Raw genomic sequence first — 72,089 nt, forward strand, 5'->3', positions numbered from 1 at the left:
AATTACTTCCCATGAAGTCCCTTCTACAACACGTGGAGGTTAAAATCTGTATTACAATATTACAATTCAGAGTACAATTCAAGATGAGACTTGGGTGGGGACACAGAGCCAGATCATATCATTCTGCCCCTGGGCCCTCCAAATTCTCTTTCTCACATTTCAAAACACAATTATGCCTTCCCAACAGTTCCCCAAAGTGTTAACTCATTTTAGCATTAACCCAAAAGTCTAAGACTATAGTCTCATCTGAGACAAGGCAAGTCCCTTCCACCTGTGAGCCTGTAAAATTGAAAGCAAGTTAGTCACTTTCTTAATTCAGTGAGGGTGTACAGGAACTGGGTAAATACACCCATTCCAAATAGGAGAAATTCTCCAAAACAAAGGGGCTACAGGCCCCATGCATGCCCAAAATCCAATAGGGAAATCATTAAACCTTAAAGTTCCAGAATGACTCTTTTGACTCCATGTCTCACACTGAAGTCACACTGATGCAAGAGGTGGGATCCAATGGCCTTGGGCAGCTCTGCCCCTGTGGCTTTTCAGGATACAGCTCCCCTCCAAGCTACTTTCATGGACCAGCATTGAGTGTCTGTGGCTTTCATAGGTGCCTGATGCAAGCTGTCCACGGATCTACCATTCTGTGTTCTGGAGGAGGGTGGCCCTCTTCTCAGAGCTCCACTAGGCAGTGTCCCAGTGGGTGCATTGTGTGAAGACTCCAACCCCACACTTCCCTTTTGCAATGCCCTAAAAGAGGTTCTTCATGAGGGCTCTGCTCCTGCAGCAGACTACTGTCTTGACATCCAGGCACTTGCATACATCCTCTGAAATCTATAAGGAGGTACCCAAACCTCAATTCTTGTCTTATGTGCACCCACAGACCCAACAGCACATGTAACCTCCAAGGCTTGAGGGTTGTACTCTCTGAAGCAATGGCCTGAGGTATATGTTGGCCCCGTTTAGTCATGGCTGGAGCTGGAGCATCTGAGACACAGGATGCCATGTCCCAAGGCTGCACACAACAGGGAGGCCCTAGATGTCACCCATAAAACCACTTTTCCTTCCTAGGCCTCTGGGCTTGTGATGGGAGGGTCTGCGGAGAAAGTCTCTGACATGCCCTGGAGACATTTTTCTCACTGTCTTGGTGATTAATTTTGGGGTCTTCATTACTTATGCAAATTCCTATCACTGGCTTCAGTTTCTCCCCAGAAAATGGGTTTTTCTTTTCTATTGCAAAGTCAGCTTGCAAATTTTTCAAAGTTTTATGCTCTGCTTCCTTTTGAATGCTTTGCCACTTAGAAACTTCTTCCACCAGATACCCTAAATCACCTCTCAAGTTCAAAGTTCCACAGATCTCTAGATCAGGAGCCAAATGTCACCAGTCTTTCTGCATAACAAGAGTGACTTTTATTCAAGTTCCCAACAAGTGCCTCATCTCCATCTGAGACCACCTGAGCCTGGATTTCATCGTCCCTATCACTAGTAGCATTTTTGTCAAAACCATTCAACAAGTCTCTAGGAAGTTCCAAACCTTCCCACATCTTTCTGTCTTCTGAGCCCTGCAAGTCTCTAGGAAGTTCCAAACTTGCCCACATTTTCCTGTCTTCTTCTGAGCCCTCCAAACCATTCCAATCTCTGCTTGTTACCCAGTTTCAAAGTTGCTTTCACATTTTCAGGTATCTTTACAGGAGAGCCTCACTACTCCTTTTACCAATATACAGTTTGAGTCTATTCCCACACTGCTATGAAGAAATATTTTAGACTGGGTAACTTATGAAGGAAAGAGGTTTAATTGACTCACAGTTCCATAGGAGGGGAGGCCTCAGCAAATTTAAAATCATGCTGGAAGGTGAAGCAACATGTCCTTCTTCACATGATGGTGGGAAGGAGAAATGCCAAGCAAACAGGGAAAAGCCTTTTATAAAACCATCAGATCTCATGAGAACTCACTCACTATCATGAGAACAGCATAAGGGTTACTACCCCCATGATTCAATTACCTCCCATGTGGTCTCTCCCCTGACACATGGGGATTACAATTTGAATTATTATATTAAAATTCAGATTATAATTCAAGATGAGATTTGGGTGGGGACAGAGGACCAGACCATATCATCCCTTATCTATTTTTTGGAATAGTTTCAGCAGCATTTGCAGTAGTTATTCTTTAAATATTTGGTAAAATTCAGCAGTTAGGCCATTGGAGTCAGGGGTTTCTTTTGCCTGGTATATTAGTCTGTTCTCACGCTGCTATAAGGACATATGCAAGAATGGGGAATTTATAAAGAAAAGAGGTTTAATTGACTCATAGTTTTGCATAGCTGAGAGGCCTCATGAAACTTAATCATGGGAAAAGGAGAAGCAAATATGTTCTTCTTTACATGGCAGCAGGGGAAGGAAGAATGAACAAAAGGGGGAAAGGTACCTCATAAAAGCATTAGATCTCATGAGAACTCATTCACTACCATGAGAACAGCGTGAGAGTAACTACCTCAAGATTAAGTTACCTCCCACCAGGTCCCTCCCATGACTCGTGGGGAACTACAATTCAAGGTGACATTTGGGTAGGGACATATAGCCAAACCATATCATTCTGCCCCTGGTCCCTCTCATATTTCATGTCCTCACATTTCAAACACAATCATGCCTTCCTAACAGTCCGCCAAAGTCTTAACTCATTTCAACCTTAACTCAAAAGTCAAGTTCAAAGTCTCATTTGAGACAAGGCAAGTCTCTTCTGCCAATGAGCCTTCAAAATTAAAAGCAAGTTAGTTATTTTCTAGATACAATGGGGCTACAGGCATTGGGTAAATACACCTGTTGCAAATGGGAGAAATTGGCCAAAACAAAAGGGTTACAGTTTCCATGCAAGTCTGAAATCCAATAGGGGAGTCATTAAATTAAAGTTCCAAAATGATCTCCTTTGACTCCAGGTGACACATCCAGGGTACGCTGATGCAAGAGGTGGGCTCCCACAGCCTTGGGCAGCTCCGTACTTGTGGCTTTGCATGGTACACCAAACCCCTCTGGCTGCTTTCATGAGCTGGCATTGAGTGTCTGTGGCTTTTCCATGTACACAGTGTAAGGCATTGGTGAATCTACCATTCTAGGTTCTGGAGGATCATGGCCCTCTTCTCACAACTCCACGAGGCTGTGCCTCACTGGAGACTCTCTGGGGGGCTCCCACACCACATTTCCCTTCTGCACTGCCCTAGCAAATGTTCTCCATGAGGGTTCTGCTCCTGCAGCTGACTTCTTCCTGGACATCCAGATATTTCCATAATTCTCTGAAATCTAGGCAGAGCTTCCCAAACCTAAATTCTTGTCTTTTGTGCACCCACAGGCTCAACACCACATGGAAGCTACCAAGGCTTGGGGCATGCACTCTCTGAAGCAGTGGCCTGATCTGTACTTTGGCCCCTTGTAGCCACCACTAGAACAGGTGGAACACAGGGTGCCAAGTTTCTAGGCTGCACACAGCAGACGGTGCATGGGCCTGCCCCAGGAAACAAGATTTTCCTCCTAAGCCTTCAGGCCTGTGATGGAAGGGGCTGCTGTAAAGGTCTCTGACATGCCCTGGAGATATTTTCCTCATTGTCTTGGTGATTAACATTGGGCTCCTCATTACTTATGCAAATTTCTGCAGCAGACTTGAATTTCTTCCCAGAAAATTGTTTTTTCTTTTCTATTGCATCACCAGGCTTCAAACTTTCCAAGCCTTTATGCTCTGCTTCTTTTCAACGCCTTGCCTCTTAGAAATTTCTTCCACAGGATACCCTAAATTATCTCTCTCAGGTTTGACATTCCACAGATAACTAGGGCAAGAGCAAAATGCCACCAGTGTCTTTGCTAGCAAGAGTGACCTTTACTCCAGTTTCCAACAAGTTCCTCATCTCCGAGGCCACCTCAACCTGGATTTCATTGTCCATATCACTATCAGCATTTTTGTCAAAACCATTCAACAAGTCTCCAGGACTTGTTGTTTGTTGTTTCCAACCTTTCTCACTTCTTCCTGTCTTGTGAGCTCTCCAAGTCTCTAGGATGTTCCAAACTTTCCCAAATTTTCCCATCTTCTTCTGAGTCCTCCAAACCATTCCAAACTCTGCCTGGTACCCAGTTTCAATGTCACGTTTACATTTTCAGGTATCTTTACTCTTGCTGTACCAATTTACTATATTAGTCTGTTCTCACACTGTTTTAAGGACATATCCAAGACTGGGCGATTTATAAAGGAAAGAGGTTCAATTGACTCACAGTTTGCATGGCTGGGAGGCCTCAGTAAACTTACAATCATGGCACAAGGGGAAGCAAAGACACTCATTTTTACATGGTGGCAGGAGAGAGAAGAATGAGCAAAATGAGGAAAGGCTCCTTATAAAACCATCAGATTTAGCAAGAACTCACTCACTGTCATGAGAGCAGCATGAAAGTAGCTGCCACCATGATTAAATTATCCCCCACTGGGTGCCTCCCATTACATGTGGAGGTTATGGGAACTACAATTCTAGAGGAGATGTGGGTGGGGGCACAGAGCCAAACCGTGGCAAACCGTATCACTGGGAGACTTTTTATTATAGCTTTGCTCTCATCATTAGTTATTGGTCTATGGAGGTTTTGGATTTCTTCCTGGTTCAATCAATGTGTCAAGGTTTTTATCAAATTATCCCAGGTTTTCCAATTTATTGGCACACAGTTGGTCATAGTAGCCTCTAATGATCCTCAGAATTTCTGTGGTATTGGTTGTAATGTCTCCTTTTAATCTTTCATTTTATTTATTTGGATCTTCTCTTTTTCATTCTTCATAAAGTTGGGCTGAAGTTTATTCATATTATTTTTCAAAAAGCAAACTTTCATTTTATTTATTATTTTTATTTTTGTATTTCAGTTTTATTTATTTCTGTTCTTATCTTTTTTATTTCTTTTCTTCCACTAATTTTGTGTTTTGTTTGCTCTTGCTTTTCTTTTTTTTTTTTTTTGACGGAGTCTCGCTCTGTAGCCCAGGCTGGAGTGCAGTGGCCAGATCTCAGCTCACTGCAAGCTCCGCCACCTGGGTTCACGCCATTCTCCGGCCTCAGCCTCCCAAGTAGCTGGGACTACAGGCGCCCGCCACCTCGCCCGGCTAGTTTTTTGTATTTCTTAGTAGAGACGGGGTTTCACCGTGTTAGCCAGGATGGTCTTGATCTCCTGACCTCGTGATCCACCCGTCTCGGCCTCCCAAAGTGCTGGGATTACAGGCTTGAGCCACCGCGCCCGGCCTGCTCTTGCTTTTCTACTTCTTTCAGATGCATCATTAGGTTTAAGTTTTTCTACTTTTCTGATGTAAATGTTTGTTGCTATTAACCTCTCTCGTATTGTTGCTTTTGTTGTGTACCATAGGTTTTGGTACGATCTATTTTTATTTGTTTAAATACTTTTAAAAATTTTCTTCTGAACATCTTAATTGACCTGCTGACCATTCAGGAGCATATTGTGTAATTTCCATGTGTTTGTGTTTTCAAAGTTTCTGTTGTTATTGAATTCTACTTTTATTCTTTTGTTATCAGAGAAGCTACTTGATATAATTTCATTTAAAAAAGTACAACTTGGCCGGGCGCAGTGGCTCAAGCCTGTAATCCCAGCACTTTGGGAGGCCGAGATGGGCAGATCACGAGGTCAAGAGATTGAGACCATCCTGGCTAACATGGTGAAACTCTGTCTCTACTAAAAAATCAAAAAAAAAAAAAAAAAAAAAAGTACAACTTATTTTGTGGCTTAGCATATGGTCTATCCTTGGGAATGATCTATGTTCTGAGGAGAAAAATGTGTCTTCTATAGCTGTTGGGTGAAATGTTCCGTAAATAGCTGTTAGATTTATTTGGTTTATAGGGTGGATTAAATTCAATTTTTTTTCATTAATTTTCTTTCTAGGTGGTCTGACCAATGCTAAAATTAGAGGTGTTGTAGTTTCCAGCTATAATTATATTGGGGTTTATCTCTTCTTTTAGCTATAATATTTGCTTTCTATATATTCGTGCTCTAATCTTTGCTGCATATATATTTACAATTGTTATATCATCTTACTGAATTAACCCTTGTGTCATTAGATAATAATCTTATTTGTCTCTTTTTATAGCTTTTGTCTTGAAGTCTATTTTTTTCTGATGTAAGTGAAGCTACTACTTCTCTTTTTTGGTTTTCATTTGCATGAGATACCTTTTATCATCCTGTATATTCAGTATATGTGTGTCTTTATAGGGAAAGTATGTTTCTGGTAGGCAAGAGACAATTGGTATTGTTTTTTAATGCATTCAGTCACTCCGTGTCTTTCAATTGGAGAGTTTAGTCCATTTATATTCAATGTTATTAATGATAAGTGAGAAGTTACTTTTGCCATTTTGTTATTTGTTTTCCAGTTGTTTTGTAGTTTTCTCTACTTTTCTTCCTTTATTCCTTTTAGTGAAGGTAATTTTCTCTAGTGGTACATTTTAATTTCTTTTTTTAAATTTTCAGTGTATCTGCTGTACTTTTTAAAATTTGAAGTTACCATGAGGTGTGCAAATAACATCTTATAAGCCAATATTAAACTGATGACAATTTAACACTGATTGCAAAAACAAACTAATAAAGAAGCAAAGAGAAACTAATGAAAATTCTACACATTAACTTCATCCCTCCCACTTTTTAGATTGTTGTTATTTCTCTTTATATCTTTTCATTTTGTCTGTCCTGAAAACTTGTTGTAGTTATCATTTTACATGGATTCTTTTTTTATTCTTACTACTCAAGATGAATAGTTTATACACCACAATTAAAGAGATTTATTCTGTTTTTCTGTATACTTACTACTGTCAGTGAGGTTTTTACTTTCAGATAATTTCTTATTGTTCATTAACATCTTTTTCTTTCTGATTGAAGTATGCTTTTTAGCATTTCTTATAGGACAATCTGGTTTTGATGAAATTTCTCAGCCTTTGTTTGTCTGGGAAAGTTTATTTCTCTTTTTGGTTGAAGGATAATTTCACTGGATATTCTATTCTAGGAGAAAAGTTTTTCTTTTTCCGTACTTTAAATATTATGCCACTCTCTCCTGGCTTGTAAGGTTTACACTGTGAAGTCTGGTGCTAGATATATTGGAGCTTCTTTGTATGTTGTTTCTATTCTCTTGATACTTTTAGGATCCTTTATCCTTGACCTTTGAGCATTTGATTATTAAACGTGTTGAGCTAGTCTTATTTGGGTTGAATCTTCTTGATATTCTATAATCTTCTTATACTCAAATATTGATACATTTTGCTAGGTTTGTAAGTTCTCTGTTATCCCTTTGGACAGTTTCTACCCTGATTTCTTCCTCTACCTTCTACTTCCACTTTAAGGCTAGTGACTCTTTGATTTGCTCTCTTGAGACTATTCTCTAGATCTTATACATGTGCTTCATTCTTTTTAATTTTTTTCTTTTGTCTCCTCTGTCTATTTTCAAAGAGCCTGTCTTCAAGCTCACTAATTCTTTTTTGTTTGATCCATTCTGCTATTAAAAGACTCTGATGCATTTTTTAGTATGTCAATTGCATTTTTTTTGAGATCCAGAATATCTCTTTGATTCTTTTTAATTATTCCAAACTTGTTGTAAAATATATCCGACAGGATTCTGAATTTCTTGTCTGTGTTATCTTGGATTTAATTGAGTTTCCTCAAAACACCTATTTTGAATTATCTGTCTAAAAGGTCATATATCTCTCTCTTTCTGGGATCGGTCACTGGTGCCTTATTTAGTTCATTTTGTGAGGTCATGTTTCCCTGGATGGTGTTGATGCTTGTGGATATTTGTTGGTGTCTGGGCATTGAAGGATTAGATATTGATTGTAGTCTTCACAGTCTGGGCTTGTTTGTATCCATACATTTTGTGAAGGCTTTTCAGGTATTTTAAGGGACTTGGGTGTTGTGACTTAAGTTTTTGGCCAATATAGCCATATCTGCTTCAGGAGCTACCTCAAGCCCACTAATGCTGTAGCTCCTGTAGACTCAGAGGTACCACTTTGGTGGTCTTGGGTAAGATCTGCAAGAATTCCCTGGATTACCAGGCAAAGGCTTTCATTCTTTTCCTTTGCTTTACCCCAAACAAATGGAGTATCTCTCTCTGGGCTAAACTGCCTGGAGCTTGGGAAGGGGTGACACAAGCATCCCTGTGGCCACCACCACTAAGACTGTGCTGGTTCAGACTTAAAGCCAGTGTAGCACTGGGTCTTACCCAAGCAAGGCCCACAGTGACTACTGCCTGGGTACTCCTTATGTTCACTTAAGGCCCAAGGGTTCTACAATCAGCAGGTGGCAAATCTAGCCAGGCTTGTGTCCTTCCCCTAAGTGTGCCAAGCTCCCTCAGGGCCCTGGGCAGATTTGAAAATGCTATCTAGGAGCCAGGCCTATAGTTGGTAATCTTAGAAATCTACCTGGTGCTCTATTCTACTGCAGCTGAACTGGCACCCAAGCAACAAGACAAAGTTCTTCCCACTTTTGCTCTCCTTTCCTCAAGAAGAGGAGTCTATTCCTATGGTCACCACTAACCCAGGCCCATGGGGAGTACTATCTTGCTATCACAGATTTTTCACTCAAGGGCCAAGAGCTCTTCATTCAGCTTGTGGTAGATGCTCCCAGGCCTGGAACTCTCCATTCAAGGGAGTAAACTTTCCTCTGTCCCAGGGCAGGTCCAGAAATGCCATTCAAGAGCCAAAACCTGGAATCAGGGACCACAAGTGCCCACTTGGTGCTCTACCCAACTGTGGCCAAGCTGGTGCCTAAGCTGCAAGGTAAAGTTTCCTTTACTTTTCCCTCTCCTTATCCCAAACAGATGAAGTCCTTCCCCATAGCCATCACTGCTGGGAATGTGCTGGGTCACACCTGAAGCCAGCAAAGCCCTGGGTCTCACCCAAGGTTCATGGTAAGTGCTCCCTGGCTATCACTGTTGATTATTCAGGGCCACAAGGGCACTTTAGTCAGTAGATGATAAATCCTGCCCAAACTGGGTTTTTCCTTTCAAGGCAGCAAATTCCCTTCTGGCCCAGGAAATGTCTTCTAGGAGCTACATCATGGGATGTGGGCCCCAGGACCCTGCCTGGTGCCATATTCTACTGTGACTGAGCTGGTACCCTAGTTGTAAGACAAAGTTTTCTTTATGCTCCCCTTTACTCTCCTCAAGGGAAAGAAAGGAGTCTCTCTAGATCTGTGAGTCACACTGCCTGGGGTTTGGGAAGATGTGGCACTATCACTCCCTTGGCTATTCCAGTTGATGTCCCACTAGATCACATGTACCTTAAGTCCGCTGGTTCTGAGCCCAGCACAGCAGCAGGACTTATGAATTATCGTTTCTGTGGCTTAGACTGCATTTCAAGTTTATTTAGAGCTCCAGACCACTTTAGCCTGTGGTGGCAGGTTTTAGTGGAACTCAGATTTTGACCACTGGGATGGATGACTTGCCCTTGGCTAGGGCTGGTCTAAATGCTCCCTCTGTGGGTGTAGGCTGAGTTTTGCCTCCTGTTGCTTTCTACTGTGACAGGGCAGCACTGAGTTCCAATGCAAAGTTTCACAATCACTGTGTTCTCCCTCTCCCAAGTTCACAGATTCTTTCTCTGTGCCGGTGGCCATTGCCAGGAGATAGAGGAAAAGTGGTGTAGGTGATTCAAGACTGTCTTTTTTACCCTTTCCAGTACTTCTTTCCTTAATACGATGTTAAAACCACATACTGTGATTATTCACCTGATTTTTTTTTCTTATGAAGTTGCTATTTTATGTGGATAGTTGTTCAATTTGGTGTTCTTTTGGAAGATGATGGAGAATCATCACTGGAGGCTTCTAGTTGGCCATCTTGCTCCACCTACTGCCTTTCTATTCACTTATTGATGAACATTTTGGTTGCTTTTAGTTTTTGACTATTACAAATCAAACTTTGATGAAGATTTATGTATAAGTCTCTTACAGGCATATGCTTTTTTTCTTTTGGGTAAATTACAAGTGCAATTATAGGATAATACTGTAGATGCATGTTTAACATTTTAAAAAACTGCTGTTTTTCCAAAGTGTTTTCTTTTTACATTTCCATCAGTAGTTTATGAGAATTCTCCTTCTTTCACATCCTTGCAAAAACTTGGTATGATCTAACAGTTTAATTTTTGCCATTTTACTAGGTCTCTAGTATAGTTTAATTTGTATTTTGACTAATAATTCTGGGTATCTTTTCAAGTGCTGGTTTTCCACCCATGTAACTTTTCTGATAAAGTGCCTTCAAATGTTTGTCCATTGTGTGTATTGGGTTATTTGTTTGCTTATTAGGTTTTCAGAGTTCTTCATATATTCAGAATAAAAGTCCTTTAATAGTATATAACTTGTGCATATTTTCTTCCGGTCTATAATAGTGTATTTTCATCCCATTAATAGGGATTTTGAAGAGCATTTTTATTTTAATGAAGTCTAATCAATTTTTTAATCTCATATATCATGTTTTTTATGTCATCTCTAGAAAGTTTTGCCTAACCTATGGTATAAAAGATATTTTTTCAATGTCTGCTTCTGGAAGTTTCATAGTTTTAGTTTTACATTTAGGCCCATGATAGATTTTCGGTTAACTTTTGTACCAACCAAATACGGTATGATATATGGATCAAAATCTACTTTTATGGGCATATGCATACCCAATTCTTCTACCAGTATTTGTTGAAAGACTTCTCCTTTTTCACTAAATTGTCTTTACATCTTTGTCAAAAATAGCTGACTAGGGCCAGGTTTGGTGGCTCACACTTGTAATGCCAGCACTCTGGGAGGTTGAGGAGAGTGAACTACTTGAGGTCAGGAGTTCAAGACCAGCCTGGCCAACATGGTGAAACCCCATCTCCACTAAAAATACAAAACAAACAAACAAAAAAAAAAAAACAAAAAAAAAACCCAGGCATGGTGGCGCACACTTGTAATCCAGCTACGCCCAAGGCTGAGACAGAAGAATTACTTGAACACGGGAGATGGTGATTGCTATGAACCAAGATCAGCCACTGCACTGCAGCCTGGATGACAGAGCAAGACTATATCTCCAAAATAATAATAATGATAATAATAAAATAAAAAAAAATAAAGCTGACTATATTTTTGGGTCTAAATTTGGACTCTCTGTTTATTCATATTTATTCCAATTCTACACTTTTTTTTTTTTTTTTTTTTTTTGACAGAGACTTGTTTTGTCATCCAGGCTGGAGTGCAGTGCCACAATCTCAGCTCACTGCAATCTCCACCTCCTGGGTTCACGCCATTCTTGTACCTCAGCTTCCTGAGTAGCTGGGATTCAAGGTGTGCACCACCACGCCCAGCTAATTTTTGTATTTTTAGTAGAGATGGAGTTTCACAATGTTGGCCAGACTGGTCTTAAACTCCTGACCTCAAATGATCCACTCTCCTCAGCCTCCCAAAGTGCCAGGATTATGGGTGTGAGCCACCGTGCTCAGCTTTATGATAATTCTTGAAATCAGATAGTTTGTCTTCCAACTTTGTTTTTCTTTTTCCAAGTTGTTTTGGCTCTTTTATGTCTTTTGCATTTTCATATGAAATTTATTATCGACTTGTTAATTTCTTTCTTTTTTTTTTTTTTTTTTTTTGAGATGGAGTTTTGCTCTTGCTGCCCAGGCTGGAGTGCAATGGCGCGATCTCAGCTCACTGCAACCTTCACTTCACTCATTCAAGCGATTCTCCTGCCTCAGCCTCTTAAGTTGTGGGACTACAGGTGTGCACCACCATGCCTAGCTAATTTTCGTATTTTTAGTAGAGAGAGGGTTTCACCATGTTGATCACGCTGGTCTCGAACTCCTAACCTCAGGTGATCCACCCACCTCAGCCTCCCAAAGTGCTGGGATTACAGGCTTGAGCCACTGTACCCAGCCTGGCTTGTCAATTGCTATAAAAATCCTGTGGGAATTTTGAATGGGATTGTCTTCAACATGTAGATCAATTTAGAGACAATTAGCAAGTGTAAAATATTTGGTCTTTCAAACCATGAACATAACATATTTTCCATTGATTTAGATCTTTTGAATTTCTCTCAGTAATGTTTTATAGGTTTCAGTGTTAAGGTCTTTCACATATTTTTCTACATTTCACTAAGTATTTCACATTTTTGATGCTATAATAAATGGTGTTTCTAATTTTCAGTGTCTGAAGGTTTGTTGCTAACATACAGAAATAGAACTCTTTTGTAGGTTAACATTTTTTTCTGAAACCTTGCTAAACTCGCATTATAGATCTAGTAGCTTTTATATAAATTCTATTGAATCTTCAACAAAGACTACCATCAACTTGTGAAGAAAGTTTTAATTTATCCTCTTAACTCTAGATGACTTTTATTATTATTATTATTATTTTTTGCTTACCTACTGCGTCCAATAGAACCTTCAGCACAATGTGGAATAAAACTGGTATTGTGGACATTGTTACCTTGCTTCTGTTCTTGGAAGGAAAGCATTCAATCTGTAACCATTTTGTATGATGTTAGCTTTTGGATAACCAGAAAAGTCTTTATTTTGCCTTTGTTTTCAATGTTGTTTGCACTGGCTACAAAACTAGGTCTAAAGTTTTCTTTTTCTCTCTCTCTCTTATTGTATTTTTAAAATGTTGTACTGTCTTATCTCTTACATTGTTTCCAAGGAGAAATTTGTTATTCTTCTTATATTTTATTCCTCTGTATATAACTTTTTTTAATCCTCTGTTTTTAACAACTGATTGTGAGCAATTTATAATGTGCTTTGGTGTAATTTTGTTTATGTTTCTTGTTCTTGGTGTTCAGTGAGATTATTGGATAGTTAGGTTTATAATTTCTCATATTTGTAAAAATTTTGAGCATTAAAAAATTATTTTCCTATCTTCCCTCCTTTCATTCTCCCTTGGGACACTTACTTGTGTAACAATTACACATATATTAGACACTTTATGTTTTTCTACAATTACCATTATTCTGCCCATTTATTTAATTCTCTTTTCTCCTTGTATTTAATTTTTTATAGCTTCCATAGCTATGTATTCATGTTCTCTAATCTTCTGCAATGCACGTCATCTATCATTAATTCTATCCAATGTAGTTTTCATTTTCACATTTTAGTATTCATGTCTAGAGGGTTTTTTTGGTCTTTTTTATACTATTCATGTGTACTTAACATTTTTATACATGAAATACAAGTGTAATATTTAAATCTTCTCATTTGTTAATTCTAAATCTTTTATATTTTTATATCCTTTTATATCAGTTTCATGTGATTGATTTTTCTCCTTATTATGGATCATTTTTTCCTGTTTCTTTTTATGCCTGGAATTTTTTTTGAATTCCAGATGTTCTTTTTTTTTGTCTGAATATTTTTAATTCCTACGAGTATTGTTGAGATTTGTTCTGGTATACAGTAAAGTTACCTGAAAACAGTTTAGTCCTTTTGGGTTTTGCTTTTAAGATTTGTTAGGTGAGTCTGGATGCGGTGGCTTATGCCTGTTATCCCGGCACTTTGGGAGGCCAAGGCAGGTGGATTGCCTGAGGTCAGCAGTTCCAAGACCAGCCTGGCCAACAGAGTGAAATCCCGCCTCTACTAAAAATACAAAAATTAGCTGGGCGTGGTGGCGCATGCCTGTAATCCCAGCTACTTGGGAGGCTCAGGCACGAGAATCTCTTGAACCAGGAGGTGGAGGTTTCAGTGAGCCGAGATTGTGCCATTGCACTCCCGCCTAGGCAACAGAGCGAAGATCCTTCTCACACACACACACACACACACACACACACACACACACACACAATTGTTAGGTGGAACTGAAACTGTATTCAGTCAATCAGTTGATGGCTAATTATTTCTCACTACTGGGGAAAAACCTATGTATTCTATCCAATGTCACATGAATTTTAAAGTTTTCCAATTTGGATAGTGGGAACACGGACCATTCCCAGCCCTGTGTGAGCACGGGGCACCGTTACCTCTAATCCTCTGGGGTCGTTCTTTCCATTGCCTCAGTAAATTTCTCTATATGCCAAACAGCACTCAGTTGAATAATCAAGGGAGATTTTCTGCAGATCTCTAGCACTCTGTCTTGTGCATTTCTCTCTTCTCTGGTACTCATTCTGTAAACTTTAGCTGCTTTGGTATCCTCAGACCCTCAGCTCCATCTTCTTAACTTAGGAAGTCTGCCAGCCTCCACCTGAGTTACCCTTTCTGTGATATGATCTAGGAACTCAATTAAGGCATAAAACTAAGGCAAATTTAGGGTTACCTCATTTGTGTTACATTAACCAGAGATCACTGTTCTTTATCATGTGATGTTTATGGTCCTGAAAATTGCTTTATGTATTTTGTAACTTTTGTTTTTGTTTGGTGAAGTGTAAATCTGGTTCTTATTACTCTACTTTGTCTGGAAGCAGATGGCTCATTAATGGTTTTAATTTTATTTATGACAATGGTATTTTTAATAACAATTTCACATATTCTTCTTCTTTTATTAGGCTATGCTTTGTATATTTCTTTTGTTTTGCTTTCTTTTAGATGTTTTTTATTCATTTGTTTTCTTCGCTATTAATTCAAAATATTTTTCCATATCTACCATGTAACTGATGTTGTGCTAAGTTCTGGAGTTACAAATAGTTTTCTCTGCTTTCTTTTATGGTTTAGATTAGAAAGAACAGCAAACAAATAGTTAAAAATTACAGAGTGATAGGCCTCATTTGATTGATTTGAGATTTTTAACAGTTGGTATTTATGCTTCAGGCAGAGCCTGTATTATTCAGTTTTGAAATTCTAGTGCCATGCACAGTGTCTGGAACCCAGTAGTGCTCAAGATAAATAAACAATTACCATGCAAGGGGATAAGTGCTTGCTTTAATTCCTTCTTTATTCTTACAATTAGTGTTTATGTGTTTGAGTGCAGAAATTGTCTTATTCAGTGTTCAGTGAAATAATGAGATGTTCTTTAAATATCTAGTGGGAAGGGGAATGATTTTAGGCTGGAAAGCTAGAAAACAGCATTAAAGAGGCATTTTTGAGTTGATACTTGAGGGATGAGTAGAACTTCTCTAGAAGAAGGGTAGAAATCGTATTTCTTTTTTTAATATTAACTTTTATTTCCTATTACACATACTGTTTTTTATTATTATACTTTAAGTTCTGGGGTACTTGTGCAGAATGCACAGTTTTGTTACATAGGTATACACGTGCTATGGTGGTTCACACACCGGGGCCTGTTGGGGGGTGGGGACTAGGAGAGGGATAGCATTAGGAGAAATGTCTAATGTAGGTGATGAGTTGATGGGTGTAGAAAGGGTATTTCCACAAGCCTTAGAGGAGGGTAAGAAAGTGATGCACTGAGGTAACACTGGGTAGTTCCAAGTGAAAAGAACGGAGGTTATATAGTGTGTGTATGTGATTGTGATAGTGTGTGTGCTTTTGTGTGTGTGTGTGTGTGTGGCATGAAGGGATTTTTCAGTGGAGGGAATAAGATTAAAAAAAAATAGGTGCTGCAATGTAAAGAGGCTTGATGCCATAATAAGGAGTTTGGCCTTCATTGCATAAAAAAGACTGAATCAACCTGAGTACTAAATTATGCTCTCCTGTTTGCATATAGCAGGTGGTAGAACAGTGGGTATGCGGATTAGCAGAACTGAGGCAAAAGTTCAAGTGGGAGGCTGTCGCTAGAAAATCAATAGAGTCATAACCAAAATCTACCTAGGCCAGCACATTGAAGAATAGCCCAGCATAACATTAAGCAGAGCATTAATTAGTTATATGATAGGAGGAAATTTTAGTAGGCCATGCAATAGAAACTCATGTAGAGAAGAAAGGGTATAATTTATATGATCTGAGAAGCAGAATATCTTGCTCTAATAAATAATTTTTTCACTTAATATCTTTTAATGTGTGTGTTTCAAAACTGTGTTATGCATTGATATTACAGAAATATTAGAGATTATATGACAGAACTCTTTCATTTTACATCTTTCCCATACTGATCAACAACAAACCTCAATAGTACCATCTTATTCATTTAGTGGTATATGTATGTATGAACATTAATATGTACAGATATATTTCTATATGTGTGTGTGTATATATATGGATATATATGTGCATACATACACATGAAACTGATTCGCTTTTTCCTCTTTATCTCCTACAATATCTACGACTGTTTTATTTTTATATCATAAATTATTAGAGAACAACATCTGCTTTAAAGCTATGGAATTATAGGATGGATAATAGCATATTTCTGAAGATAATGTTTACTTCTTCACTCTAATATTTTGATTTATCCAAAATTCTTATACATGTTTTCAATTCATGGTTAGTTAGAATTTTCTTATTGAGGTACGTATATTGTAAATATATATTAAATGTTATTGGCTAGTCAAGCATGTGATTGGTCATGTGCAACTGCAGTGCATTTTAAAATCACTCAATACATTTCTGATAATTATAAATTAGAGGACAACATTATAAAAATTATACATTTGAACAGCCATGGTAAGAATGTTAATTTAGGCTACATTTAAAAGTTATGGTTGCCTTCTTAAGATTGGCAAGATTTTTGGTTATTTAGCAATAATAAGTTCTCCTCAATAGAAAAATTTTAAGACCCTTCAAAGCCTAATGTTATTTATACATATTCAGAAACTGTTTTATACAGTTTCATTCCTGAATTGATCCTGAACATTTTTAGCTCATTTACTTGATGATTTTACTATAATGAAAAAAGTCTGTTGTTTCTGATTAATTCACATGGTCTTTCTACACAGAGAGATAAGGCAAGGTCTAGAGATCTGTCTTGCTTCATTTGTCCTTTCTATTTACAAAAGTGTTCCTCAGGTCCCCACCATCTGGGTTTGTGTTATGTTGAGAACCTTGAGGCAGTTGCCTCAGAGACTTTAGATTACAGTAAATGCCTAAGAGGGTTTAGCTTCAGATCTAGCCCTTAACTTTTGCCTTAAAATGGCCAAGCCAAACAATATTACTGAGAATTAAAACTTTGTTTTAACTACCAAATAGAAACCTAAAGGTTGTGCTATTTTGTATGAGGTCATCATCTTTAGATCTTAAGATTTATTTTAGGCTCATTTATTAAATAAATATGTATTTATCTTTTCCACATATCAGATACTTTGATAGCTACTAGGAATTAAAAATAAAAACATATTATTGCTAGGAATTAAAGAATAAAATCACTAGATATTTGACTCTAAAAACGGAAGTATTTTATTGTAGAGCATTGTAAATATAAAGAACATCCATTTTATATATAAATAAATAAAAATGGATGATTCCAATTTAAAAAAGAAATATTAAGTACCAGATTTTTAACATGACATAATTGGTTTCTACTATTTTTAAATCCATATAATATTTTTTTGCAGTTCATACATCTTACGTTTCTTTATTTTTCAGTAGAAAAAGTAGAAGAATAGCTTCCCATGGCCACCTTCCCTGCCTTTGTTAAGCTATTGCCTGTGCTCACTGGTTCTATTCTGATGTTTTCCTTAGCTGCTACAGTTGGCTTCTTTCTTCTCTCCAATTATGGTTGTAGTAGTGGTGGCAGTAGTGGTGTGGTGTGTGTATGTGCGTGCACAAGCACTTACGGGTCTATAGGATAGTGGGGGGTATTTAAAAAATTCTCAAGATATTTTCACTTCCTACTTAATCCTCAGGAACACTTCTTTGGTATGGGCCTGGAGTTAGCATTCAAACTGCACTGTCATAATGTTCTGTTTCTTTTCTTGGCTATCACTTTTGGAGGTTTATGGCATGAGATTATATGGTTATTAATGTTGAATTATGGGTTCTTTCCCCCCTGCTGTTTCGGTTGTTCTTATTCATTCTATAACAATGAGAAAAGGGAAATTATTTGTTCAGCTTTACTTTTCCATCATTACCCAAAAACCTGGACTTGCTTCTGAAATAGCCATTTGATGTCTGAATAGTTTAATCCCTTATTTGAATGTAATGAAACACAGATTTTTAAAAACAGATATATTCTTTTTATTTTTCTACATAAGGGGTCCTACAAAGGAGAGAGTGTTCCAGGGGAGGGCAAAAGCAAAAACGAACTAAATTTCTTTTCACCATTTTGTGACACACAATTGTAAACATCATATATTTAGTCAATCAATCAAGCAAGTAAGTAAGCACACAGAATCAGACTGCCAACATTGAATTCCATCATATAGTAACCTATATATAAGACATGCTCTTTGTTCAAACAAATTTTCCCTTTCTTGAATTTTTATAGAAGAAATGTATAATCCAATTAAAAAGTAATCAGAGAGGAGAATCTTTGCCTAAGTCAATGAAATAGAAAGTAATATATTCCAGGGACTGTTCCTTTGTGTTCTATCTCTTCAGGGAGCTGTATCAATCAAGGGTTATCTTTGCTTTTGAAAGCTGCTCTCCTTTGGCTTAGAATTCTCTGTTGTTTGGGGTGCCAATTTATTCAATGCCACCATCAAGAATAAATGAACTCAGCCAGAGACTTTCTAAGAAAGAAATGATAATTACAGGAAAGACAAGCGCAAATAAATGTTTGCAGGATTTAGTTTTTAAATACCTATGAAATCCTCATATTTTTAAGTGCTTTGAAAATGAATTTTTCCATTGGCCTGTTCATAAATGAGTTTCTGGATATTTTATATTTAAAATTATTTCTAGATATAATGACATTTTATTTTAAAGTTTCTTTAGTTTGAATAAGTGGTATTTCAGTTAAACTTCATGCTTTTAAAGGTGCTTTTTTTTTGCTTTTTTTTTTAAAAAAAAATTCTGTTTTTATAAGTGAGTCTCTAGAGTTCATTGCTCTGAAAACGAAATGATTTCTTTCTTTCCATTAGCTGCTTCCATAATTAGATATACATTTACTTTGTTTTTTTCTTAGAAAACATCTCACCTTCCTGGATATAGTTTTGGATTTGTCCTTTAAATCAATTACGTAATTGTCGAACAGATATTTATTGAATATAATCTGCACAGAATTTTGTGGGACATTTTCAAAGGAATGTATAATATAGTTGAGCAAACAAGGTTACATTTATACAGAAATTTTGCTACATTAGGTGTATAATAAATGGAAACTTTAGTTTATTATGTAGTGTGGAGCAGTCTGGGAAGTTCTTGTGAATGAGGTGAAACTTGAGTACAGCAACGTAAGGGGTGAAAAGTATTTGGACTGGCTAAATGGAAATGACAACTCTAGTTGGTAGAAGGGAAATGATGTGGGACAGAAAAGGAGTCAAAGATACTGGCTTTGAAAAACAACAAAACAGGTTGCGAGCAGTGACTCACACCTTTAATCCCAGCACTTTGGGGGGCCTAGAGGAGGGCAGATCATGAGGTCAGGAAATCGAGACCATCCTGGCCAACATGGTGAAACCCCATCCCTACTAAAAATACAAAAATTAACTGGATGTGGTGGTGTGCACCTGTAATCTCAGCTACTTGGGAGGCTGAGGCAGGAGAATCGCTTGAACCAGGAGGCAGAGGTTGTAGTGAGCTGAGATTGCGCTGTTGCACTCCAGCTTAGCAACAAACAGAGTGAGACTCCGTCTCAAAAAAAAAAAAAAAAAAAAAAAAAAAAGGAAAACTTGAAAGAGTTGGAGGAGGAGATTTGTGTTGACTCGAAAAAATTTGTATTGACTTTTAACATAATGTGGTTGGGGTTTAAGTAGAGAATAGATTAAAGAAGACCAGGATAATGGCTTATATAGCTCATCCTGACAGAAGGAAACTTTCACTGGGGCTGGTGGGGGGCGGGTAACTGAGTTGTTTAGAATCCAATGGACCTCAGATAAATCACGTTCTGATTGCGGTCATTTTGATCATGAAGATATAAACAGTAGTGAAAAACAGGAAATGAGAGCTGACTTCTCTCAACATTTGGAAAACAAGTATCTCTCATAGTGAAGGCAGTCTTTGGAATTGAATAAGGGTTGCTTAAATAACAATTATTATTGGCTAAACATTCTGCAAAATCCTTTATATTCATTTTCTAAATTTAAAACTGAAATATTGCTTTTATAGTATTTTTATTCAGACATGGATATTTTCTCTCAATTTATAAAAGATACTACTGTTCATTTTTAAGTGGTTAGTAGATTGTCTCTCTACCATTTAGTACGTCATCGACCCATTTTCTTTGATTTAAAATATTATTCTTAAGATATACTAAATTGTGTTTTACTTCTAGGGTATTTTCTGGACTTTTCACCTCATACTTATGATTTATCTTTTTGTTTATTATTATGACTTCTAAGTCATAAATGAGAAATCTATTGAGTAGTTGTAGTATCATACTAAATCTAGTAAGCTTACAAAACTCTCTCATTAATTGTAATAACTTTTAGTTTATTTTTAGCAAATTACATTTTATTTTCAGCAGCAAATCATATCCTCTACAAATGATGATAATTTAATCTCCTCCCTTCTAAATGTAAACTTTATTCATTTTTGTCTCATTAGCTTGGTTACAACTTCTAAAATTATATTGAGTAGTGAAAGTATTAGTGGGCATTCTCTTTTATGAGAATATTTGTATTAAAATTAAGCATGTTGTTGGTTATTAGTTAGAGAATGATATAAACTCTGAGATGTTAGAATTTTAGGAAATTAAAGATGTTATTTTCATCATATGACATTTTGATGATTAAAAAGATAAGTATGTTTTTCTTTCTTAACTGCTGAGATGATCAATAACAGTATTTTTACCTTTCAAACAATCTTGAAAGAAAGTTGACTTTGTCTTTATGTAGCATACCATGACTTCACTATTATTTTAATGTATTTGTTGGATGAATTAGCTAAGACTGAAGTTTCCTCTCATTGAGTTTTCTTTTTAAGTGATGGCATTAACAAATAATACCAGTAAAATAAAATGCAGAGCTTACTATCTTGTTCTGTGTTCTGGAACACTTGAAATATTATTTCTTGAAAATCTGAAACAAGTCATTGATAAAAGTTTCTGGATCTAGGAACAGTTTTGGAGCAAAATCATTGACAAAACTTCAACAGTTTTCAGATTTTTATCTTTTTGAGTTACCTTTTGGTTGTTTATATTTTTCTCATAAAATTTCTACTTAATATTAATTTTTAAATGTATTAGTGTAGTATTCTTTCCACTGAAGTTTTAATGTCTTTGTGTATTTATAGTATCTTTTTATTAGCTTTTCCAAAGGATACTCTATCTGGTTGGACTCTTCTATAATTGTGTTTTTAATTGTTTTCTAATTCATTAATTCTACTTTTAAGTCATGCTCTTCTAGGAATTATTTTGTTGTTTTTATTCTAACTTCTTGAGTGAAATGTATTAGTTCATGTATTATTTTCTTTCCTGTCTAATAACTAAAACATTAAAATATATAACTATTAATTTAAATATGGTTTTGCCTGCATTCCACATTTTAACATATAGTTCCTAACTTTCAAAGTTTATAATTTCAAGTTGGATTTTCCCTTTAAAATTTAGACTCTATGTTTCAATTGTCAAGTGATTTGATTTTTAAATTGTGTAATATGTTATTCAATTCTGGTACTATTTGATTTTGAAAAGAGGGTGCAGCTTATCTAATTAGAAGAAGTTTCCTTTTTGAAAACTTCATGTGGATAGTCATTCACAAGCAAGTAAGTGGGAAAAGGGGCCAATTGCTCTCATTCTTTATTTAACATCAGAATCACATGGAAGGCTTATTAAAACACAACTTGTTCACTCCATCTGTAGGATTTAGTAAGTCTGGAGTGAGTCTCAAGAATTTCCCTTCCAACAAGTCCCCAGGTGTTACTGATGCCACCTGTGTGAAGACCACATCCTGAGAACCCAAATTATAAAGGTCTTTAGTTTCAATCAGATGCTATTGCATTTAATAGAACTGGAAATTATAATTATTGGAAGATTCTTAGGTAAAAAAAGGAAGTTGATAAAAGCAATTTTTAGTAAAATTCATTTGAAAAAAGGAGAAAGAACAGTTTGGATGAGGTTAACAGACTCTAAAGCTAAGATAACCAGCTGGAGAAACTTTCTATAGATATGAGCTTTCCAAGGTATAAGGAGAGTAGAAAGAATGTGAAAGGCGTTGAAATAAAAAATTAGAGTGTTGTATTGTTGGATATTGTTGGAATATAATGAGAGAATTGAAGGTAATTGGTAAAGGGAATCTTGGACTGGGACTAGGGTAAGGAGAGGGAGGCTCTAGGGTGCAACACTTAAGGACATAGTCTCTCATCTCACTCATCTCTTTCTACTCCTGGTTCTGTGTTTTATCATAGTGAAGGCAGTTAACTACTCTTGAGGTTACAGTAAGGTATCCCAGAATGGAATTTCTATTGCTGTTGAAACTATAAAAATATTTTGGAAATGTCAATTCTGGTAACATTGAAATCAAAAGGCTAACTTTTCAGAATTTTATCTTTAAACTGAAGTCATGGCTGGATTGCTTTAATCAAATAGAAGAGATCGGAGGGATGCAGAATTTGTAATTTTAGCCACCCATCTAATGAGGAACTTACAGAACTGATCTGAATGCAGACGGTGAATGGCTTGTTAGGGTGACTGGAGTCTGTAAATCCAAGGGCCCCGCTCTAGATGATCCAGTGGAAGCAAACATTGGGCAACAGGGGCAGGTGGGCCTGCAGAGTGGCAGCCAGGAGGAAGTTAGCATCAAGAAAATCAGACAGTTGGTCCGTGTCTCAGAGACAAAACACTGGGCAATGGGACAGGGTCTGGCAGGAGAGATCAGTGCCTGCTGTTCTAAAAGAGGGTGAAAATACTGGTCCTGTTAACTAGAACTAAGCAGAAAGCCTAAATGTCCAAATGTACCATAAGGTTTAAGATTTTGGAGGAAACAACATATTATAAGATAACTTACACTTATATACTACCTTTCATAAAAGACAAGAAGGGGCAGTTGCTAAAATAGAAAAGCTATTTTCTAAATCCTGCTTATGAAATCATTCCCCCAAATGTAATAATAAAGGAAAGCTGTACCAGTGAAAAGCAAGTTAAAGTTGCTACCAGAGAACATGCCTGCCATGTGTTTTACGTATGTGGATTAAATTCTTTCCAGGATACTACCATATGTGTTGACATTATCTCTTAGAAATCTTTGATTTCTGAGGATATGTGTCTGGTAAAAAGAAAATAACTGAGCCAATGACTTGTGCATATATAAATTGTTTCATTCTTTCTTTTGGAGGTGATTTGTACGAAAGCCCCTGTTGGAAAAAAAAATAAAAATAAATGAAATTAAAATGAAAAGGGAAAGTAGAAAAGTTGGAAAACATAGTCCAAATGACAGTAAATGTTAATGGTCTGATCTCACACACAAAAATTGTCCTTCAAACTGAAGTGTGTATTAAATAGTAATGGATAGATATACTTTACTGTGAGATCTGATTTGTCTAGCAAATCCTTACTGACATATACTCTCATTTACTACTATATAGCCTTTTGAAAATGCCATTCCAACAGAGCATAAAAAAAGGTTATTTAGATTAAGTATAGTTACAAGATAAGCAGTATACTGAGTTCATTGGACTTCATGCACACTCATTTAATTTCCACCGCTCCATTACTCTGAATCAAACTGTCCCTGAAAGAACAAGAGGAAGAAAAAGGGCATTAAAAAACACAAATCACAAAGTAGAGAACATTCTTCTTAAAAACGAAATGGTCTCCATGTGTTACCATTTAATACCATGGAAATACTTTCTTGACTTTTATAGCATGCAAAGAAATCGTACCAATCTATTAAAGAATGCGGTAAAAAAAAAAAGACTTTGAGGTAGGTTAACATTTTCCAGGTCTTTATCATTCTGGATGGGCTTGGAACTTCAAAACACTGTAAAATATTATAAATGGTATCCATTTGCATCTGTGTGTAGCTTATGGCATAATGAATGCATGACCACTTAACCATTTATTGAATACAGGAAGAAATATGATGAGACCTTCGGTGATATGTTTTAAAATAAGGCCCAAAGCCAGATTTTAAAGAAAGACAGTGCCAAAACAGTTTATCTTCTCTTTTTTTCTTTTAACTTTAGTGCCATTAAGTGCCAGTATGGGGCTTTTTGGACTTCATTTGAAATTCAAGTAATTAATATAATTGGGGAAAATACCTTTTAGAGGGATAAGGTATTGCGATAAGGTATAAACAAGAAAGATCTGAAGTTTAGAGGACAAAAAATGACAATGCTAATACAAAAGTTATACTGGATGATTCAAGTAATTGTTGAGACCTTTCACAGGTTGAGCTTGCATTTGACAGTGGCTGAACTTTATTAGCCTTTAATGGCCTTCATTAAATTATATTTGGTATAGAAGAGGCTATGCATTGAATGAGTATCATGAGGACATTCTTTTTTACTTACGTATATAGCTCAACCAAAAAAGGTATGATTCTCAGTAGCTTGTTCTAGGGAATAGTGTGCTTTCTATTTTATTTCAGACAGTGAAATAAGATAATTTTTATAGTTTTTTTTTTCTCTATGTGCTGCTTCTCAGTATTTATTCAGACTCTGTCTTACAAAACAGACAGCCCTCCATTTCCTCTTCATCTACATGTAGGGACTGCCCTAGTTGCTATTGTTCTGTATATCTTCCTCAGAAATTGAGAAACATTATCTGAACCTTCTCAACTCCAACCCTCTCCCCAATCCACTGTAATCTGACTTTTCATGACGTTCCTCTGAGCAGCTCAAATGAAGGTCACCTGTGTCTTGCGTGTAATTAAGTCAAATGTAAATTTTCTGTCACTATTTAATGCATCTTCCTTTTATCACAAATTGATAACTACTTTGTAAAGAAAGATAAAAGCTTCCTTTTTTTATGATTTCTACAGTTTTCTGGTTCTCCTACTTCTTTTAAATTGAATGTTCTCTGTTACTTGAAACTCAGGGATTCCTAAAATGAATTTATCATCTCCACAAACGAATCCCAATCACCAGCTCCATCTTCCTATCTCAGGGGTAGGGGAGCAAAACCTACTTCTTTGTTAACACTTGCTAATTTACATCATGGTATCATGAGCCACCTAGTTGGCCAAACTGGAAACCTGGGAGTCTTTCTTAGCTGCTTTTTCTTCCTAATTTCCTGATGATCCACGAGACTTTGTCTTTCAAATGCTTCGGTTCTCACCATCCTCACCACCCCCATCACATACCAAGGTATAGCTGTTGTTTTAGACTGCACTTCGTCAACACCTCACTGAATGCTTTCCCAATCTGCAGTTCTAATCCAAGCTTTTTTCCTATGGGTAAATTTCTTTTCTGAAATATAAAGCTAATTCTATCACTCTGCTGCTAAAATCCCTTCAATTTCTTCTTATTGCCCTTGGGGGGCAGGGAAAGCCTAGTGTGTTAGCATGAGATGAAAAGTCCCAATTTGTGCTTCTCTCACCTTACATCATACTAAACCCCATTTAGATAATAAACCCCAGTCATATTAAATTTACTTCCTCAAAAGTTATATCTTGTTTGGAATACATAAGTACTATTTCCATCTGTTGCCTAACATTTTTTAGCTTTATTGAAGTGTAATTGAAAAATAGAATTGTACATTTTTAAAGAGTACAGTCTGAAGATTTGATATACATATACATTGTGAAATAATTACCACAATCAAGCTAATTAACACATACATCATCTCACATAGCTGCCTTCTTTTTTTGTGTGTGAGAATGCTTAATATCTATTCTCTTAGCAAACTTCAAGAATGCAACATATACAATCATCATGCTATCCATTAGATCCTAAGGAGTTATTTTTCTTTTTTTTTTTTTTTTTTTTTTTTTTTTTTTTTTGAGACGGAGTCTTGCTCTGTAGCCCGGACTGGAGTGCAGTGGCCGGATCTCAGCTCACTGCAAACTCCGCCTCCCGGGTTCAAGCCATTCTCCTGCCTCAGCCTCCGCAGTAGCTGGGACTACAGGTGCCCGCCACCTCGCCCGGCTAGTTTTTTGTATTTTTAGTAGAGACGGGGTTTCACCGTGTTAGCCAGGATGGTCTCGATCTCCTGACCTCGTGATCCACCCGTCTCGGCCTCCCTAAGTGCTGGGATTACAGGCTTGAGCCACCGCGCCCGGCAGGAGTTATTTTTCTTATAAGTGAAAGTTTTTATTCTTTAATTGACATCTCTTCATTTCCCTAATCCCACAGTCCCTGGCAACCAACATTCTACTTTCTTTCTGTGCATTTCACTTTTTTCAAAAAAGATTTCAAACACAAATGATACCATATAGTATGTATCTTTCTCTCTCTGGTTTATTACACTTACCATAATGCCCTTCAGTTTCATCCATATTGTCAAAAATGGCAGGATTGTCTTCTGTTGTTGGCTGAATAATGTTCGATGGTATACATATATTGCTTTTCTTCACTCATTCATCCATTGACTGACGCTTAGGTTGTTTCCATATCTTGGCTATTATGAATAATTCTGCAATGAACATGGGAGTGAAGATATTTCTTCTGGAAACTGATTTTGTTTCCTTTGGATATATATCTAGAGAGGGAATTGACAAATCACATGGTATTTCTATTTTAATTTTTTAAGGAATTTCTATAATTTTTCCATAATGGCTGTACCAATTTATACTCTGACCAATGATGTACAAGGATTCCCTTTCCTCCACAGCTTTGCCAAACTTTATTATCTCTTGTTTACTTTTTATTTTATCATAGCCATTCAAACATACGTGGTTTTGACTTGTATTTCCCTGATAATTAGTCAGGTGATGGTGAACACTTTCACATACCTGCAGGCCACCATTTGTATGTCTTTTTTTGAGAAATGTTGATTCAGATCCTTTGCCCATTTTTAAATTTTTAAAATTTATTTATTTGACTTGTATGGATTTCTTATCAAATACATTACATATTTTAGATACTAATCCCTTATCAAATATATGATTTGTAAATATTTTCTCCTATTCCATTGACCACCTGTTTATATTGTTAATTGTTTCCTTTACTGTGTAGAAGTTTTTTCTTCTCTTTTCTTTCTTTCTTTTCTTTTCTTTCCTTTATTTTTTATTTTATTTTATTTTTTTTGGAGACAAAGTCTTACTCTGTTGCCCAGGCTGGAATGCAGTGGCATGATTCTGGCTCACTGTACCCTTGACCTCCTGGGCTCAAGCAGTACTGCCAATTCAGCCTCCTGGATAGCTGGGATTACAGGCTTGTACCACAAGCCTGCCTAATTTTTGTATTTTTTGTAGGGACAGGATTACACCATGTTGCCCAGGCTAGTCTTGAACTTCTGAGCTCGAGTGATCTACTCACCTTGGCCTCCGAAAGTGCTGGGACTACAGGTGTGAGCCACCACACCTGGCCTGTGGAAGCTTTTAATGTGAGGCAGTCCCACTCATTAATTTTTGTTTATGTTTCCGTATTCAAAAAATCATTGCCAAAACCAGTGTCAAGGAGCTGTCTGCCTTACTCTTTATATGGATTAGCTTTCAGCTGAAGTTTTTAAGACCAGGAAACCTGTTCTGATTCACACCCTTGATTACTTCTTATCATATACTATATATTCCTGCTCTTTAGTTCTACAGCATAGCATGCCTTTCTTTTAAGACAGAATTGCTATAAGAGCAATATAATAAATATAATTTTTAAAAAGTATTATACTTTCTTGTTCACCATCTACCTTATACATTGTAACTCAGTGAGGACAGAACCCATATGTGTCTTACTTACTATGTCTGGTACAGAACATATTGTAAATGTTCAGTAAAAATTTCAGGCATTGGAAAACACTGGATGCCTTAGCAATATTGAGAATTCCTGAGAACACAATGGCATACCTTAGAGTAAGTTTCAGCAGAATTTTTATTCCTTTTTTTAAAGCTGAATTTTGCATTAAAAGTGGAATCCCAGTGTTTTGACTATTTTTAGAGACATGGAAATTTCTATATGTGCTATACATGAACCCTGTCCATAGTTTTATTGTCAATATTGATTCTAAGCTACCCCTCTGCTTCTCTGCCAAGAGGAGGCTGACAGCTGTCTCCAGTGTTATATTTATATATGCTAGGTGTTATAATGGTGATTTAACATAGAAACACTTATCAATTTGCCCCCATTCTTTGGTTTTCATCTGTGTTTCTGACTGTAGCACTTTTCTTTTATGATAATGGATCCCTTTATCTTAATTCTGCCTTGCTCTAATTTTAAGGAGCTCTGTCTCCTACTTCTATTTTGTTGTATGATAAAAGAAAAAAATGATTCCCTTACAACAATATACAAATGTATACAGTGTTTAATATGGTCTCTCTTCACTTTGCAGAACTGAATAATCTAGGCTTGTCTTCATATTGAGTACATGGTCAAGCTATTCTTGCAATTACTTTAGTTGCCTTCATCCCTGTATTTGGGTATAACTATCAGTTACTTCTGAAATGATTTTTCATTTCTCTGCTTCCCATTGTCAGTATGGCAGGAGGACTTTAAGACACCATTAGAATACATCATCCATATCTGGATTTTGTCATCATGTTAAATTCTTAGTGTAGCCAATGTAGTCTTCTCTGATGGTCTAGTTGTTTATTGTGTAGGGCTGTGGCTACCTATTCCATTATTGTGTTCTACCTTTTTCCTTCCTAGAGTATTTGTAGTTTAACAACGGTTCTCCACTGAGGACTAGGATGGACCTAACTAAGTAACTATTTATTCTTAAGCATTTGGCATTTAGTTGGAGAAAATATTATTTTCCCATTGGGGCTTTCCTTGGAACATTCTAATCAACACAACTGGCAGATCTTCTCTTGTCTATATATGAACTTGGCTTTCCTGAGAGTTCATGTTAGTAAAAGACAATGTGGCAGCATAGGTAGAAAACATCTGTTCTTTTAAACTGGTTTTGTTCTTCTAAAGTGTTGCTGGTTCATTGTAAAATAGTGAGGCTCAAGGCAAATATGAAATATTTTATGTGTATAGCATATATAAACATTTATAACTTTAAGACCAAGACATTTTCAATGTAAGAAAGATTATAGCTAAGATATGAGCCACCTGGACATCCCCCAAGTCCTTAGCTTGCTTGAGTAAATATAATCTTTAAGCTATGCATAAAATTGTCTTGAAAGCCTATCTCTGCTAAGGCAGAACCCTAGCTTATGTCCCAGTTATCTCCAGGGATTTTAAAAAAAATATTTAGTTAAAAATTGAAAAAAATCATATATATTTGTGGTGTACAACATGATGTTTTAAAAAATGAATACATTGTGAAATGGCTAAATCCAGCTAATTACCATATAATAACCTCATACTTATCACCATATTTATTGAGGTGAGAACAAAACATCTCCTCCCTTAGCAATTTGCAAGTATACAATACACTGTTTTTAACTGTAGTCACCATAACTGCAACTTAGTATCATTTGACCAAAGTCTCCCCAATCTCTCTCCATCTCCTGCTACCCTCAGTCCCTGGTAACCACCTTTCTATTCTCTGCTTCTATGAGTTTGCCATTTTTAGTTTCCACATAAAAGTGACATCATGCAGTATTTGTCTTTTTGTCTTTTCTCCAGGAATTTTTGGTGAGGATTTAACTTTCCCCTTGGCTTTTCTGGCCCCAACAACCTTTTACCACCAAACTGATCTCTAGAATGTGTGTCACCCAATTGGTGCTCTATTCCATTTCCATAGTGACTCACCCTGATGCACACCATCCAGTCACTCCCAAAAAGAACTGACAACAGTTTTCATTAAACTTTTAGAACATGGAGAAATATTATGGTTTAACAAAGAATCGAAAGCATTTTTTGAGTGAACTTGGGAGTGATATATTACTGCCTAATCTGGCAGTAATATATCTCCAATACAGTTTAGCATGTCTGTTTGTATAACCATGAGAATTTTCAGTTTATGATTTTATAATCTGTTGCTTTTTCTTCGATCAGAGTATGAAATCTAGAATTCCCTATATTTTCAATATTGGGATAAAATTACTTGTCAATCTAGTAGAGGTGAAGAGTCAAAAATACAATAGGTGAGGATAGTCTAAATAGTATTTATCAATGTGTGAAATATTTTGGAAATATTATTGAATATAGAGATTATTTAGAGATTGTGTTAGTCCATTTTTATGCCACTAATAAAGACATACTCAAGATTGGGCAATTTACAACAGAAAAAGGTTTAATGGACATACAGTTGCACACGGCTGGAGAGACCTCACCATCATGGTGAAAGGCAAGGAGGGGCAAGCCACATCTTACGTGGATGGCAGCATGCAAAGAGAGGGCTTGTACAGGGAAACTCTCATTTTTAAACCCATCAGACCTCATGAAACTTATTCACTATCACAAGAACTGCATGGGAAAGGCCCGTCCCCATTATTCAATTATCTCCCATAGGGTCTCTCCCACCACACATGGGAACTATGGGAGCTACAAGATAAGATTTGGGTAGGGAAACAGAGCCAAACCATATTATTCTGCCCCGGTCCCTCACAAATCACATGTCTTCACATTTCAAAACCCATCATGCCTTCCCAATATTCCCCCCAAATCTTATTTCAGCATCAACTCAAAAGTCCACAGTCTGAAGTCTCATATGAGACTTGTATAATCAAAAGCAAGTTAGTTACTTTCTAGATACAATGGGGATACAGGCATTGGGTAAATACAACCATTCCAAATGGGAGAAATTGGCCAAAACAAAGGGGATACAGGCCCCATGCAAGTCCAAAATCCAGTAGGGAAGTAAAATCTTAAAGCTCAAAAATGATCTCCTTTGACCCCATGTCTCACATTCAGGTCATGTCGCTGCAAGAGGTGGGCTCCCATGGCCTTGGGCAGCTCTACCCCTATGGCTTTTCAGGATACTGCTTCCCTCCTGGATGCTTTCATGGACTGGTGTTGAGTGTCTGTGGGTTTTCCAGGTGCACAGTGCAAGCTGTCAGTAGATCTACCATTCTGGAGTCTGGAGGATGGTGGTACTTTTCTTACAGCTCCACTAGGCAGTACCCCAGGAGGGACTCTGTGTGGGGGCTCTGACCCCACATTTCCCTTCAGCACTGCCCTAGCAGAGGTCATCCATGAGGGCCCCATCCCTGCACCAAAATTCTGCCTGGGTATCCAGGTATTTCCATACATCCTCTGAAATCTAGGTAGAGGTTCCCAAACCCTGATTCTTGACTTCTGTGCACTTGGAAGCTCAATACCATGTGGAAGCACCAAATCTTCAGGTTGCACTGTAGAGGTCCATTCTGCAGACCCTGACCCAACGACAGATGAATAACATACACTGACAAAGATATTCTGTCTGTCAGTCTGGCTAAGGGTCTGGGCCACTCACAGTCACCAAAGAAGGTGCTGTAAAGAGTAGCAGCTGTGGCCCTGTTCAGCCAGTTCACATTTATTCAGTATAGATTAAATGACAAAGGTCTTGAGTAAACACCACTAGAGTGTAATTGACCTGGTTGCCAACCCCTGAGTAGAGAGAAATTATGCACCCCAGGTTGATCAAAGCTTGTCTTAGTACCACATGAGTAAACAAGCTATTTAGACAAACTACTCTATGTTCTTATGTATCTACCCCTAAACTTTTAAGAGAGTTCAGCTGCTTTCAGCCAAACGCTTTATGCAAATCCCCAGGCCTTCCAAAAGGGTTTGTGTTCAATTCCTATAATTTCATCTTAAAACTTTTCCTACCAGCCTGATTGAACTCCCACATTGCACCCTCTGGAGTCACAACCCAAGCTGTACCTTGACCCCTTTTAGTCATGGATGGAGTGACGAGGATGCAGGGCACCAAGTACTAGGCTGCACACAGCAGAGGCACGCTAGGATTGGCCCATGAAATCATGTTTTTCCTCCTGAACCTCTGGGCCTGTGATGGGAGGGGCTGCCACAAAGGTCTCTGACATGCCCTGGAGATATTTTTCCCAGTGTCTTGGGGATTAACATTCAGCTCCTTGTTACTCATGCAAATTTCTGCAGCCAGCATGAATTTCTCCTCAGAAGATAGGATTTTCTTTTCTATTGCATTGCAGACTACAAATTTTCCAAACTTTTATGCCCTGTTTCCCTTTTAAAACTGAATGCCTTTAACAGCACCCAAGTCATCTCTTGAATGATTTTCTGCTTAGAAATTTCTTCGGCCAGGTATGCTAAATCATCTCTCTCAAGTTCAAAGTTCCACAGCTCTCTAGGGCAGGGACAAAATACCACCACTCTCTTTGCTAAAGTATAGTAAGAGTCATCTTTGCTCTAGTTTCCAATGAGTCCCTTATCTCCACCTGAGACCACCTCAGTTTGGATTTCATTGTCCATATCATTATCAGCATTTGATCTAAGCCATTCAACAAGTCTCTAGGGAGACATTTTCCTGTCTTCTTCTGAGCCCTCCAAACTGTTCCAGCCTCTACCTGTTACCCAGTTCCAAAGTCACATCCACATTTTCAGGTATCTTTTCAGCAGCACCCCACTCTACTGGTACCAATTTACTGTATTAGGCCATTTTCATGCTGCTTATAAAGACATACCCAAGACTAGGCAATTTACAAAAGAAAGAGGTTTAATGGACTTACAGTTGCACGTGGCTGGGGAGACATCACCATCATGATGGAAGGCAAGGAGGAGCAAGTCATGTCTTATGTGGATGGCAGTGAGCAAAGAGAGAGCTTGTGCAGGGAAACACTCATTTGTAAAACCATCAGATCTCATGAGACTTATTCACTCTCAGGAGAACAGCATGGGAAAGACCCACCCCCATGAATCAGTTGTCTCCCATAGGGTCACTCCCACATCCCACAACATGTGGGAATTCTGAGAGCTACAAGATGAGATTTGGGTGGGAGCACAGAGCCAAACCATGTCAGGAATATAAAGGACTACTATTACTAAGGATAGCTACATTTATGTAGAATATATTTGTTTATTCAATATTTGATAGAAAACAGGATATTCAAGATTATATTTTATAATTTCTGGATATTAAATTTTCAAATTAATGACAGAACATGAAAAATTTTATAATATAACACACTTAAGAAAAAATAAGGCTTGTAAACCTTTAGGTTTTCTTTTGAATTATACATAAAATATAAAAAGCAACATTCTTTACAAGAATATGTAGGAATCCCAAGCTACTCTGGCCCTTATATTTATCCAACTTGCTAGCTATGTAATGCATGGAGCTGGAGAGTTATGAAATCAAATGTGCATAGCTTAATGACAAATATAAATCTCAACATGTGAAATGAAATGTTTAAGAAGCACCTCAACATCAGTAAGTAAGTATACTTAAGAAAATTGTTGGCTAGATGTGGTGGCTCACACCTGTAATCCCAGTTACCTGGGAGGCTGAGGGAGGAGTTCAACACTGCAATGAGCTGTGATTGTGCCAGTGCACTTCAGCCTGGGTGAATAAGTGAGACCCTGTCTCAAAAAAAAAAAAAAAAAGAAATAAAACTTTAAACAACTTTCAATAGGCTCAGCGTTCTTTTGAAAAAATACAAAAAAGGTGCAATGCAGTCATTGTTATCTAAAAGTGTTTTAATTTTTAAAGATCAGTGGTTTCAGTATTCAAAACATTTAAAGTCACTTCATTCACTTGTGGTTTCTACATCTTCAACATCTTCAATTCCTATCTTTCCCTTAATCACACATACACAGACACAGACTTGGGCTCATTTTAGTCTTATAAATCACAAGAAGGCTAGCTTTATTTTTAAATTAACATTTTCTCTTAACCTTGATAGAAAGAAATAACAGCATCCTTTGTTTTATCATTGCTATTTATCTTTCTTCATTTAACTTGAAGACTCCAAAATATGCCAATAGTAGAAGTAGTGATTATGAGAGAATCGTTTATATTCACATTCATTTTTAATAGAAAACTAGGGAGGTAAACTTATTAAATGTTCCTTGAATTTAATTTCAAGGTTTAAAACATACAGAAAATAAGCAGGATAATATAGCCATCACATGTTTACCCACTACGCTGTCATTACTGTTTTTCAAAATTTTTTGCAATGATTATTAAAATGTTGAGTTCTCAATTCTCTCCCCAGTCTCATTATTAGTCTCTTTCCACTCTGGAGGCAACTATTACTTTTAAAAATTTTTAAATACATATCTATATATTTCATAAAATACATGTGAATATGATCATGTAATTTTTATCTGCTTTTCTTACTTAAATATTTCTGAGGTTTACTAATGCGTTTAAGAGCTGAAAGTCCATTTATCATATGGATATTTATGGTTTGCTTTTTCTGGCTGTTTGCAGCAAACATTGCTATGGTGAACATACTCACACACACTATCTATGCACAAACCCAGGTATTCCTCAGAGTTCATGTGGAGACATGGAATTACGGGCTCAGGGGACATTCACCAGATATTAACCGTCATCCAAAGTGTTGATAATAAGTTACACTGACACAAATATAAAATAAGTGTTCCTATTTTCCTGTGCATACTCACTATATGTGTAGGCCTTTTGAATTGGCTACAGTTCCTTGCTTTTGTTACTTTCATTTTAGATGGACTCTTACATCACGGAGTTCATTCAGTTTGTTCTGTATATAGAGATATTTGGCTTCAGTCTCTGTTTTGGATCAATCTTAATTTCAACATAATTTCGAATTAGCCATTAGGTATTCAGCCAAAATATATATATGGTGTGTCTGTAAATGTATAGGTGTATTGACTTAGTATATTTACAGATAAATATGTATATTAAAAATAAATAGAAAGTGAGGCTTTGATGGGAGCTATCAATCCTACCTACTAACAACTGAAAAAATAGGCAATGTGTCTGGCATTCATTCATTCTTTCACTTTTTTTCCTGCTTCCTTCCTTGAATTCAATGCTATTCATCCCATGCTGGTCACTCATAAAATAGTCAAAACTTTACATCAGAAGATATAATACAAATTGCAGATGATTTTCCAACCCTCTTTCTGCAGTTACTTAAAGGTCATTTTGAATTTATGGTGTTCAACAAGTGCTTTTGAAAAAGAAATGTACTTTCCTTTAATTAGCTCTTGAAAATGCTGGTGATGGCCACTTAACGTAAAACAGTATTTAACTTTTCATGTCAGTTAAGTGTCATTTTCTGATGAGAATTTTTTTAATGACATCATTCTATGGAGAGATGTCCAGAATGATTGCTCCACTTCCCCTCCCTTCCCATTTACTGGAGCAAGAGAAAGAAGAGAAGTAAGTGGTAGCATTCTTGCTTTCTGTCACCCCATAATTAGTCTGAACAGAAAACATGTTATTCCAAATACCCTAGAAGGAATTGAACTTGAGCTTTTTATAACTTCCAGATGCTGTTGCAGGTTATTTTAAAAAACACTTCACTTTTGATTCATCACCAACTGAACTCATAAATTGGTTGAAGAATAATTTTTAAAAATATTTTTATATTCAATCAAAAATGTTGAGTATTTAGACATGTAGCTAATGAGGAATATGTAAAATGTTTTCTGAAAGGCATAGAAACAACAAATAATAGCAATAATTACAAAAAAATCTGACATTTAGTAAATAGTCTTTACATAACAGACACCGTGATTATCTCAAGTATTCATCACAACCACCTTTATGATGTATGTGATATAGCTATCTCCCCACCGCCATTATATAAAAGAAGAAACTGCTTCTTCGTACAAGTTTAAACATCTACTAAATGACAGGTCTAAGGCATAGATATATGTGACCCCAAAGCCCGTTATCTACCCACCTCTACCACTTCTCTTTAAATTGAGAATATCCAGGAAACATACCTTTGGACTTACCTACAAGCTATAAAAAGCTATATCACTAGATTCAAAAATATATCACTAGATTCAAAAATCTAGTGAAGATAAGCTGAGCTTCCTAGTTTTATAACTGAAGACACAAAATTACAGAGCGTGTCAGTGATTTGAAAAAAGTCCTATACAAAGTTAACACAGGTTCTTCATTACAGTGCATAACATATTGTGCAAAATGTATTTATTTTTGTGTAATGTTTTCTGTAATTCCACTTTGTCTTTATTAATTTAATGGAAACCTATCACAAAATTAATGTAGCTGCCAATTTTATCCACATAATGCTCTTCCTTCCGTTCTTCTGACAAAATGACTACATTTGCTTTAGGGACTATCTCTTCTCTGTTCAGTAGGGTTCTGGTTTATATGGTTAGGAATTATACATAGTTTTCCAGTTCCTGCCAATGTATAGATGGGCATGTGACCCATACCTGCGCAATCAAAGCTCCATTATCCTGGTCATAGTGATTAATTCACAAATGGACACAAAGCCCAAGACAAATAGATGTCCAGGATTTTATGTAAAGGCACTGGGAAAAGTACTCTTTTTATTCAGTAGTTCTTAAGCTGACTTGATGAAAATCTGAAACTATGTTGAGCCATTTTCTTCAACAAATGGGAAGATATCAACACAAAGAGATAAACTGTACTGAAAATAAAGAGTACTAAGCATGTGTATGACAGAGAGAGATTTAGTAATCTCTAAGATAATAGCTCCATGCCCCAGAATTCCTATTTACTGAGGCTAATCAAATGCATTTTTGCTTAAGCTAGTTTGAATAAAAGGGTTGTGATTAAAATATTTGGATATGAACTGTAGCTTGATAAAGATATATATTACATTCTTTTTTCTCCTCCCCCGCACTCTCCTTCTTTCCTTCCTTCCTTGCTTTCAAGAGAGGATCTCTCTCTGTCTTCCAGGCTGGAGTGCAATGGTAGGAATATACCTAACTTCAGCCTCAAACTCCTGGGCTCAAGGGATACTCCCACCTCAACCTCTAGAGTAGCTGGTACTACAGGTACTGTAGAGTACAGTACCTCTAGAGTAGCTGGCACACCACCATGCACAGCTAATTTATTTATTTATTCATTTTTTTCTTTTTAGAGAGAGACCAGATCTTGCTATGAATGATTTCAAACTTCTAGGCTCAAGTGATCCTCCCACCTAGGCCTCCCAAAGTGCTGGAGTTACAGAAATGAGCCGCAGTGCCCTGCCTTGTTCATTTCTTTCTTTCTTTTTTTGTATACTTTAAGTTCTAAGGTACATGTGCACAAGGTGCAGGTTTGTCACATAGGTATACATGTGCCATGTTGGTTTGCTGCACCCATCAACTCATCATTTACATTAGGTATTTATCCTAACTCTATCCCTCCCCCAGCCCTCCACCCCCCAAACAGGCCCCAGTGTGTGATGTTACCCTCCCTGTGTCCATGTTGTTCATTTCTTAAACAGTTCCTCTCACTCTTCTTTTAAAGGCATTTTAAGAGAAAAGGGTAATGGCAACACTAAGTTTGTTGTATAATATTGTTTATAGCTATGTCATCCAGTATATATTTTCTTAAACAATGCAGGAAAGTTAGTTTTCTTTAATATTGAAACTAGTTGTCACACATGGTTAAAGAACAAAATAATTTTATTATTATAATGATAGTTAATGATAATAACTATAATAGTAAAATTAATCATGACATTTATTCAAATAGTTTTACAATGTGGATTGCATGAAGAGTATTGAATTTATCATTTCGTTGCCTTTTCCTAGTCAAATCAATGTTCTTCAGTGTATAAAAAAGTGAGTTTTGCTTTTGTTCTTTAATGCCAGTAACTTGCTCTCTCTTTATATATATATTTTTTGTTTTTCTCTTGATTTCAGAAATTTGATTTTGTTTAGTTATTTAAAGCTTTCTCATATTTTTAGGAATATGGAATTTGCCAAACACAAATATGCTTTACTCAAGAGATAAGATAATTTCTGAAGAGATATTGAAGAATCACTGTACTATTTATGTAGTTTTAATGCTTAATACCACTTCAACATTGTCTTCAAAATTAAACAAATGGTAGGATCCTTTAATAAAATGGATCATTATTATACAAATGCAAATAGGTCAACATTTATACCAAGAAAGATACATGTGTACCAGAAAAGTTTAGCATAATAAATATATAAGGTAGCTGGTTGTTCCATATTCTGACATTACCAAAGAGTGATGACATTTTCTGAACCTTACTTTCTATAATTACTGGTTCATATATCAATACTTGAGATCAAGGAAGCACCAACTAAATATTATTAATAGGTAATATAATTAATATTTATTGATAATATATTTACGTTAAACATTCTATGTGCTTTACTCTATCCTTCGAAGTTTGTATGATATAATATAGTTTATTTCTTTATTCTAAAGAAGTAAGATGAATTTAAAGAGGATATGTAACTGGACTATGTCAGTCTGGCTTGAACTGAAGTCTCACTGATAATCAGACTCTTAACCCCTAAATAATGTTGTGGCCTAAACATTAATCTCCACTTTTAACTATCATAAAAGAGTTTAGTTTTATTCAAAACTCCTCAACGGATTTGCAATGGAAAAAGCCAACTATTTTCCATCTAAGCATTTTACTTAGTTAAAAAAATTCATTTTCTAATATTTATATATGTGCAAATGTATGTGCATGTGTAATGGTGAATACATATACTTATATACATACTTAACATTTAAAAATGCATATCGAAGAGTTCATCTCTTGTATAAGGAATAAAAATTGTGACACTGGCCATTATAATGTATTAAAAAATTCATGGCAACTTTTGAAAAACGAAGAATGTTATTAACCTTGGTGTCTTGACCAAATTACAAGTCGGGTAATTACATTTGTCTTCCCTAATCTCCTTTTCAACTTTCAATTGGGTAGTGTATTCTTAATGGATTTCATTATCCGGCTTCCCTTAGGATTTAAAATAGGACTTATCTTCCGAGGCTAGGTGTACTTCAAATTTATGTTCTCTAACTTCAATTGAGCTGTCACCAAAACTGTTCAATTGTGTGTGTGTTAATTCTTTCTTCTTCTTCTTTCTTTTTTCTTTTTGCTTTCTTATGTTGGCTCTTCCAAACCATTTCCATTCTCCTTAAGACTGAAATGTACATTTCAACTCAATAGTGATTTTTGAGTGCTAAGTATGCACCATCATCCCAAGTTCTAAAAATTCAAGAACAGTTACATATTGTTTGGTACTTTTCCATGAGCTTCCACAGCAGAAAACAGTGTTCTTTGACTCTGATGGAGAGAAACTCACCTCCTATTCATTGAGAAAAACCAGTTATCCAGGGTCCATTTTCATAGTCTATCTCTTCCTTGTCAAAATATCTTCCTATACAACACCCTTAACCCTTTAAAACTCTACTGTCTCATTCCGCCAGTTCTTCCTCCTTCAGTTCTGCCTGTTTAGAAGGAAGGAATGTGCTTTCTTTGCTAAATGATTGTCTTCATCTACGCCTTTAACCCCTCCCCTCCTGTCTTACTTCTCTCACTCTTAAATTAACCATTTTCACTAACTACATTTCACAAATACGTAAAATATTTTTTCTTAAGGGGAGGAAAATAACCCATTTTGTCTTGGTTTCCTGCAGACAGTCACACTCTCTCTTCATTCTTTTATCACCATAACACACTTCGCACATTTTCAACCATTCCACACAATGTGATTTCCTCTCCTCCTATTCTGTTAAAACTGTTCTTCAAAGAAACCATCAAGTTTCAAATTGCAAAATCAATACACTTTTCTTAGCACTCTGAAATTCTTATTCCTCTGTTGACTTTAATATTGTTGTCTGATTCTTATTTATAATATCTGTGTACCTTCAACATCCTGAACATTCTGCTCAACTGATTTTTTCCTCCTGCTTTTGTGACTCCTTTAAATATTTTGCTGGTTTCTCTCAGTTTTTTCAAATTTTAGTGTAAGATTTTCTCAGTGTTTTGTCTCTGGCCATCTTTTCTTTCTGTCATGTTTTTATTGATGACTAATTTTAATTAACTAGCACAAATAAGAAAAAATAAGAAAGAGAAAAGAAAAAAAATTTAACTCCTGTGTATTAACTTTGTGCCAGCCATTGAACTAAATACCTTACATAAATAATTTTATTATTTAGAAAAATAAACCAGGGAGATTATTACATTTTATAGATAAGAAAACTGAATAAAACCTCTCTATATAAAATATATTATTTTATATGTATATATATGAAAGCACCAGTTATACACATGCTTCTGTGTTTTGTCACTTAATTTTATTAATTCAGCAAGTCTAGACATAGATATTAGTATTTCCAGGGGTTGCAGTGTTTTAGACCAAAGATGATGAGTAGGATAGCTAATATTCTACAGCTAAATTTTATGGCAGGTCCAAGGTACAAACTCATGTATATCCAAGTCCAAAGTTTACATAGAGTATATTAGAACAGCCTGCCTCAAAATGAATTATGCTATCATATATACCTTCAGTTGTAAAATATCTCTGGATTAGCCATCTCATTTTCCTGATAATGCATTAGTCACATTTTTATGGGCTTCTGCTATTATTATATATTCCACAAATTAAATAGCTTAATTTTAAATGTGCTTAAAAACTCATTTTTCTATATAGTATATTGACTTTCTATTTCTCTCAAGGATGGCTTTCTTTTTCTATCAGTATTTGTATTTCCAGTTTTTAGTTCTTTTCTCTGTAACTTCACCTAGGAAATGTATTAGCCAGAGTTCTCTAGAGGAACAGGGATAAGTTCTAAAGTATATGAAAAGCAGTTTATTAAGGAGAATTGACTCAAATGATCACAAGGTGAAGTCCCACTTCATTCCTTACCTTCTGCAAGCTGAGGAGCAAGGAGGCTAGTTCAAGTCCCAAAACCTCAAAAGTAGGGAAGTCGACAGTGGGCCCTTCAGTCTGTGGTTGAAGGCCTGAGAGCCCCTGACAAACCACTGGTGTAAGTCCAGGAGTCCTAAAGCTGAAGAACTTGGAGTCCAATGTTCAAGGGCAAGAAGCATCCAACACTGGAGAAAGATGAAAGCTGGAAGACTTAGCCAGTGTAATCCTTCCACCTTCCTCTTCCTGCTTTTATCCTGGCCACACTGGCAGCTGATTGGATGGTGCCCAAAAAGATTGAGGTTGGTCTGCCTCTCCTAGCTCACTGATGCAAATGAGGTTGACAACAACCTCAAAAAAACACCCAGAAACAGTACTTTGCATCCTTCAATCCAGTCAGGTTGACATTCAATATTAACTATGACAAGAACTCATGACCAGATATCACCGACACAATGACCCAAAAAAGTTCTTGAATAGTGAGCTAAGATATATAGAATATATAATTTAGTGATTTAAAGATACACATCTGCAATAGTGTGTTAAATTGGTAAAATTCAATGATACTATATTAGTCTGTTCTCATGCTGCTATAAAGAACTGCCTGAGACAGGGTAATTTATAAAGGCAAGAGGTTTCATTGATTCACAATTCTGGATGGCTGACGAGGTCACAGGAAACTTATAATCATGGTGGAAAAGGATGCAAACATGTCCTTCACATGGTGGAGTCAGTATGAGAGAGAAGTCCTGAGCAAAGCGGGGAAAGCCCCTTCTATAACCATCAGATCTCGTGAGAACTCGCTCACTGTCATGAGAACAGCATGGGGGTGACTACCTCCATAGTTTGATTACTTCCCACTGGGTCCCTCCACAAGATGAGGGGATTATGGGAACGACAATTCAAGATGAGATTTGGGTGCGGACACAGCCAAACCATATCAGATACTTACTATCTTACACATTAATAGATTGTGAATGAATATATTGCAGGGTGAGTGACCTAAATTTACATTTCTAGGAGTCTTCATACTTTGCACAAAAAAATCAAGGTGTTCTGGACTGAATTGTTTATGTGTAGGAACCGTATCCCCCAGTGTGACTGTATCAGGAGATGGGATCCCTAAGAGGTAATTATTAAAATGTGGTCTCCAGAACTGTGAGAAAATACATTTCTTTCATTTAAATAAATTTATTTTGTTATGGCAGCCTGAGTTGACTACTACACAGAGCAAATGTGTACATTTTCAGGGCATTTTACAAAGAAAGGAAAGGACTGTAGTTGAAGAGTTAAAAATACGAATAATTAGAGAAATGCATCAATGGCATGTAATATTTTGCATTGGTGTCTTTTTGCCCTAAGTCATGTCATTTATTGTAAGTCTTAGAACAGGATAAATAACTCAGTGACCTCTATAACTATTTTTCAAAACAGACGTTGATAATTGCTACATTTAAGGTTTGAGGAAAGTGCTATCTTGAACCCATATTCAACTTAAAATAATTGTCATAAATTTTGAATAGTAAAAACCGTTTACGTGTACTGCATGTTTATTCTGTGCCAAACTCTGAGTTTTCATACATAGACTTACTTAATCCTCATAACAATTCTGAGCTTGGAGTGTTACCTCCATTTTCATGTTGGTTTAATGATATGGTGGACTAGATACTTGAATAGCCTTGCCTGTTGAAAATAATATTTGTAAAATACATAATATACATTTCAAAAATCTTCAGACTTTAAAATGACCATTATGCTTAATGATATAAAATCAAATCTTGAAATATGTGCAACAAATAAACAATAATCAAGAATTGTTGAAAAATAACACAATAAACATTTAGAAATGAAAACCTAAATAATTGAAGTTAGAACTCAGTGGACAATTTTAACAGAAATTAGGTAAGAAATTAATAAAATAGAAGTTAGAACTAAAGAAAGAGACAAGAAAGAGATATAAAATATAAAATAGAAAAAGTGTTGTTATATAAAGAACAAAGTTAAAAGGTTTAATATACATCTAATTTTAGTTTTAAAAGTAGAAGAGAAAGACAGTATGACAATGAAATTATTTGAAAGTATATTATTCAAAAATTTATGGAACTGATGAAATCACAAAACCAATATGGAAAGCCCAAAAAACCTCAAGCATATAATAAAAGAAAAAATACCCACTGTATACATAGTGAAAGTATAGAACACCCAAGAAAAAGAAATCTTGAACGCAGTCAGAGTGACAAGATTCATTTTAATGGTGAAATGGTTAGATTGACAGCTGTCTTTACATATGCAATAGTGGAAACCAGAAGACAGTGGCATCATACTGAACACAATGTGCTAAAATATAATGTTTATCCAACCAATATTTTATGGGCAGTGAAAATTTCTTTCAATAACAAGAGCAGACAAACACAAACTGAGTTTGTCCTCAGCACATTCATAGTAAAATAAATTCTAAAGTATATGCTTCAGACAGAAGTGAAGGGATCTCAGAATGAACATGTGACATTCAGGAAATAATAAAGAGCACAGAAAATGGCAAATATAAGAGTAAATTTAAAACAATAATAATGGGAAATAAGAATAATGTATGACAAGCTATTGTTGTCCGTATTTTACAGACATGTAAAAGGAGTGGCAGAGATCTTGAGTAATTTTCCCAAAATCATATAATGATTAGGTGGCAGACACAAATTTTAACCTGCAAATACTGATTTCAAATTCTGAGCTGAAATTCTTTACTTGTTTAAATAAAACAACAACAACAACAAAAACCATGGATAAATGAAAGGACAGAATCTATTTCACAGAATTAGTGAACCAGAAAACAGATATGAAAAAGAGATTACTAGAGAGACAAAGCATTGAAAAGTCAGTATCAAAAGTTGGTAAACCCTTTGCCAAATTACCTAGCCATGTAAACTTGTGTAAGTCCTTCAATAGTTCTAACTGCAGCTTCATTAGCTGTCACATGGGAATAATATCTGTTCCCTCCATTAAAGTTATTGTAAAGACAAAACAAATTTGTCTTTAGAAATACAATGAGAAAAATACCACCTCAATCCTCCTGCTATGGTCTGAGTGGTTATGATTCCCCCAAAATGTATATGTTGAAATCCTACCCTTCAAGGTGGTAATATTAGGAGGGCAGGCGTTGGGAGGTGATTGGGTTGTGAGGGTGTAGCCCTCATGAGTGGCATTAGTGTCCTTACAAAAGAGGACCCAGAGAGCTACCTTCCCCTTTCCACTATGTGAGGTCAGAGCAAGAAGGTGCCGTCTATGAACCAAAAAGCCCTCATCAGGCACCAAATCTGCTGTTACCTTGATCTTGGATGTCTCAGCCTCTATAACTGTAAGAAATACACATATTTTTTAATAAGCCACCCAGTTTATGGTATTTTGTTACAGCAGCCAGAACAAACGAAGACACCTTCTTATATCTCACTCATCACTCAACACAAACGGGCACTTCAAAAAAAGGGAAGAACCCGATGAGGGGAAAAGGTAGAACGGTGAAAAACAGCAAACTACAAAGAAACAATTGACCATTTCCTTTCCTGCTCTTGGCTTTCTAATAATCTTAAGGATGGATGTGGATGATTTTGAATACAGCATGACTAGTCCTTTTTTGGTTATACTTTACTTCACCCCTCGATATTTTAATATTTAGCTCATTTTTAGTATTGAACCATAATAACAGAATCACTGTCATAGCAACGGGCCTAACAACAGTCACAGCCATCTCAAATTTTAATTTCCCCTCCTATGCCCTCTCCCATGTTCTTGATCTTCAGAAGCAGCCATTCTACTCATTTTCCTTCCCTTCAAGCACATTAGTTTGATCTCATTTCCCCATAGACCTTAGCAGAGGAGAGCAACTGGGATTCTAATTGTTCATTTATTGAGTACATTCATTTATTGACTATATATTGAGCATGGACCATGTGTTGTTCCAAGTGCTTAGGAGACATAAGGGAACAGAACATACTAAGGTACCTATCCATGTGAAGCCTGTGTTCAAGCCAGGTTGTTAGACAATTAACAACAACAACAAAAAAATCATCAATATTAAAAAGCATATACTACAAATAATAGATGATAAATGGAAAAATAAAGAAATGTAGAGTAGGAAGAAAGATCAAGAATGTTGAGGTCAGGCAGGCTGCATTAAGAAATACTTGGGCTGGGTTAGACCTCAAAGGACAAGGTTGAAATGCTCTGTTTTAATTATTGGATCAATGTTTTAAACATAATCAGTGATTAAGAATTATATACTGTATCATATATCACAACCAACATACTAATCTCTTTCTGACTCATCTACGTATTTGTAAACAGAAGTAAACCCCAAATGAATGCAAATATCCTCAATAGGATTTTATTCCTAATTTCTGAGGAGAGATGAGAACATTTTCTGTTGGAAATTTGCCGCTCACACAGAGACCTGATTCTCCATTTTGCTCGCTGCCACAAGGCAAGATAATCGCAAATAGAACTTGAAGAAAATTTATATATGGCATCAAAGGAAATGATGTGGTTGCAAATGTGCTTTGAGAAAAAGCTTATAAATAACTATAAAATGAAATGCTTATTTCGGTCTATAAAAAGGTCTCCATATATGTATATATACACACATATATATGTGTACATATATATGTATCTCTTAACAATTCATATAGAGGATTTTGAGGGAGAGAGATGTATATATATGTTGGAAGATGCATTAGTGTCCTACAACTGCTGTAATAAATTTCTATAAACTGGATGGCTGAAAACAACAAAAATTGTTCTCTCACAGTTTTGAAGAACATACGTCCAAAATCAGGGTGTCAACCGGGGCTCACTCTCTGGAGATTGTCGGGAAGAATGTTTCCTTGCCTCATCTGGCATTTGGTGGCTGTTGATGTCCCCTGGCTTCCTTGGCTTATGGCCATGCCATTCCAATCTCTGCCTCTGTCTTCACACCACCTCTGTGCCTATGTTTTCTCCTCTTCTGTATGTTTCCTGGAAAGACACTTGTCATCACATTTCAGGTTTACCTGCATAATCCAAGATGATCTTCTTTTCATCTCAAGATCCTTAATTTAATTGCACCTGGAAATATCCTTTGTTTCCAAACAGGATAACATTCAACAATTTGGGGATTAGCGTATGAACATATAGTTTGATGGGCTTCCATTCTACCCCACTACGGGGAGTTTGATTTTTATTTTGGTAATCATATTCTTATTTCAATGGCTTTATGGTTTAAAATTTTACCATGATTTCTATTTATTGCCCATCAATAAATGCAGCGAAAATATTTTAGAAAGTAAAATACAGAATAACAGTGTTATTTTTTAAACCACAACAAGGACCTTCTGAAAATATTAACTGTGCCTTAATTTTGCCATATTTCTTTGGGAAAAATTGATACATGTTGATGAAAATGGAAACATATCTTTTAAAATCAATTTGATTTTTTTTCACTCTTGTTGTAAATCCCATACTTACTTAGACAACCCTATGTTTCTGTATAAAGTTAAATGTTACAAACAGCAGTAGGAAACAGAAAGAATGATACCCTTTTTCCTTTTTATCATAAAGGACAAAAAAAGGAAAAAGACTAGAGAAAATTGACGCATCAATATAAGAAAACAGGAATGAAAATATAAAGAATTTTATTAAACTAAAAAAGAGACATTCATGCAAAACAGCAGAAATAAAATAGAAAAGTGTCATCGAAAAAGGGCAAAGAACAAGTGAAATAGTCATTTGAAAAACGTGTGAATATATAGGCTGTATCTCAGATTTCCTAGTACATTCTGTTTTTCTCCTGACATTCATATATCTGGTCTAGCTGCCTTAGAGAATGCTGGGTGCTGGAAAAGTCTTTTTACCACTCTGAACATTACAGACCTCTTCACACCTCAAGGACAATCATCTATTATGTACCAATGGCAAGTCAAAATGGCCATTAGTAAGAACACAGAACACACTCTGACAACATTTTCTTACAGCCTGCTACACTACTCTGAGCCAATCATTTTCTTCACTCTTAAAACCTGCCTTTCAGTGCTGCACGGAGGCCTATTTTCCTCTCTAAGGAAGCTGTAATGTATTTGATTGAGTCTCCCTTTCCTTGAGAGTGACCAGTGTAGATTTATCTGTTCCCTCTCCTCTTTCCCCTGTGTGAGGTTGCAGAACTTTTCTGCTTCAACTACAAAACTGGACTGGAGTTTCTTTTGTTCTCTCTGTTTTTGAACAATAAAGGAATATACAACCTCAATTCAATAGCAAATTAAAATCAGAAAAGTGAAAGCAAATTTGCTGATTTGAAAGTTATTATTTATCCATGCTCTGTTTTTATGTCTTTGAAATAGATGGAAAGTTCTCTGGCAGACAATACACCATCCCAAGGGGATGCTGGGCATGTTTAATGAAACCAGTGCTGTTTGATCAATTGGCTTCTGCATAATTGAGAGGAAAAGCTTTGCTGTCAGTATCATCCAACTTTTATTGTGGCTCAAAAATACCATCATAAAAATCAACCCTTTAAAATTATATAGCCAAAGCCGTAGCATTCTACTTCATTGTCTGTATTCAATAAAGGTTGGAAGGACAAATGAAAAGATCATTATTCAGTTTTCATTCTCACCTGAAATCATTTACTAGTGCTAAAATCAGTCAATGTGGCAGGGAGGAGTTCTAATACAGATTGACATTAGCTCACTGAGAGGACACTAAATTGGAAGTAAACAATCAACGACATTCTGCTAATGATTCTGCATCTTGAGTTTCAGTTTTCCCATTTGTATGTTACTTAGGATTGGTACTGTTGCATTTGTCAGTGAGTACTGGATTGGAATTTGGTAATAGGGGAATGTAAGATATATACTAGTCTCTTAGTGGCCAGAGAGAGCCAGTGTAACTTACGTTTCTAAGAGAAATGCTTCTTCTTGGGGTTTGGGAAAAAGCATGTAAGAAGATGCTACGACCTTTGAAAGAAAAGCCCAATCCAAATTCAAGGGGCTGTTTTCTTGGTCTTGAAGCTCTGCGGATCTACTTTAAATGTTTAGCGATTTTGTTAGGTAATAAGAGTATTACAGCTTTACTCTCTGCTGTGATTTAGAAAGGAATATGGAAGAAGTGATCTGTTTACAGTACATATTAACTAAATGCATTCATTTGCATAATACCTCTTTAGGGATGGACTGCATTATTCAGAGATTTCTACATGTGGCAATGCAGGGATATTTCAGGCTTCAGTGACACTGAGGTCTTAACTTAAAGTCTATTAGATTAGCACGACAATATTTCTTGATTAAAAATTCCCATTAGTGGTGAGACAACTACTAAGAAGCACTTTTCACCTTATGGTGCTGGCAACAGGGGAGAATAAATATTCTTGTTTGAAAGTGAATTCCATATAGAAAGGCATGAAGTTGCTTTTAAAGGTATGAAAATAGCACTCTTTGATTCAGGAGGAATTCAAATGTTCTGGAGAAGACAATCACATGGCTCCATGCTTTTTAATATTACAATTCTAAATTTTGAATGGAATATCTAAGGGTAGTGACTTTTAAAATGCTGATTTAGTGACAAATTTCAATTTTGACATATTCATTAAAAAAGGAAACCACTAATTCTTGTTCTTGATGGCAAACTACTAGTCCTAATTCTAATTGCTTAGGTATTTGTGGTTAATTACTTTACAGGCAGTTCCTAACTTACTGTGGTTTGACTACTTATAATTTCTTGACTTTAGGATGGGCAAAAGCAGTCTGCACTCAGTAGAAAACAAGACAATCCTCTCCAGCAATACTGGGCAGACGCTGTGAGCTATAGCTCACAGTCAACAACGGGATCACCAGGATGAACAACAAATACTCTACAGTATAATGAGTTACCAGATGCTTTCGCCCAGTTGTAGGAGAATGTAAGTGTTCTGCACACATGTAAGGTGGGCTAGCCTAATCTATAATGTTCAGTAAATTAGGTGTATTCCATGCACTTTTGACTTATGATATTTTCACTTTAAGGTGGATTAGCCTAATCTATGATGTTCAGTAAATTAGGTGTATTCCATGCACTTTTGACTTATGGTATTCTCAACTTACAACGGGTTTATCAGGATGTATACCCCATCGTAAGTTGAAGAGCATCTGTACAACTTCCAAATGTTTCTTGCCTATGAAAGATTCTCCCCCTCCTCCATAATCAGGCATGATCATGTGATTTTCATTGTTCTTCCCTGAATGAGAGGATATTACTTTCCTAGACATTGCAAACTTGCCATGTGTCTTGGTTTAGCCAGTGAATTGTGATTAGTAGTAGTGTATACCCCTTTCAACTAAAAAGTTCAAAAGCCATGAGTGGTACTGCCATCTCTTCTCTACCATGGAGATGACAAAATCCCAGCCCATTTGCTCCTTCAGCCTGGATGTGGGACAGGTCTCCACTTGATGCTCCCTGCAAAAGACAATAATACTGGTTTATTTATATGAGCGAGAAATAAACTTTCATTACTGGAAACCATCGCCAATTTGTGGGGTTATACGTGTGGTGGTGGTGTTGCTATTGATGTTACTATAACAATGGCCTCAGGGAAGTTAAATGGCATAGCATTTTTAGAAATTCAAAATCATTATCCCAAATATCTGAAACCAGAAAGATAAAGGTTTACTATTAAAAATAAGGATGAAACCATCAATGCATACTTCTTTTTCTTTTTCAAGGTTACAGAGTATCCTTTAACTTTGGGGAAGATTATACTAATCTTTTACCTTTTATGTAGTTATAAACCAAATATGTGCACAGTTTAAACTTTCAATTACATCACATGAAGAGGACGAATGCCCTAAATAATTATTTACTACTCTCCTCTTCCTCCTCCTCCTTCACCTCTTCTTCTTCTTTTTCTCTTTCTCCTTATTTTCCATTTTTCTTCTTTTTAAAGTAACATTTTTCAAAAATATTTATCACAATCAAACTTTTAAATGACTCCATTCTATGAAAATAATAGAATTGAATTGTTTTCTCTATTGTGGAAGTTCTGCTCTGCTACCTCTTTTCCTCAACTCATCCAAGCCAAAAACTTTAAAATAAGGAAAATGTCTGGCAGGTGAATGGTCATACCAGAGAGTCGTTCTTTAGATTCTAGAATTCTAGTTTGAAAATGTTCCTTGAAAGTTACAGCTTTTTTTTTTTTTTTCACATTTTGGCTACATGTAGACAAGTTCTGTGTAAATAGAGAACTTCATTAGTTTGGAGGGTATACAAATAGAAATATTTACCTTTGCAATTTTTATACTGTGTAGCAAATTAATATTTAGTTGGAGGTCTTTTTTAGGTGTGTAGTCTATGAAACAGTCAAAAGGTTTAATAAAACATAACTAAAATATACTATAAAAATAACTTTGAGGCAGTCAAATATAGTTTTCAGCATCTGAAATAAAAATGAAAACCTTATTATAAGTAGAAAATTAAAACAGTGGTAATGAGAATAACAATAAAACATAAACTATAATCAAGCATAACACATATGTTGGTATTACAGTGCTAATATGTAATTAAGAGTGCCTTGGTCCATATCACTAGCCTCCAAAAAGTTAGCTATATGGTTAACATGAAGTTCACTATTTTGCATAATCATGTAGATATATGTCTTTCTTTTTTGCTGTTGTTTCTGAAATTGTGTTTTGTTTTTAAAACAGAAACTCTGAAATTTCAGCTTTAGCAACTTTCTGTCTAAAATTTAGAGGAAACAAAACTTAAATTTCACCATATAAAGGGTAGTGCTATCCAGGTCTGTTACCTTCGATGTAACCACTGCATGGCTAGTGCTAACCACTTATAGCAGGTCATTTCCATCTATTAGCCAAAGAACAGCATAATACTGCCTTAAAACAGGTATTGAAAATAGAAGCACAGATGGCGACATTAGAGGTAAGGAGAAAAATTATTTTCTATTAAAGGATGGAGCTGCCCCCCATTTCTTATTGACTGTTTTAAATTTTCAGTTATTTACAATATATGTATATTTATTTGATGTTAATGCTTTAATTTGGTCTTATTTATAGGACACTCTATATTGAAGTAAAGACAAGTTCATAGTGTCTAAATTACATTGCTCCAAAGTGAAATAAAAATGAAGAAAATCTGCTGTGAGGAAGAATTAGAATCAGTTATATAGACAGAATGAGTAACAAGAATTGAAACAGAATGTAAAATCAAAGGAAACAAGAAAGAAATGAGAAAACCATGCAAAAAGAAAGATAAGGAGATTATTTTAGACAAGGGTCTCCAACCCCTGGACCCTGGACCAGTACCAGTCTATGGCCTGTTAGGAAACTGGACTGCACAGCAGGAGGTGAGTGGTAGTTGAGCAAGCATTACCACCACCTGTCATATCAGCAACAGCATTAGATTCTCATAGGAGCACGAACTCTATTGTGAACTGCACATGTGCGGGATCTAGGTTTTACACTCCTTATGAGAAACTAATACCTGATCATCTGTAGTGGGACAGTTTCATGCTGAAACCATCCCCCTTCCACCATCCATGAAAAAATTGTCTTGCCTGAAACTGGTCCCTGGTGCTAAAAGGGTTGGGGACAGCTAATTTAAGTTCAGGAATTTAGAGTTTTCTAGTGATAGGAGTTCAAAATGGCCAAATGGCCAGTTGCAAAAATTCTAAGGACATGAAGAAGCTCAGAGAATTTTCAAATGAAAAGTAGCTGGGTTGGTATGAATGTAGAGACACTAGAGAAAATGAGAGAAAACCATGCGTCTCTTTTCCCCACTGTAGGGATACTCTTTTAAGGCATGATCTTTGAAAGAGTTGGGAACAGTGTGAAATCTTGAAATGATTTCTCCCTACCCTGAAATTTTCAAAATATGTTCTCCAATATTATGAAACTCAAGGTGAGGTCCTAGAAAGGAGTTTATAGTCATTCTGTACTTTGGGAAAGATACAATTTCGGAAGACATCAGTTCATAGATGTTCCTGAACAAGTTAAATTGAGCACACATGTTGTGCCCTCATCATCTGTAGTTTGGTTTGTGCTTTGGAAACAAAGTCCATTTGACCTTTTTCATTTTGAAGAATCAAAAACATCTAGCAACTCTCCCACGTCTACTTCTAGCTATAATCTGCCTCCCTATCTACAGGTGTAGGTGTGGAAAGGGAGGAGTGAAGGGTATGTTGGAAAACACTAGTGATGTGATGAAGGGGTCAAAGTTTTAAGTGGTATGGAATAGGCAGTGACTAGTCAAAATGGGATGGTGCCCGAATTAACTGCAAGAACTCTACCAGTGCTTATCAGCAGAAAATCACCTCTGAACTTGTCAGCAAGACCACTGAATTGGAAGCTGGCTTACTGAGAAGCTGTTAGGGATTCATCAACATGGCCACAACATTCCCATATAATTTGCTGTAACTTTTTCTTATTAAAATTCCAGCGTAAAAATGTCTAGGTGTGCTTTGTCATCAACCTGCTTTCCCTGTTGAATTAAAATAGTAGTTGGTACAAAGTGGTGTAATATCAATCATCTATATGTTTGTATGATTACACACCTGAATCAGATCCAGTTCATCTAGCGGCTTATACTCAGTTATCTCAGAGGCCAGAAGAGCATCAATAAGAGGAGTAGTCAGTAACTCCCCTGAGTCACAGTCAACACCTAAAACTATCCTGTGGTGGCCAAAATATTTCCCATCTCCAAGGGAGACAATATATTGTCATGGTTAAGAGGGAGATCTCTAAAACTAGAATGCCTAAGTATGAGTAGGCCAATCTGTGTGACCTCGGCAAGCTACTTACTTTGTCTGTGCCATGGTTTTCTCATCTGTAAAGTGGAAAATATTTTACTTCCTGCTCCATAGGGTTTGGGGAGGATTCACTAAATATATACATATTAACAATTTAGAAAAGTTCCTAGTACATACCAAACACATATACATATGAGTTACTATTAGATTTATGGTAGGGGTCTAGAGTCTATTTCTACTGTGATTTCCACATTATTGCTCTGTTCCTGCTTTATTATCTACTTTCAGTTGTGATGAAAATATTTACAGCTATGGACCGGCCATCCACACTGCTTCTCATCAAGTAGCTCTAGCCTCAGCTCTTGCAGCAGTGAGGTGAAGGACAAAAATTCAACCTATGTTCTACTTAAGCATCCTTGAGAAGGGAATTATATAGAAAGAGGATTTGAGAGAGATTCTCTCAGTCCTAGAACATTCTGGGGACAAGAAATTCTAGATAGATGAGGCTTGGTATTGTTGGAGTATGTGTGAATGAGGTTATTTATTTAAAATGGAGATAACATGGCACAAGAATGAGGGAAATTATGAACAGAGGTGTTTCTTTCAGAAGCTGCACAGCTGAAATAGCAAAAGAAAACTGTAGAAACTTACCTATTTTTTATAAAAATGTATTTTTTGTAAACTTCTTATATCTATGTTGATATTGTGGTTCAAAGGAGGTGTCATGTCATCTTTAATATAAATTCTTTAATAAAACACAGGCCTTCATAGATATTCAATTTTCTATTCATAGCACCTTTCATGAAATAAGACCATTTGCTACCTTGGTCTTTATTTTGCCAGGGTGTCGCAGATTTCCATCTAAAAGCACATAACACTCAGGGTGACTTGCTGCTCTGTTACTTCTTTTAGAGACCAGTTTCCCACTTTGGCAGGAAATATAGTCAAATCCATATGACTCTGAAATGTATTTCAAGAAAGTTATTTTTAAAAAGGGGAGGCATATGACTTAGTAAAATTTTTCTCTCTTTCTAAGATGCACTTCTTGTTCTTCTTACAAGTCTACATTAGTAGTTATTTTTATTCTCCTTACTTGGTTTTTTTTTTTTCTCCTTCCCCCTTAATATGGGTATTAATTTTAGATGGCTTATTTCTCTCTTCTTCTCTTAAACACTTCCTGTGTGTTACCTCAGCCAACAATGTTCCCACTCTTATTTTGTTAATAAAATAGACAGATGCTTTGAAGAACTATTTCAAGAGTTTTAAAATGTATTAAAATCATTCTGAGGTATTTCTGTAAGGAACAGAGGTGGTCCCTCAAAATCTGTACAATAGAGACCCCAATATTTGAGTAAAATCATGACCCCAGAAGTAATATGAGGAAACTTAATTGAATCTTCTTCTAGAAAATCTGGAAAATATTTTTCCTATTATTGGTAAAAATATGTTTTTAAAAAATTGACTTACATTTTTGATGAGTTCTCTAATTAGGGAAGTTTATTTTGCAAAGTTTAATCTGTGATTAATAGAAGTGTTAATGTGTTGAAATTTCAAAGACCATCTAATCTGCATTAATGGCTAGAAATATTTCAGGCAGAAAAGAAAATAAAATTTTTTCTTACAAAGAAATAGAAAAATGCAAAAGCCAGGAGGCAGTGTGGGAAAACTTTGTGGAACCACAAAGAAAAGACAAAAGTTGTTCTCAGAAATTTCAAGTTGTTGTAAGCAAACTATTTCTTTTGCTTCAGCTAAATGGAAGAGATTTGGAAGAGGGGATGACACATGGCTTCTTGTTGATTCAAAATCGGGAAAAAACGTGTATATGATGTGCCTTAATTACCTCTTAACAAATGATTAGGTTGAAGAGATAGAACCATTTATCAGAAATACTGCTGGAAGACACACAAAAAAAGTCCAGAGAACAAACTCTTCATGCCAACAGTCCTGAAGTCAACCCACGGAAGTGTGTCACTACAAAATAGAATTCAATGTGATTTAGAAAAAAACAAAACCAAAACTAAAACCAAACCAAAACAAAACAAAACTATTATGCTTAAAGTTTGGGGATGCACCAAGCTCAGCAGCAGTTAAGAATATTTCTGAGTGTATCCAATTACATCTAGATATATGTTTCTCAGCTATCTGTGGTAGAAGCGTATAAATGTTTATATCACTACTGAACAGTTTTCCACTTGAACAGGTTGTTTTGTTTTTGAGCAAGCAACCCAAGACTCTAAATAGCTTCCCCAAACAAGGTTAACTCTACACAGGCAAGCTTGTTTATAAAAGAGCCTGATTTTACATGTGTGCTTCAGTCAATAAATACACATTAACAATGACAATGGAGTGGAATGGTAAATAGAAATGGTATTCATGAAGACAAACGAAGAAAAACCTTTTTTTCTTATTTTAACAGTTCTTCTCCACCAAAGTCCTAATATTTTCCCCTTTCTGGCAACCAGCAAAATATGTACAGTAAAATATGTACAATCAGGGACATGTGGACAAGAAACTCTCAATGTAAACCAGTTACAAAATGTATTTTTGAGAATCACTGAAGAGAAGGGTCCAATCCCCCATCATTAATCATCTAAGAAACTATAAAAATAACTGTATTCTTTATAAAAATGAGTCAGGCAGATATTGGACATATATTTATTTTAGTGTGTTTATAGTCTGCATACACATATATGCAAATTCAATCACCTCACATATATTAAAATGTTCTAGGTGTAAGTATTACATATATATTTTTTATATTATCTAAAGATAAAATATTTTATTTATTTCATCTGTTACTTCAAATTCCAGAGGATTTTTCACTTTATAACTTGTGTTTTACTTTTGTATTTTCTTTTTTCCTTACTGAAAATTCTGGTGTCCAATTACACACAAATGTTAGAATATGACATAATTACTCATATACATTATCCCACATTTTGCACAGGACAGTCTTAGAGTGAAATACCAATATAATGAAAATAACAACAATAAAAATTGGGGGATTATGCTCTTTCTATTATTTTTCCTTTTGTTATTGTATCTATATTGTGAGGGATTTTATGTAGATATTATATATACTCTCTTTCATCCATATTTTTAAGGATAATAAGAACACAGTTTCAATAAGATCTAACATCTTATTAAAACAGATTTGACAAAATTGCAAAAACTTAAGATGCAATGTAAAACATAGATAACATAAGAAACTTTGTAATTATTACAGAGAGATTTGGATTTGGTAACCATCTCCACATTAGTAATATTGAAAGTGGTGGGAGATAATCACATCATTTTTCATAAAATTTTAATATCAGTGATCAAACCTCTACTATGTTCCAATGACTTAGTGCTTTATATGTTGATTTACTATTTCTTACAACTCTTTGAAGCAGGTATTATCACCCACTTCCCTCCTCCATTTATAGAGGTGGAAGTGGTGCCCAGAAAGCACAGATAACTTGTTAAAATTCACACAGATTGTAGGTGGCAGACAGAGATTTGGATACATGTCTGTCTGGCCCCAAATTTGAATTCTTTCACTGCTTTTGTTTGCATCTCGCTCAAAGCAAATAGTTTTAGCAAGAAAAGGCAACACGGTTAAAAAATGGAGACCACTCATATTTATGTGGGATGCAGGGATTTAGGTGGGTTGGGGAGAAGGCAGCACAATAGCCAAGATCTATCTAATCGGAGAAATGAGAAAAGAATCATACATTTTGTGCATCATTTAATGGGAGGAGACAGAGAAACAACCTGAGAGAAAAGTGAACACTCATAGAAGAGTCAAGAGATGTAGATGACGTGAGAGAAATGGCCGTAGATGTGGTTGAATACAGGATTATTTTTAAGGGGAGTACCTGATTTTAAGATACATAAACATAATTACTGTCAAAGCAGTCATTTCCAGGTGACCTTATGTGTCATCATGGGGCCTTTGGAAACCTGTTGGTGCTATCACTTTCAAAGAAGTTTCTTAGCAATACAGATGCTGATTTTAACCTTTCCAATAGAATAAACTAGAAAAAGACAGACCACAACAAAATATTGGCAATATGACTTTGAAATTTTGAGTGTGGCGACATTTAAAAGCAGACAAACAATGATAAACATTTTTGATATTGAATAGGTTGTTTTGTTACTCTCAACCAAAAATCCTAAGACCATAAATAAATTTCCCAAACATGGTTAGTTCTACATAAGCAAGCTTATTTATAAAATGGTCTGTTTTGAAATGTGTACTCTGGTAATAACATATACAGACACAGAAAGACACACACGATCACACACACACTTTTAGAACTATAATAAATTTATGAATTTTGGTGATATTCCAAATATTTGTGGTATTATCAAATCTGAGGCTGTTCTGGAACTATGCCTGGTTTATACAATTAGTTGCCTCTCATCTCATTTTTTCAAACAGATCATGGAGAGTTTGGATACAAGCAACTGGTAGATTACAATTACAGCAACAATTCAGTTTTGGAGACAGAAGGCTTGGGCTTGATTGACTCTTTGCTCTGTTATTTATTGACTGGTGAGAGTAGGAACCAACTTACATTTACCAATTGCTCAGTTGTTTCATCTGTAGAATGGGATGATAGTGCCTGTATTTGAGTGAAGTGCATGGTAATATTTGGGAAAATGTTCTCTAAATTGGGAAGTATCTTAAAAATACAAGCATTTGTTACTGTTTTTTCAGTTTCTGCATACATGTTTCTTTCTTCCTTTTTTTTTTTTTTTTTTTTTAGTCACTGTTTACATAATCAAACCATGATCTTTGAGTGACTTTTGAAAAGCAAGTCCAACTACAAGAAAGTCTTTTTCCATGCTTTAGGTTTTACTTATATAGTAGCAAAAATCTCCACCAAAGAAAATATAGGCCAGTTGAAGAGCATAGATTTTTATGAAAGCAATAATCATATTATAGCTAAAAAACCCCTTAGGATTATGATATAATTTTTTATTCTTAATTGAGTTTTAATTTAAGGATTTGTGTGTTAGTTTTTGATTATTTTCCAAATCAGCTACTCAAACCATAAGACTAACACTGACACATTACCCAAAGTTATAAATAAAGAGTATAATTTAGTGTGATTTTTCTTCTAAATTGTGCATGAATTTTATAAAATATTATTAAAAATCACTCCAATAAACTTTTTTCTAATGTAAGACAAAGAAGCCCTTGTAAAGGGCATTTTACAATTTCCTCCTGGCTCCCTGACACTTGTGGTGTTGTTAAATGTTGCTGTTGAATTTATCTCCCCTGCATAATTCAGAATCTTGATGGAAAGTTTCATCATTTGACTTTCTGTAGTACCTTACTGTAGACAGTACATTTAATCATTGTATTTTACAGATTAGATAAGGTTTCATTCTTGTTTTCTCCTTTCCTCCAGCAATTTAATATTGCTGTTAGCTTGCACATTTGTAATTAAAAAATGACTTATGAAAGTGTACTGCAAACAAGACACTTACCCCTTAGCAACTGGTGCTGGTGACTAGATACAATACTAACACAATGTCAATGCAGTAGGATAATTTCAATAATTACTTCTGTTTTTCTTCCAAAAGATAGTTAAACATGCAGTTATGTTTGATATTCCTCGAAAAGTGGTACGTAGAGCATAAGAAGAGTGAAACAATGTTAATGTACCTGCAGCTTTAAGATAATAGATCAAAAAGTATATCCTTTTTGGATAGTAAAAGTAAACACATTTGTGTTTTGACATCTGTATTGCCATTTTGTTTTCATGGCTTTTTAAGGTAAAGTATTCCTCTTAATAAATTTGATTTTCCATATGCTTTAGAGCTGCACTGAACTGCAATAGTAATTCCTCCTAAACAGGGTATAGCAAATACTAATGCTATCTTGTGTCTGTATTATTGATTATTGATTTGTCTTCAGCAGGCTCAATAAACCATATGAGATTCCTAGCTTTGTGCACTTCCCAAAACTTCTTGCAATCTCTCTCTTTTCCTCTTTCTCTGTCTCTTTGTTTCACTCTTATTTTATGCAGTCAGATCACAAAATTTATTTTAACTTGTAAACCATTATTGTACACCTATACCTCTCTGGGCATAGAATGAGACACTTGAGGATAATTGGCATAGTCTAAACTCATAAGGATTTTGCAGCAGTGGAGACACAAACATTTGAACACTCAGGAGGAAACTGTAAAATGCACATTACATTTCTCTTACCTAAAAAACAAAACAAACAAACAAACAAAAAAGCACTCATTGATGTGATTTTTATAAGATTTTATATAATTCATGCATAGTTTAGAAAATCATAGAAGAGAAAGTCCTGATAGTTGGGGAATATACAGTTCTATTATAACTCAGAATGAGTGAGATAAACTCAACTTTGAAGTAAATTTATATCAGTATTTTAGGAAGCATTTTCAAATTAAACTCTAATAATATAATTAAACTTTTTAAACAACAAAATTAATAAAATTGCTTAAAATATTTTAGACAGCATGAAGAATGAGGTTTCCATTCTGCTATGAAATAAGGTGGCCAATCAGAGAAGATAGAAAGAAAGTGTGATATGAGGTGTGAGTCCCAAAGACTAGGTCAGGAGGAAGGACTTGCTTTCAGTATGCGGTTCTGGGGTTTAAACCTAACAGGTGGGTACATGGTCCAAAGATACAAACAGCTAGAAAAATTCTAAAAATGATCTATAAAAGTGTTCCCAATTTTGAAAAGGGGATGTATCACAGGAGTTAAAAAACCTAAGAAATAGTCAAATCTTGGTAGGAAACAGTAAGTTGATCTCCCATAACACTAGTGATTCTAATCATTAATATCGAATACATGGCAAGATTGGTGACTGTAATATTAAGATTCTACCTGCAATATCCTTCCAGAGTACAAGGGGGCACTATTAGTAACCACATTAACACAGTAGTAATAAACAGGAAATGATCCCTGGAAAACCGGGATATGTAATCACCCTTAAAAAAAATTCCAATTCTAAGACCAAGTCTGTGACTTTCTCACTTTCTTTGTTTTTTTGACCTTGGCTTTTCTCTTTACCTTTCTCACTTTCCTTTCTGCCTCACTTCAGTGATGATAGAGGCCGTTCCCATGTCAAACACAACTCTATCCCCTGGGGAGGTAGAGAGCAATGACCTGGAACTGCAGGAACTGCTGGTCTCCTTCACACTTGAGGAGACACCACCCTGTACTTTACCACCTTCTTCCCAAGCATGGAATTTTTTCACAGCAGAGATCATAACAGCAATTCATATTTTCATATTTAATTGACTATATTGAGGTTAAATTACTTACAATTAAATACTCTCATTTTAAGTTCACAGTTCTGTAAGTTTTGACAAATGTACACACCGTTGTGTACACACACCACAACGGAGAAGATTTGAAATATTTCCAACATCCTCAAAACTTCACTCATCCTTGCTGTCAATTGTTCTACCTCCAGTGTTTTCTGAAACTAACATTAGTTTGCTATTCTACGCTTTCATATAAATGTACTCTTTTAATTTTGGTATCTTTTGTTTAGCATGATGGTTTTGGACTCACCCATGATATTGCACCTATCAGGAATCCAATCTTTTATTACTCGGTAGTATTCAATTGTATGGGTATACCACTACATGTCCATTCACTGGTTGTTAGACATTTGGTTTGTTTCTCATTTTTGGCTATTATAGATAAAGCTACTTTGAAGATTCATGGACCTGGATATGTGCTTTAATTTATCTTGGTTGAATACTTTGGAACAGAATTATTGGGTTATACAGTATAAGAAACTGCCAAATTGTTACTCAAAGTGGTTGTGCAGTTTTATATTCCAATCATCAAGATATGAAAGGTGCTATTTACTCCACAATCTCATCAACACTTACAGTTCCTTGCCTTTTAAATTTTAGCCATTCTTGTAGCTGTCTAGTAGTATCTCAATGTGTTTTAATTAATGTTTTTCTGATGATTAATGGTGAATATTTTTACATAGGCTTATTCCATATATCTTCTTTTTGCAACATCTTTTCAAAACCTTACTTTCCTCCAAATTTTCAAATAATTTAAAAAACATAGACAGTAAATTTAAAAGAGTTTTACACTTAATGTATATGTATCCACCACCTATATTCTAATCATTACATTTTGCTACAAGATATTTTTTTTAAAAAAGCATGTTTCTATTCACTAATCTATTCTTCATTCATCAAAGAAACTTATGTTTTGCACATTGCAGGTAATAGTGCATTTTATCCCAAATATCTGAACATGCAAGTTGGTAAATGAATTTTAATATGTCCAGAGTTTTGATGTAACTTTTTTCATGAAAAATACATACACTTGTGAAACAAGCTCATATCAACATATGGAATGTTGTCTTTACTCTAGAATATTTTTTCATGCCTCTTCACAATCAAATTTGGCCCCAATTCTGCCAGACACAATCAACTTTGTGATATTTGTCATCATAGATTATATTTTCCTTTTCTGGACTTTTATTTTGTCATTATAGATTTTATATTTAGCCTTTTTTCCCTGTGTATAGTTTTTTGAGATTTATTCACGTTGTTGTATGAGTTCCTTTTTATTACTGAATAATATTCCATTGAATATTTATTTGTCTATTTTCCAATTGATGGAATTTTTCTTCCAGTTTAAATCTATTAGGAAAAAAGTTGCTATAAGCACCCTTGTAAAATGCTTTCTTTTGTGAAAACATGTTTTCTTTTCTCTTGAGTAAAGTCCTGGAGTAGAATTGCTGGATTATTGGGTAAATTTACATTAAGTTTTAGAAGAAACTGTCATAAATTGTTTCAATAGGGTTGTACCATTTTACGCTTCCCCTTTCAATGTCTGAGCTCTCTGGTTGCTTTAACATCCTTGCTAGCATTTTGTATTTTCAGTCTTTTTATTTGTAGTTATTTTGAGGTATGTGAAGGGGTATCTCATTATAATTTTAATTTGCTTTTGCCTGACAATCAATGACACAGAGCACTTTTTATGTGATCATTGGACATTTGTATATCATTTAAAATAAAATTTTAGTTCAAATCTTTTCTCCATGAAAAATGTGACTGTTTGCCTTTATTATTAATTTATAATAATTCTTTATTTAGTCTGGCTAACAGTCCTTATCGAATGTTTTCTCCCAATATGTGGCTTGTCGTTTTTTTACTAGTGGTGTCTCTTGCAGTCTTTTATGGCTTATGCTGTTTGTGTGCAATGTAAGAAATGTTTGATGGCTTCAAAGTCAAAATATTTTCTCTCCAATGTTTAATTCTTAAATTTTTGTCGTTTTAGTTTCTACATTTTGGTTTACAGTCTAGTTCAAGTTAATTTTTTGTATAGTGTGAAGTAAGGGCCATTCACCCTCTCTTTTTTGCATATGATCATCCTGTGGCCCAGTGAATAATTTATTATATATAACACTACTAAAATGTGGGAGATTAAATAAGTGAATGATACCTAGAGAGCAATTTATGTCTCCAGTGGAAGCTGAGTTAATGCCTCATTTTAAAGAAATTGGAAGAGTATAAGTCTATTTAACTGTACTTACTAATAGAGTATGAGAAAATGTTGGATATTGACTTCTTTGAAAGTTCAGGTATCACTGAGCAGTCCATCTTCATGGTGCCCACTCTACGATGCCTACCACTCCATCAACATGACTTCAATCTACTAGATTTAAGACTCATTTTTATCTAGCTCTAAACCTGGTTTAAAATGTCAGAGACTGCTTTTTCTTAATTTGCAGACAGCACTCCTAATAGTAACTGGCATCCTTAGAATCCAAGCCAATGATAGCAAGGTTCAGAGAAAGAAAACATGTCTCTTCATAGTTTCGGTCTGCTTTCTAGTGACTCATTTTTGTTTTATTTTGTTTGTTTCTGTGTCTCATATTATTCCGCATAACTGGCAGTGGAAATGCATATATCCTTGAACAGATTCCCCCATATCCTTCCCATAAGGATGTAATTCTACCTGTTGTCTCCAAAAAGACAATCATTTCACATTATAATAATTCAGCTTTCATAGAGGAAGTACATGTATGTAGATGAGGGTTGTTTTCTCACATTTTATTCTCTGTAAATTATGTAACAAAAGAAGAGCTTTTTCATTGCTTAGCGTTTCTTAAGACTATGGGTTAATTTGTCACATGTGGTGATATTAGTGTTAAAGGTCAAACTACACCATGCCTAGCCAGAATAGTTTGTTTTTTAATGGCGCTGCAATGTGAGGGAAAGACCAATCATTGTCTATTACTATGATAACTTCCTGGAGCTCAACTCCTTATTTCCTTTGTACAAGAGCTTAAATAAGAATATATGCACGTATTTCTCCAAGAATACACAGTACTTTGAAAACAAAGAGCAATGTAAATCCATGTGTAGAAAGTAACTTAATTTAACGACAGAAAAATAATGTGCTATTTTCCATCAATGTTTTAAAGATCTCATGACCAATTTCATGCTAAAGTTTAAGCACTTAGGTTATTATTGCTTTGTGATAGTTTCTGCAAAATGTCCGCAGGAAGTAAGCTTTCCCCAAACATGTGTCTTGGAAATAGGAACTCAGTCCTAAGTTGATCCCTACAAAATGTCTATTTTCCCCTTCTTCCTATGACTTGAGGAATCATTGCTATTTCCCCATGCAGTCCAAAACTTGAGGTTTCAGCTAAGTCAATATACATTTGATAAATCTGTTTACATAAGCTTATTTATACTATCTCCCTATCCTTAAAATAATGTAAAGAAATTATAATTAGTGTAATCTTTCTCATCACTAATTATTAAAAAAAGAACAAATACTAGGAGATAAAAATTTTGATTTATTTTGTCATTCAATGTTACATCAGTCAGACTGATTCACTATAACTCAATAAATAATGTTGATTCCTGAGCTTGAGCAGCATAATCCAGTTAAATGATATTGGGTTGATATCCCAGAAAAACTCTTAGAGCCATTCAAGGAAACTTATTCATTTTTTTCAAGGAGTAAAAATAAACATACATAGGCTTATTTTTTCTTACTATGTCTTTTTATATTACTCATATGTGAGTTGATTCCATCTGAATCCCAATTTTAGCAGGTAAGTAGATTATGTATACATATACACACACTGTGCATGGCTGTGCTCTGAAAATCAGGTTTGGTTTCCTCCGTCAAAAAGTCATCAGCAACTCAAGGTTCTAGTCCTGAAAAAGTAAAATCACTAAGAAGTTCTTTAGAAATGTGTTAATTACAAAGTTTTTAGACCAATAGCTTTTTAGGAGAAAGACTATCTCAAGGACACTGACCCACTGGCATTGAACAAGAAGGCCAGCTATGGTTTTAGGTCTAATATTTAAGTCTTTAATCCATCTTGAACTAATTTTTGTATAAGGTGTAAGGAAGGGATCCAGTTTCAGCTTTCTACATATGGCTAGCCAGTTTTCCTAGCACGATTTGTTAAATAGGGAATCCTTTGCCCATTTCTTGTTTTTGTCAGGTTTGTCAAAGATCAGATAGTTGTAGATCTGTGATATTATTTCTGAGGGCTCTGTTCTGTTACATTGGTCTATATCTCTGTTTTGGTAGCAGTACCATGCTGTTTTGGTTACTGTAACCTTGTAGTATAGTTTGAAGTCAGGTAGCGTGATGCCTCCAGCTTTTTTTTTGGCTTAGGATTGACTTGGCAATGCGGGCTCTTTTTAGGTTCCACATAAACTTTAAAGTAGTTTTTTCCAATTCTGTGAAGAAACTCATTGGTAGCTTGATGGGGATGGCATTGAATTACCTATAAATTACCTTGGCAGTATGGCCATTTTCACAATATTGATTCTTCCTATCCATGAGCATGGAATGTTCTTCCATTTGTTTGTGTCCTTTTTTATTTCACTGAGCAGTGGTTTGTAGTTCTCCTTGAAGAGGTTCTTCACATCCCTTGTAAGTTGGATTCCTAAGTATTTTATTTTCTTTGAAGCAATTGTAAATGGGAGTTCACTCATGATTTGGCTCTTTGTTTGTCTGTTATTGGTGTATAAGAATGCTAGTGATTTTTCCACACTGATTATGTATTCTGAGACTTTGCTGAAGTTGCTTATCAGCTTAAGGAGATTTTGGGAGAGACAATGGCATTTTCTAGATATAAAATCATGTCATCTGCAAAAGGGACAATTTGACTTCCTTTTTCCCTAATTGAATACCCTTTATTTCTTTCTCCTGCCTGATTGCCCTGGCCAGAACTTCCAACACTATGTTGAATAGGATTGGTGAGAGGGGGCATCCCTGTCTTGTGTCAGTTTTCAAAGGGAATGCTTTCAGTTTTTGCCCATTCAGTATGATAGTGGCTGTGGATTTGTCATAAATAGCTCTTATTATTTTGAGATACATCCCATCAATACCGAATTTATTGAGAATTTTTAGCATGAAGGGCTGTTGAATTTTGTCAAAGGCCTTTTCTGCATCTGTTGAGATAATCATGTGGTTTTTGTCATTGGTTCTGTTTATATGATGGATTATGTTTATTAATTTGTGTATGTTGAACCAGCCTTGTATCCCAGGGATGAAGTCCACTTGATCATGGTGTATAAACTTTTTGGTGTGTTGCTGGATTCAGTTTGCCAGTATTTTATTGAGGATTTTTGAATCGATGTTCATCAGGGATATTGATATAAAATTCTCTTTTTTGTTGTGTCTTTGCCAGGCTTTGGTATCAAGATGATGATGGCCTCATAAAATGAGTTAGGGAGGATTCCCTCTTTTTCTATTGATTGGAATAGGTTCAGAAGGAATGGTACCAGCTCCTCCTTGTATCTCTGGTAGAATTCGGCTGTGAATCTGTCTGGTCCTGGACTTTTTTTGGTTGGTAAGCTATTAATTATTGCCTCAATTTCAGAGCCTCTTTTTGGTCTATTCAGAGATTCGACTTCTTGGTTTAGTCTTGGGAGGGTGTATGTGTTCAGGAATTTGAAAACCTGGGCAATTCAGGACATAGGCATGGGCAAGGACTTCATGTCTAAAACACCAAAAGCAATGACAACAAAAGCCAAAATTGACAAATGGGATCTAATTAAACTAAAGAGCTTCTGCACAGCAAAAGAAACTACCATCAGAGTGAACAGGCAGCCTACAGAATGGGAGAAAACTTTTGTAATCTACCCATCTGACAAAGGGCTAATATCTAGAACCTACAAAGAACTCAAACAATTTACAAGAAAAAACAACCCCATCAAAAAGTGGGCAAAGGATATGAACAGACACTTCTCAAAAGAAGACATTTATGCAGCCAACAGACATATGAAAAAATGCTCATCATCACTGGCCATCAGAGAAATGCAAATCAAAACCATAATGAGATACCATCTTATACCAGTTAGAATAGCAATCATTAAAAAGTCAGGAAACAACAGGTGCTGGAGAGGATGTGGAGAAATAGGAACACTTTTACACTGTTGGTGGGACTGTAAACTAGTTCAACCATTGTGGAAGACAGTGTGGCGATTCCTCAGGGATCTAGAACTAGAAATACCATTTGACCCAGTCATCCCATTTCTGGATATACACCCAAAGGATTATAAATCATGCTGCTGTAAAGACAAATGTACACGTATGTTTATTGTGGCACTATTCACAATAGGTAAGACTTGGAACCAACCCAAATGTCCAACAATGATAGACTGGATTAAGAAAATGTGGCACATATACACCATGGAATACTATGCAGCCATAAAAAAGGATGAGTTCATGTCCTTTGTAGGGACATGGATGAAGCTGGAAACCATCATTCTCAGTAAACTATCGCAAGGACAAAATACCAAGCATCGCATGTTCTCACTCATAGATGGGAATTGAACACTGAGAACATTTAGACACAGGAAGGGGAACATCACACACTGGGGCCTGTTGTGGGGTGAGGGGACGGGGAAAGGATAGCATTAGGGGATATACTCAATGTAAATGATGAGTTAATGGGTGCAGCACACCAACATGGCACATGCATACATATGTAACACACCTGCACATTGTGTACATGTACCCTAGAACTTAAAGTATAATTTAAAAAAAGACGACCAGCTATTTGAACCCAAATATCCATGTATTTCTGGTTATTTCCCCTGGTGCAGCGTATCTTAGCATGGTCCATGGACAATCCTCATCAGAGTGTTTTTGGGATACTCCACTAAAATAGGTTTCTTAGACACACTCAGATCCCCGAGTCAGAATTTCTGGGCAAAATGTTAATGTCTGTATTTCTAGAAAGCAGTCTTGAATATATATCTTGAATATATTTTATATAGCCTGGTTTATATAGAATAGTTTGTTAAACTCTTACATCTAGCCATCAGTGCCATCAAGAGGTCAGAGATTGACAAATTATTCTTAGGATCAGGGTTACTTGGCAGAAAGTATCTTGGCTAAAATTAAGGCTTCCTAGTTACTAGAAAAGAATAGTACTTGATGGGATGAGGGAAGCTCATTTGGAAGCAGTACAGTCTTTAGCTTAATGACTGGTCAATAGGCTTAATCACATTTGTCTCTAAAGAAATCAAGGAGGCTGGGGAAGTATGACCTTTATCTTTCGTAGGATGAGTATGACCTTTATCTTTCCTAGGATGGTGGTAGATCAGATGTTGTTCTTTTTTTTTTTTTTTTAAATTTATTTATTATTATTATACTTTAAGTTGTAGGGTACATGTGCGCAACGTGCAGGTTTGTTACATATGTATACTTGTGCCATGTTGGTGTGCTGCACCCATCAACTCGTCATTTACATCAGGTATAACTCCCAATGCAATCCCTCCCCCCTCCCCCCTCCCCATGATAGGCCCCGGTGTGTGATGTTCCCCTTCCCGAGTCCAAGTGATCTCATTGTTCAGTTCCCACCTATGAGTGAGAGCATGCGGTGTTTGGTTTTCTGTTCTTGTGATAGTTTGCTAAGAATGATGGTTTCCAGCTGCATCCATGTCCCTACAAAGGACACAAACTCATCCTTTTTTATGACTGCATAGTATTCCATGGTGTATATGTGCCACATTTTCTTAATCCAATCTGTCACTGATGGACATTTGAGTTGATTCCAAGTCTTTGCTATTGTGAATAGTGCCGCAATAAACATACATGTGCATGTGTCTTTATAGCAGCATAATTTATAATCCTTTGGGTATATACCCAGTAATGGGATGGCTGGGTCATATGGTACATCTAGTTCTAGATCCTTGAGGAATCGCCATACTGTTTTCCATAATGGTTGAACTAGTTTACAATCCCACCAACAGTGTAAAAGTGTTCCTATTTCTCCACATCCTCTCCAGCACCTGTTGTTTCCTGACTTTTGAATGATCGCCATTCTAACTGGTGTGAGATGGTATCTCATTGTGGTTTTGATTTGCATTTCTCTGATGGCCAGTGATGATGAGCATTTTTTCATGTGTCTGTTGGCTGTATGAATGTCTTCTTTTGAGAAATGTCTGTTCATATCCTTTGCCCACTTTTTGATGGGGTTGTTTGTTTTTTTCTTGTAAATTTGTTTGAGTTCTTTGTAGGTTCTGGATATTAGCCCTTTGTCAGATGAGTAGATTGCAAAAATTTTCTCCCATTCTGTAGGTTGCCTGTTCACTCTGATGGTAGTTTCTTTTGCTGTGCAGAAGCTCTTTAGTTTAATGAGATCCCATTTGTCAATTTTGGCTTTTGCTGCCGTTGCTTTTGGTGTTTTAGACATGAAGTCTTTGCCCATGCCTATGTCCTGAATGGTACTACCTAGGTTTTCCTCTAGGATTTTTATGGTATTAGGTCTAACATTTAAGTCTCTAATCCATCTTGAATTAATTTTTGTATAAGGAGTAAGGAAAGGATCCAGTTTCAGCTTTCTACTTATGTCTAGCCAATTTTCCCAGCACCATTTATTAAATAGGGAATCCTTTCCCCATTTCTTGTTTCTCTCAGGTTTGTCAAAGATCAGATGGCTGTAGATGTGTGGTATTATTTCTGAGGACTCTGTTCTGTTCCATTGGTCTATATCTCTGTTTTGGTACCAGTACCATGCTGTTTTGGTTACTGTAGCCTTGTAGTATAGTTTGAAGTCAGGTAGCGTGATGCCTCCAGCTTTGTTCTTTTGACTTAGGATTGTCTTGGAGATGCGGGCTCTTTCTTGGTTCCATATGAACTTTAAAGCAGTTTTTTTCCAATTCTGTGAAGAAACTCATTGGTAGCTTGATGGGGATGGCATTGAATCTATAAATTACCTTGGGCAGTATGGCCATTTTCACGATATTGATTCTTCCTATCCATGAGCATGGTATGTTCTTCCATTTGTTTGTGTCCTCTTTTATTTCACTGAGCAGTGGTTTGTAGTTCTCCTTGAAGAGGTCCTTTACATCCCTTGTAAGTTGGATTCCTAGGTATTTTATTCTCTTTGAAGCAATTGTGAATGGAAGTTCATTCCTGATTTTGCTCTCTGTTTGTCTGTTACTGGTGTATAAGAATGCTTGTGATTTTTGCACATTAATTTTGTATCCTGAGACTTTGCTGAGGTTGCTTATCAGCTTAAGGAGATTTTGGGCTGAGACAATGGGGTTTTCTAAATATACAATCATGTCATCTGCAAACAGGGACAATTTGACTTCTTCTTTTCCTAACTGAATACCCTTGATTTCTTTCTCTTGCCTGATTGCCCTAGCCAGAACTTCCAACACTATGTTGAATAGGAGTGGTGAGAGAGGGCATCCCTGTCTTGTGCCAGTTTTCAAAGGGAATTTTTCCAGTTTTTGCCCATTCAGTATGATATTGGCTGTGGATTTGTCATAAATAGTTCTTATTATTTTGAGGTACGTTCCATCAATACCGAATTTATTGAGCGTTTTTAGCATGAAGGGCTGTTGAATTTTGTCAAAAGCCTTTTCTGCATCTATTGAGATAATGATGTGGTTCTTGTCTTTGGTTCTGTTTATATGCTGGATTATGTTTATTGATTTGCGAATGTTGAACCAGCCTTGCATCCCAGGGATGAAGCCCACTTGATCATGGTGGATAAGCTTTTTGATGTGTTGCTGAATCCGGTTTGCCAGTATTTTATTGAGGATTTTTGCATCGATGTTCATCAGGGATATTGGTCTAAAATTCTCTTTTTTTGTTGTGTCTCTGCCAGGCTTTGGTATCAGGATGATGTTGGCCTCATAAAATGAGTTAGGGAGGATTCCCTCTTTTTCTATTGATTGGAATAGTTTCAGAAGGAATGGTACCAACTCCTCCTTGTACCTCTGGTAGAATTCAGCTGTGAATCCATCTGGTCCTGGACTTTTTTTGGTTGGTAGGCTATTAATTATTGCCTCAATTTCAGAGCCTGCTATTGGTCTATTCAGGGATTCAACTTCTTCCTGGTTTAGTCTTGGAAGAGTGTAAGTGTCCAGGAAATTATCCATTTCTTCTAGATTTTCCAGTTTATTTGCATAGAGGTGTTTATAGTATTCTCTGATGGTAGTTTGTATTTCTGTGGGGTTGGTGGTGATATCCCCTTTATCATTTTTAATTGCGTCGATTTGATTCTTCTCTCTTTTCTTCTTTATTAGCCTTGCTAGTGGTCTGTCAATTTTGTTGATCTTTTCAAAAAACCAATTCCTGGATTCATTGATTTTTTGGAGGGTTTTTTGTGTCTCTATCTCCTTCAGTTCTGCTCTGATCTTAGTTACTTCTTGCCTTCTGCTAGCTTTCGAATGTGTTTGCTCTTGCTTCTCTAGTTCTTTTAATTGCGATGTTAGAGTGTCAATTTTAGATCTTTCCTGCTTTCTCTTGTGGGCATTTAGTGCTATAAATTTCCCTCTACACACTGCTTTAAATGTGTCCCAGAGATTCTGGTATGTTGTATCTTTGTTCTCATTGGTTTCAAAGAACATCTTTATTTCTGCCTTCATTTTGTTATGTACCCAGTAGTCATTCAGGAGCAGGTTGTTCAGTTTCCATGTAGTTGAGCGGTTTTGATTGAGTTTCTTAGTCCTGAGTTCTAGTTTGATTGCACTGTGGTCTGAGAGACAGTTTGTTATAATTTCTGTTCTTGTACATTTGCTGAGGAGTGCTTTACTTCCAATTACGTGGTCAATTTTGGAGTAAGTACGATGTGGTGCTGAGAAGAATGTATATTCTGTTGATTTGGGGTGGAGAGTTCTATAGATGTCTATTAGGTCTGCTTGCTGCAGAGATGAGTTCAATTCCTGGATATCCTTGTTAACTTTCTGTCTCGTTGATCTGTCTAATGTTGACAGTGGAGTGTTGAAGTCTCCCATGATTATTGTATGGGAGTCTAAGTCTCTTTGTAAGTCTCTAAGGACTTGCTTTATGAATCTGGGTGCTCCTGTATTGGGTGCATATATATTTAGGATAGTTAGCTCTTCCTGTTGAATTGATCCCTTTACCATTATGTAATGGCCTTCTTTGTCTCTTTTGATCTTTGATGGTTTAAAGTCTGTTTTATCAGAGACTAGTATTGCAACCCCCGCTTTTTTTTGTTCTCCATTTGCTTGGTAAATCTTCCTCCATCCCTTTATTTTGAGCCTATGTGTGTCTCTGCGTGTGAGATGGGTCTCCTGAATACAGCAGACTGATGGGTCTTGACTCTTTATCCAGTTTGCCAGTCTGTGTCTTTTAATTGGAGCATTTAGTCCATTCACAATTAAGGTTAATATTGTTATGTGTGAACTTGATCCTGCCATTATGATATTAACTGGTTATTTTGCTCGTTAGTTGATGCAGTTTCTTCCTAGCCTTGATGGTCTTTACATTTTGGCATGTTTTTGCAATGGCTGGTACCGGATGTTCCTTTCCATGTTTAGTGCTTCCTTCAGGGTCTCTTGTAAGGCAGGCCTAGTGGTGACAAAATCTCTAAGCATTTGCTTATCTGTAAAGGATTTTATTTCTCCTTCACTTATGAAACTTAGTTTGGCTGGATATAAAATTCTGGGTTTAAAATTCTTTTCTTTAAGAATGTTGAATATTGGCCCCCACTCTCTTCTGGCTTGAAGAGTTTCTGCCGAGAGATCTGCTGTTAGTCTGATGGGCTTCCCTTTGTGGGTAACCCGACCTTTCTCTCTGGCTGCCCTTAAGATTTTTTCCTTCATTTCAACTTTGGTGAATCTGGCAATTATGTGTCTTGGAGTTGCTCTTCTCGAGGAGTATCTTTGTGGCATTCTCTGTATTTCCTGGATCTGAATGTTGGCCTGCCCTACTAGGTTGGGGAAGTTCTCCTGGATGATATCCTGAAGAGTGTTTTCCAACTTGGTTCCATTTTCCCCCTCACTTTCAGGCACCCCAATCAGACGTAGATTTGGTCTTTTTACATAATCCCATACTTCTTGCAGGCTTTGTTCATTTCTTTTTCTTCTTTTTTCTTTTGGTTTCTCTTCTCGCTTCATTTCATTCATTTGATCCTCAATCGCTGACATTCTTTCTTCCAGTTGATCGAGTCGGTTACTGAAGCTTGTGCATTTGTCACGTATTTCTCGTGCCATGGTTTTCGTCTCTTTCATTTCGTTTATAAGCTTCTCTGCATTAATTACTCTAGCCATCAATTCTTCCACTTTTTTTTCAAGATTTTTAGTTTCTTTGCGCTGGGTACGTAATTCCTCCTTTAGCTCTGAGAAATTTGATGGACTGAAGCCTTCTTCTCTCATCTCGTCGAAGTCATTCTCCGTCCAGCTTTGATCCGTTGCTGGCGATGAGCTGCGCTCCTTTGCCAG

This window comes from Chlorocebus sabaeus, chromosome 4 (assembly GCF_047675955.1).
Source record: "Chlorocebus sabaeus isolate Y175 chromosome 4, mChlSab1.0.hap1, whole genome shotgun sequence".
Lineage (NCBI taxonomy): Eukaryota > Metazoa > Chordata > Mammalia > Primates > Cercopithecidae > Chlorocebus > Chlorocebus sabaeus.